The 72,089-nt window shown below is 30.0% G+C and overlaps 4 protein-coding genes across 14 annotated transcripts; 1 reads left to right on the forward strand and 3 right to left on the reverse strand.

Annotated features, from left to right (window-relative positions):
- Positions 1-1,554: 1,554 nt before the first annotated feature.
- On the reverse strand, positions 1,555-12,205 carry LOC113865550 (pentatricopeptide repeat-containing protein MRL1, chloroplastic). Of its 3 annotated transcripts, none has more exons than XM_027500191.1 (19): positions 11,700-12,205; positions 10,486-11,224; positions 10,083-10,353; positions 9,781-9,844; positions 9,553-9,697; positions 9,360-9,475; positions 9,125-9,253; positions 8,855-9,028; positions 8,605-8,769; positions 8,297-8,437; positions 7,486-7,585; positions 6,426-6,534; positions 6,244-6,335; positions 4,972-5,062; positions 4,415-4,646; positions 4,227-4,319; positions 3,494-3,542; positions 2,319-2,415; positions 1,555-2,004 (listed from the first exon to the last, which is right to left on the reverse strand). In XM_027500191.1, the coding sequence occupies exons 1-19, from the start codon at positions 12,021-12,023 to the stop codon at positions 1,770-1,772; spliced, it is 3,366 nt and encodes a 1,121-aa protein (XP_027355992.1). In that variant the 5' UTR covers positions 12,024-12,205; the 3' UTR covers positions 1,555-1,769. The 3 variants fall into 3 exon arrangements, with proteins under 3 accessions (XP_027355992.1, XP_027355994.1, XP_027355995.1); XM_027500193.1 differs by having other exon boundaries at positions 10,083-10,335; positions 11,700-12,095; XM_027500194.1 differs by having other exon boundaries at positions 1,555-3,239; positions 11,700-12,095.
- A 23,909-nt stretch (positions 12,206-36,114) lies between these two features.
- LOC113865324 lies at positions 36,115-38,451 on the forward strand. The gene is made up of 2 exons (XM_027499789.1): positions 36,115-36,546; positions 37,282-38,451. Exons 1-2 carry the CDS (start codon positions 36,226-36,228, stop codon positions 38,119-38,121), a joined length of 1,161 nt encoding a protein of 386 aa, XP_027355590.1. The 5' UTR covers positions 36,115-36,225; the 3' UTR covers positions 38,122-38,451.
- Positions 38,452-39,918: 1,467 nt separating this feature from the next.
- On the reverse strand, positions 39,919-44,292 carry LOC113865406 (probable CDP-diacylglycerol--inositol 3-phosphatidyltransferase 2). Of its 9 annotated transcripts, none has more exons than XM_027499922.1 (11): positions 44,171-44,259; positions 43,479-43,705; positions 42,866-42,950; positions 42,722-42,771; positions 41,780-41,819; positions 41,616-41,660; positions 41,464-41,529; positions 41,240-41,354; positions 41,089-41,145; positions 40,890-40,988; positions 39,919-40,116 (listed from the first exon to the last, which is right to left on the reverse strand). In XM_027499922.1, the coding sequence occupies exons 3-11, from the start codon at positions 42,943-42,945 to the stop codon at positions 40,057-40,059; spliced, it is 612 nt and encodes a 203-aa protein (XP_027355723.1). In that variant the 5' UTR covers positions 42,946-42,950; positions 43,479-43,705; positions 44,171-44,259; the 3' UTR covers positions 39,919-40,056. The 9 variants fall into 9 exon arrangements, with proteins under 9 accessions (XP_027355723.1, XP_027355724.1, XP_027355721.1 ...); XM_027499923.1 differs by lacking the exon at positions 44,171-44,259 and adding an exon at positions 43,783-44,021 and having other exon boundaries at positions 43,479-43,686; XM_027499919.1 differs by lacking the exon at positions 43,479-43,705 and adding an exon at positions 43,349-43,439 and having other exon boundaries at positions 40,057-40,116; positions 44,171-44,292.
- A 19,741-nt stretch (positions 44,293-64,033) lies between these two features.
- LOC113865843 (probable BOI-related E3 ubiquitin-protein ligase 3) lies at positions 64,034-65,191 on the reverse strand. The gene is made up of 2 exons (XM_027500616.1): positions 64,798-65,191; positions 64,034-64,697 (listed from the first exon to the last, which is right to left on the reverse strand). The coding sequence occupies exons 1-2, from the start codon at positions 65,047-65,049 to the stop codon at positions 64,155-64,157; spliced, it is 795 nt and encodes a 264-aa protein (XP_027356417.1). The 5' UTR covers positions 65,050-65,191; the 3' UTR covers positions 64,034-64,154.
- Between the last annotated feature and the right edge of the window lie 6,898 nt (positions 65,192-72,089).

Consider the following 72,089-nt stretch of genomic DNA (forward strand, 5'->3'; position numbering starts at 1 on the left):
GAAGAGTTTGGCTTCAATCATCCCATGGGTGGTCTCACAATTCCTTGCAAAGAAGATGCCTTCATCAATCTTACCACTCAACTACGTGCCTTGTGAAAGATATATTTGACTACTAGAAGCATTGACTGCATTTTTACCCTCCTACCTATTTGGGTTGTTCCTTCTAACTCTCAAGTCTTTTTGACAAATACAAAATGTTGTATTATTTCGTTGTATAATATTTTCTTCAAATTTATTTACTGTTTGCAGATGCCAAATCGCCATGGCAATTGTAACTTCTTCTCTCCTGTCCCTCTGTAAACCTTAGTACCATACAATTTATTTATGTTTGAAAAATTTGTTATTGATAAGTTCCACGCTTCCACCTCGATAGTTCAATTGCTGGCAGCATCCTGTAGTTAGTTTCGAGTACAAATACATCAAACTATTTATCAATTATTTGAATCAACTTTTTAAATATTTGATTAAGCTTATTTATTTTAATAAATAAGAACTCCATTATATAACTATATGAGCTAAACTTAAATATGCGTCTCTATATAATAACAATAATATTAAAATGTTAATTTATTAAAAATAATTATACTGAATAAATTATCATCATTATATATCTTCATGTTTAAATATTTAGTTGTTTTTCTCCTTAATTATTTTTATTTCATTCTCTGATATGAAAATATTAAATACTTAATTAGTAAAGGAATTTTGCGTTCATGAACACAAAAAATTCGTTAATAAACTTAAAAATACAGTTTAAGAATTTATGAAAGAAATAAAACTTAATTGTTAATATAAATGAACTAAACTAAATCAAACTTAAAACTTTATAGTTTTTTTATACCAAAAGCATTAGTAATATACTTTTTTAAATACACTTTTCAGCACATTTGTTGTAATTAATTCTTTTATAAAGAATAATATTTTAAAATTGATCATTTAACAAGATAAGTCCTATCGGGTGTTAAAAACTGTAACAAAAAAAGTGTATTTCTTACAATTTTTTAAATTTAGTTTGAACGCAAAAGAAAATTTCAAGAACTTCATTTATTCAACTCAGCTCAACTTTTTTATAATTGGCTCTTTTTAACTCCTCCGCACAAAATACTCTTCTCCTAACGGCCAGGTTCGTCTCTAACTGTTCCGTGTGCAGCAGGTAAAAGGCTTTCATTGTTTGCTTTTTTATTTTTTTTCTTCGTTTTCTCTACTGTTGAAAAGACTGGAATATGTGATATTTATAAACCAGTAACAATAGTTCAAACATCTGAGGGACCAAATCATTCTCAATATGTGATAGAACATAATGGAAGAAGTTTATAAATATCAAAATCATCTGATTTTTTTTCAGTTTGTCTATTTTTTAGTTTACACCTGGAGAGTTCTGACCAAAAAAATACATGTAGCAGTAACACATACATGAAATATCTGCATCTCTATCATCATACGTCTACATAATCCGCGTTGCAAAGGCCACGACACAGCTGCAGGTAAGGACGAGATCTGTGCGATTTATATTCTCTCACGGGTATGACCTAGTTCATCAAAACGAACGAGCTGAAATGTCCGAAACTTTTCCTGCTCTTAGCATTCCATGGCCTCAGCACTCAAGAACGCATTGTCTGCTTTCTTGGCTCTAAATCACTCTTCTATTATATCAATAGGATGAGGAAGCTTTCAACTTCTATTGAAAAAACATTAAGATGGTTATTGAAGAGGGGGCAGGAAAGTTTGTATTGAGCAAAAAGCAGATGCTTGTCTTCCGCTGGTACACTTTAGTCCAAAGAGAGATTGCCAGTTCGAATGTTTCGTTGCTGATGACTAATACTTTTGCCCAGCCGTGATAGGGATGAGCTCCAGTCACCTGGTTTTCCGCTGAATGGAGATGCAAGTTTTGGCCGAAACCATTTTTTCAGAGCTAGACCATTAATTCTAAGCTTCCCATTTGATTCATTACCCTGGTAAGGAATCTGAAGCCTCCTCAATAACGCTGCAATTGCTTGGCCAACTCTGAAGGAAAAATATTGCGTATTTGTCATACAATTCTTGAACAATATTATCAAGAAATTTTATACAAATTTTCTACTAAAATATGAACAAGTTCACACAATAACACCTTCCAATTTTTCAGTCACATGCACCTCCTTAAAATATAATGCAAACTGCAGAAATAATATACAAGAACTACACCTTAACAGAGGACTCAACCACCTGCTTAAAACTAAAGAAAAAATTTTAGAACAAACTTGAAAGTTGACTTGCAGAAATGTAAGGCAACAATATGGTTGAAAAAATGTTGACAATGGATGCATAACTAATCTCACCTTCCTGCAAAGTTAATAACAATCTTTTTCCCCTTAGGAGACATAATTTCTGTTTTCTCCACGGGAAATAAAACGATTATATTGGGTAACCTTGCACCTGCAAAGAAGATTTTCATGGGGATTCACAACCAAAGTCAGCTGTATAATTGTTGGAAATCGTATTAGCATTTACGAAATACTACTACATTCATGTATCACTTGATAAAACGCATTTAGTTTTTTTAGGGTCAAAGATAAAATGCATTTAGTAATCACGGGTATTGTTTGCCTAGGAAGATTTTGGTCAAAGATTTATTAGTAATCATGTGTCTAGAAGTTGCACTCAATTTTAGCCCAGGAAATAGTCTTGCATAGGATGATATGAAGAACTTATGTACGACATTTCTCTTGAATAAAAAAACTTTCATTCTCTCTCTCTCAAAAAGATTCTATTCTCTCTAAATCTCTCCCCCCGCCCCCCCTAAATTCAACAATATTTCCCACTGCATTCCTCCTGTGGATCAGTAAACTTGTAAACACACATTTGGCAACTATAAATTATTGTTATTTAAATAAAGATTGTTAAAAATGGAAAAAGAAAATCTAATAATAGTAAGTTAAAAGAAAAAGTGCAGGTTGAAAACTGAATCATCAGCAATTGAAAAATGCAAACCGTATCATCAAGTGAGTGATCATGCAAATGTCTAAAAAAGGCTTTGTTCACAATATTTGTTGCAGAGTAGCAGAAAACAAGTAGTTATATTGTTTGCAAAATCATTAAATAGGAGGAAAGAAAAAACAGTTCTGAGAAAAGGAGGGGGAGGGGGTGGTGAAACTACCAATCTCGTGTGATAAATAATCATGTTGTGCTAAAGCGGATAATGATACTCAAGTAAATAAAATAAAGCATATTTCTTAATCATCTGTTGTCACTGTTCCTTTCCGTACAACCATTGGAAAGGATTCAGAAAAAGACAATACCAACCTACTCTTTAAATTAATTCATTTCCTTATCCAAATATCAGAACCAATAGTTGAAAGAGAGGAAAATGTTTCATATAAATAAACTGAATTTAAAGTTAAAATAGATCTCACGCAAGTATTATAAATTAAGATAGGAGGAGAAGATCTTTCTATGAAGAAAAACTTCAAGAAGTAAATTGCGGCACTGATATTAATATAGAAGATGATATTACCTGCTGCTAGTCGATGCTTGAGACCTTTTAAAACAGTTAAGAGGTATGCCTGTTAAAATTTGCATGGATTAAGGGAAATGAATTTAACAATTACAATAAGGAATGACTATCTTCTGTATGTGTTTGCATGTCAAATTTGCAAATGCTCAGCAGTATACAAAGTATGAAAGAGACCTAAAAAGTGGAAAATCAAGAAAACAAGAGGATATTGGATCCATTACTCAAGCATTGCAGCAAATTTGCACATTAGTGGCATAGTAAATAACACGTATGCACCAAAATATCAAATGCAGTTATACAATAAAAAAGTTAAGAACAAAGAGCACTGCACAAAGAGAAAGAAAAGATAAGGTAGAAAATCTCTCAAAAAATGAGTAAAAAAAAAATACTTTTGATGTAGGTAAAACTATTTCCATTTATTTATCTTCTATGCTAATTATATGTACAATGACTCTAGAGCCCATTTATTTATCTTGATGTGAGTAAAAATGTTTGTATAAGTAGAATATAGTACGCATATGCAGGTTACATGACTATGGACTCCTAGGGTATATTACTTGTACCTGACCTGATTACTATAAGTAGAGAATCAACGATTCTAATTCCCAAATCCAATTTGAGTTAATGAATCCCACAAATACAGTTCCCTCTTTCTCCAGCCTCTCATAGCTAAATTGCAGACCTTTTATGCAACATAAATTGTAGGAGTGTTTAAAGACTTAGACAAGCTCACCTCAGCAGTAGAAGCATGCAATTCTTTAGAATCAATAACAATAGGACAAACTTTAAATGATACGGATGGAACAACTCCATGTGAAGCAGCTTCCTACATAATTATTGCAGCATTATATGATGATCCAGGTTCCCTCAGAAACACAGACGCAAGACATTGAATAGAATTAGTTTCAGCTACATACTGACCTCAAGTATTGAAAAAGCACGAGGATCATATTCACCAAATCCATCCACTAATGAACAGAGGTTTGAACTTCTTGAAGTTTCTGCACATACCCCTAGATTCTCAACAAGACTATTTTTCACAGATGTATCATACGGGAGTTTCAGACATCCCAGAATTTGAGACAATATTTCACTTGTAGGCTTTTCACCAGCTTCAATTGTTTCACGGTACACCATTAAGGCCAGTGATGTCCTAAGAGTAAAAGCAGCATTAAAAACTTCAACTAAGAAAATAATCTAAACACACAAGGAAAGGAGTCATTTACAGACTTTCCTCATGTTGTTAATGTTTTTCTTCTTCAGATAGAATCAATTGAGTATAAATGAAAAAATAAAATAAAATGCATCTTTTCAAACAAAGAAATAAAAACAGCATTCTGACATGCATAAATTGAAAAATAAAAAAGTAAAAGAATATCTATATATATAAATAAGTAGTTAGTATTGACCTTTCTTTTATCAGTGATAATAAAGAATCATGTCTTAAAAAAAAGTTGCAAAAATTAAAAAGCAAATACCATTTGTTATTCACTTGCGGTCGTCCTGGGTCAAAAGATAAAACAGGCTCACCAACAAAGAAAGCCCTCTCAAATCTCCGGAGGCACAATCCTTTCAAAGAAATCAAAGTACTGTTAGGATTTACAAATGGAACTCTCAATGAAAAATATATAGATTTGGTCCATGAGATAGCAAAATCCATGTTCTTTTGCTTAAAGTTTCCAGCAAGTGAAATAGTCCCATAAATAAAACTCAATTCATATCATATGAGAGTAATGCATTTTTTGGGTAATTAAGGGAGAGGAATCAGATTTCTGAAAATTTGGTTTTTAATTAACCAAGTTCAGTAACACGTGTGGTCCATGTAGCCAACCTAACTTAGTGGGATAAGGCTTAGTTGTTATTGTTGTAAGGGAGAGGAATAGGAGTTCATTGTGATTTCTACATTTTTTTATAAGAAATGGTGTTTTAGGAAAATTTCCTATGCCATTACCACCCAATCAAAATATGAGAAAAACACAAAATGGAGAAAGAATATGTAAGAACCAATTAAGTCCATATACTCCAACAATAAAAAAGTATCATTATTGTAACTATATCCAACACTGATACAAGTACAATCTCCAAGGAGTATCTTCCTTTTCTTTTTTTAATTTTTTTTATTTCATTAACTAATACATTTAGGTACAGTTCCAGTACTTTGAATAGGATTTTATTAACTGATGCCTGTATCTGACTGTACAATCTTCCTTTATATCCTTTATCTCCGAACAATTATATAGAGTCACAACTACTTTTCAACAAGACTAACGATGATTGCTATGACATTCCAATATAGTTTAGGAGAAAATATGTAATTTTGTGACACGTTCAACGGGGAAGAAGGTAACTATGGTTTAGGGTTTTTGTAAAATATGCTTTTGCTTTTAATTCATGTGTTAACATATCTAAGCTAATATCATATCTTTGATTTTTAAGAATTTTGCATATCCCTGAATCCATATCATATTGTAGCCAAGTTTTCCGAAGTATTTGGGCTTCATAGGTAAGAACATGAAAGACAAATGCAAAAGTGAAAAATATAACATCAATTTTTTATATATTTGCAAACATCACTTAACGAGACAATAGGTTTTTAATAATAAAGCTCCTAATGAGGGGAGGCAAAAGTATAAATAGAAGCAATGCTAGGAACCAGGTGTTTTTCAAAGCAGTATCTAAGAAAAGACTTGATTAAACTGAAGCAATATAGGACCAGAATTGAAGCTAACAAAAAACCCAATTAGACTCACCAATTATACATCGACACATGATGAGATTTGTGGCTACACCATCTTTTTTGGCTTGAGAAAGGAGCATTTGAGCCGCCTCCATATCATCCTTCCTATAAAGGCAAGCAAAATAGGAAATTGATCAAAAAAAGAACCTAAACTAAACAATTAATTTGACAGCAAAATCCTCTTACACCACTTACTTCTCACTTGCCACTATTAGTATTGAGAATGTGATACTGTTTGGGCACAATCCTAATCCTTTCATTTCAAATAAAATCTCCAAAGCCTTATGAAATTGATCTCCATCACCTGTACATAACTCTTACAATATTTTACACTCTACCTTTCCCCATTAATCAGCAAAACTTAAACAATGAAACTGGATCAAGGGGGGGAGTGGACAATTGCAACAGCTATAAAATTGAAACAAAGTTGAAAGTAGCTATATTCCAAGCAAAACTTAAAGTAGAGGTTTGTCACCCAATTCTTTAACAAGAAATGCTTTAGGAAAACAAGCATTAACTGATTTCAAATCATTTTGGCTTTAATCTTAATTTATGCTTGTCCTAATTCAGTTACAAGTTTGTCAAGAGTTGGTTTCTGTAGTTAGAAGTTTAGTTACCAGTATAAAAAAGTGCTCGGTAACTGTAAAACGGGTTGAGGCAAATTAGTAATTTCACAATTAAATTCTTTCTGTTTCTCTCACACACCTGTTTTTACACCTCTCCATATGCCTTGGTTAAGATAACATTCCTAGGGGTATTTTAGTTTGCAATCAGTTTTAAATTTGGATATTTATTTGTGTATGTGTGCAAGCTTTAATTTTACTGGTTTTATTAACACTTGGCTGTGGGCTATTCCACTGTGTAATTTGTGGCTCGTTTCCTTGCCTTCTTTTCTCAACTCTTGGTCCCCTCAATTTGACTAGCCCTAAGTTCAGCAATAACTAACCAGCTATTGTGCAATAATAAATGAAGAGTAGATTTTCAAAGCAACGTTGGCTTTAGCAGCATAATCATGTGATGTGTCTATCTTTGGTTTCGCTCATCTCTCTATCTTCAGATATGCTTACTAATCCTATTACTCAAAGTACCCCACTTTCACAAACCCTTCCATCTTCCTTCAAATTTGCAGTTATTTTTCATTGGAACTACTTTTCCAAGCTGTTGAATAGCTTCCTAATCAACCAATTTAGTGCTGATGCATAAAGAACCAGGATAAATGTAATAATAAACAAAAGAAAGAGAAAGTCATACTTACAAAGTGCAGTGAGCAAAGCATTAATTGTTGAAACAGTTATCGTCAATTTAAGAGATTTCAGATATTCATATAGCTCCAGTGCTTTCGGCCAATTTCTTGCCTGGAAGAAGAATTTGCCACTAGTTAGTACTAGTAGCACATTTTTCTGCATGGCGAATTCAATGCAGGCAGCAAAAGATTGGAATAAACATATCTAACATGGAAAGATAAGAGTTTAGGCAGTTGTCTTAGGTCATACTTGTGCTTCTTATGCTATATTAATTTATGTAAGTATTTATCTTAGGGTTCTCAGATTTAAGAAAAATAGATTCACTATTTTTAGCTTCTAGATTCAGGGTCATCAACTAGAGCAACAAAACCCTTATATACTACACTGAAAACATAACATCCTATATCCTTACATATTTCTTGTTTAAAATTGACAGCTAGAATACCAGAAAAACCTGATAGTTATTAGTGAAACCAATGCCTAGAACACATCCCCATTCCCCAAGTGGAAGCCCAATAACAGTAATTAACTGAAAGAAATTCTCCTAAATTAATACTTTACTTACAACATAAAGTATCTTTTTTATCATCCATTTTTAAATACATTATTAAAATCCACTCTATCATTCCATAAGTAGACCTTCAATCCATTTCAGTTCCTTTACCTTTTATGCATCCCCAGATTTAACTATAAAAAAATACATGACTGGAAAATTGCTATGGGTAAGAACAGACACATTAATGATGTTTTCCTTTTTCAACGATGCCCAATTTGTTTTCCTTTTTTTCTTCCCTTTAAACCATATTACTTAATCAGACATACATTGCTACAGGCACCCATCAATGAGCTATATGACATTATTCCAATACACATTCCTCCTTCACGGGCTTCTTGTAGGACATCAAAGGCAGCATCCAGCTTTTTAGCATGTCCAGCAACATCTATTAGTGCACTCAGAAATATCTGCATTATAAGTCAATAACTTTTGTAAGCAAATAATGGTAGTGGTACTATCATTTTTTAAAATAAAAGAAACCACCATACAAATAAAAGTGGTACTATCATGTTTTCAAATCCACTAAAACCACAGATTTTAACAATCTATATCATCAAGAAAATTCTATAAAAACCTCATCCGGGAGAATCCCTTTCTGGGTCATGTCATTGTATACACTGCAAGCAAATTCCCAATCTCCAGTTTGACTGCAAGAATTAATGGCAATAGTGTAAACTTCTGGAGACCCCTTTATGCTATATTTTTGTATCATCTTGTACACTTCTCGTGCTCGTTCAACCTGCAAAAAACATAACATTGTTTAACATTAAATAGATTTCTAGTAAAGTACAATATAAAGAGTGAAATCAGGGAAGAAACCACACCTGGCCAGCATTTGCACATGCCTTTAACAATGCACCAATAGTCACATGATCTGGGTTGATGGGATGTGTTTCAGCAGCCATTTCTGCTAACACATCAAAAGCACGATCCACTGCTCCTGATTGAGCACATGCAGCTATAAGTGCATTGAATACAACACGATCTGGCTTCACATTCTACTGCATACAAACATCCCATCAGCGCGCACAATTAAAAATCATGAGAGGAATTCAACTCATATCACTACCAATATAATTCATTAACAATTGTACCTTTGACCTCATTATCCCATAAGCACCAAATGCTTTAGCTACTTGCCCGGCTCTAGCACAACCATCTATAAGTGCCCCATAGGTATGAACGTTAGGCTCCACTCCAGAATTTACCATTGTGTGAAACACCTAGGTGCATAGATTAACAGTTTAAATGGATACAGAATTTACAGAAAAATATATTACACATAAAAATGTCATGCTATGGTGAATCAATTGAAGATAGATACTGTACTTCAAACATTAGGTCAACTTTCCCACTCTTTGCACAAGTTGATATCAGAGTGGTATAAAGTTTGCAATCAGGTTCTAGTCGAGCATCCTTAAGAAGCTGCAAAACTTGGAAAGCTCCTGAATACACAAGACAAATGTCATGAACTGAAAAGATGAAAAGAAAGAACATTTTAGTGGGTAATCAGGATATTTACTTTCTGAATCTTGGGATCTTGCACAAACCGACATAAGCATATTAAATGTACTCAGCGTTGGATTTGAAATAAGCCTAATGTAATCAAAAGCTTCTTTGACAGCCTTTCGTTTCTTGCAGATGTTAAAAAACTTGACATGATAAACCTATAAGCAGTAAATATGGCATGTAAGAGAAACACATAATTGAAGAACTGAATATAAAGTAACAGCCAAAAAGATGCACGTACCTTATTCATATCTAATAAACCCTTCATTTCCATATCTTTAAGCAATTCCACACATTCATGTAACCTAACAAAATCAATGTACTGCATGATAAGCTCTTCAAGCTTGAAGTAATAGTAAAAGTAGGTCAGATGCACATCATGATCATGATATAGTTTACAAATGAGAAAGAGAGGAAAGGAGGAATTTGATCAGATTGTTTCATTCAAAGCAAATTTATGACAAGTTTAAAACTCTAACATGTCTCATAAACAATCTTATGTTCTATAGTGTCCTTTGGAGGTGGATGAGGAGAGCATATTACCTCCCAGCTTTTAGCAGATTATTATATTTGCTTAGATGCTCTGAAGGATCAATATTCTGACCATCATGCACCCTGATTTGATCATTTTTCTGATCAAAATGCACCTTGATTGAGTGGGCATTCTGAGAGAAAACTTTGTTAATATTATGATCCATATAGTTCCCTTCCCTGTCTCTAGAAGAGCTGCTGCCTTTCCTCAAGTGTTTATTCACATGTTGTGGGGGGTAGCCTTCTTTATGACTGGAGATTTTAACTGCTCCTTCAACATGTTCTGAATCAATATACATGGTTTACATAAATGTTTTCTTTAAATTTGGATTGCTCAACATGCTAGTATGTAAAAATTTGACCAACTATATCATCAATGAAATGATATGATTACCATTTTCTTTCATGTAATTACCTGTACTTTTAAGAGAAACATCTGTAGATAATCCTGATCCTTTTAGTGTAGCATTTCCTATTGCTGAGGGCAATCCTTTTTTATTCACAAAAGAAGCACGAGGAGATAAAGAATTTAAACTACTCAGTGGTGTCATGGATTTGGTTGCAGACTTGTTATCCTCATAAAACATGTACAGCGATTCCCTAACTGATTCACTGACAAAGACATTGCTGTTGATGGCACCAAGTTTAATGTTTTCTTCAGTATGCTCATCAATTGTTGCTAGGGCATTGTTTACACAAACAGAAGAAGCAGTATACTGAGGTTTGACCATATTCAAAGGCAACTCAGGATCAGAGCCAAGGTTATGTTGATTTTCTTCCACTTGTTTAACCATTTCCTCAGCAAAATCTAGTGGTTGTAATGTACTTGATGGTAAAGCCACAGATAAATGGGGGTCGCCCAATACCTTGGAACTGTTATTATTGACACTAGACTCAAGAACAGAAGAAGTTGATTCTGCTGTCTCAGTTGTGAGGGAAACTTCTTGTATCATTGAGGATTTCAAAAATGGAAGGTGCATCTCTTTGTCCTCAAAGGCGTGGTTATCTTCTCCATTGTGATCCTTTAACTTCCCAATTTCATTTATTGGGTTTTCCCTTTGAAATTCTGGAAAACCAAGAATCTGGCTGTCAATGACCTGGTTTCCAACATTACTTCCTTGCGGCGATAATGCAAATTTTGCATGTCCCTGTGTCTGCAGTAGTGAAAATGTAAGAAAGGTACTAATTATAGAAATAGAATAGATGCAATCAATTTACAAAACTAGGCCACTGAAGGAACAGTAGAGACGATAGGCAGCGAAGATTCCGCAGCAATCCCTACCTGTCTATAACATTAAATGCATCTAACCAGAAAAAGTCCATCATCAGAATCTGACAATGAAAATTTGACAATACTATTTCATAAAATTCAACTCAAAACAGCTAATTATTCGCCAAATCCAATTATTCAACGATATTATCTAAAGTTTGCAACTAATATCCAAACGTATATAGCAAGTCCATGGGAGAGTCTAAAAATGAACTAAAAAAAGTTCACCGCGAGGTACAATTTTCAGATTTGATTTCCGCATAGTGCAAAACTAAATTCGAACAATAGAACAGGCACGAAATCAGCGGCAATAAACAGAGAAAGAGAATATGAAAAGTTAAGTTAAGCAGCTGAAAGACCTGGTTAAGAGCCTTCTTTCTCCTGTTGAGAGTGAAGTGGAGCAAAGAAACAGCAGATAAAGTAACGACGATGACGACGACGATGACGGAGGGAGAATGGAGAGAGGCCTTGAAGACGAAGCGCGGAGAGTGGAAGCGAAGAAAGCCTAACTTGTTGCATTTGTTTCGAGTACGAAGGGATGGTGCAGATGCAGAGGGTGGTGGTGGAGGCCTGAGAGTGTGGACGGAACCGAGAAAGTGTGTGCGGAGAGTGAAGAAGGAAGTGGGAGAGCGTGAGGTTAGAGTGAGGGAGCGATGGTGGTTGAAAGAGAGGTTAACTTCCATTGATGAAGAGAGAGAGAAGAGAGAGAGAAGAAGGAGTGGATTAGCATTTAGTTTGCATTAGCAGGAAGGAGAGGAGGTAGTAGCTTGTTTTCGAGAACCAGAGATACGACTTCTTGCTCATCCGAATTCTTGCTGACGTGGCGCATTTTTGTTTTTCCGTTAGGACACAGTTCACCCTCTCTCATTCTGCCCCCTCCGTTAGTTAATTAAATATATTATTTTTCCTATTTATTTCCCATTTCATAAAGAGATAAATATTGGTTAAATATCAACAACTAAAAGTAGCCATTGATTAAACGGTAAAAAATTTTATTCATTTTTTTATAGTATGCGTTATGTATATAAGTTGAGAGAAAAATATAAAGAAATATTTTATTGTAATTTTTTTCTTCTTAACCCTTATATTTAATATATATAATAGAAAAATTCAATTATTTATTCATATTTTAAAAAAATTACAAGGAACGTCTATTATCATTCTCATATAGTTATTGTCATTCTAGTTTTTTAAAATTATGTAAAATACTTTTAAATAATATTTTAAATTAAAAAATTCTTAAAAAATAATAATAAATAGTAACTAAACTCATTTTTTAGTTTATAAAATAATAAGAGTTAAGTATTATAATTTTCAAATTTAAAAAATATTAATTTAGTCTTTAATTTTTATCTCTACTATTTAATGTGGTATATATTTTTATTTTATTTTAATCTTTTAAATTGTCACATTTTTTATATATTTTAGTCTTTAATTTTTAAAATTTATCTTCTATTTATCATTTTTTTATTATTTCTTAACATTACTATCACTTATTAATATTTGTATATTTTATTGGTAACTTTGCCACTATCATCTAATGTAACGTCCTTATTTTAAATTTAGTATATATAAATAATTTTTTCTTTTCAATTCAATTTCAATATGAAATTTGGATATCATAAAATTTTCTTGGAAGTAATTATTACAATTTAATCAAATATTTCCATTTAAATCAATAGAATAGTGTAATAGCATAAAACTTCTAAAATTACCATAATCAAAAGTAAAAAAAAAAAGCTATACATAAACTTCACAGTACAGTATATTAATTTACAAACTGTATGTTTGAGTATTTAAAGATCAAAATAATAATTACAACATCGAACACTACAAAAAGGATCCTAGAGCAGCCTCAGTTATACTCATCTCCAGCATTTCAACTTTCTATCTCGGCTAGGTCCTCAGAATCTAAGTCGTCATCAGATCCCAGATATTCATCGCAAGAGTCAGCTCTGACCTCTGTCCCCATGACGTACTCAAAGGTCCAACGGGTAGGTCTTCTTAGAGAGCTGTGGTCATGGTAGGTGTATAAGTAAGTAAGTGTTGCTAGGGTTCTAACTGTACCCCTATACATATATACACATAAGGTTTGGTGTATCCTACTCCTAGGAACATCGAATGGAACACTACAAGCAAAATCCATCTCTATCATGACATAAACCCTAGGATCATTCTCCACCAATACAAGAAATTTAAAATGATTTACACGCTGGTATTCATTAAATACATAATTTAATCTAAAGTCTACAAAACTATCTACCAGCCTAACTCTTCCCTGCGGATTCGTCAACCTGGTTCCCTGAAATTATCAGTAAGGATGAGCACATATCTTATCATTTAAAACATAATATTACTTTAAAGACTAACATAATAGCACAATCATGGTCATGGAATACAAGGAATCATAATAACATAAATCTTAAAGCAATATATTAGACATACACATATTCATAATTATTATGTTGCTCTCTTTCGGATAAGCACATTCAGTGTACTGTGATCATAATTATACGATGACTCCAGCAGTTCTTAAGGTCTTAGGTAAATGGTCGCAGGTTAGCCCATGTATACGGATACAATGTATACAATAACGGGCTTCTTAGCAAAGGTATAGTCAGGAGTCTAGTCAAGAAACAAGTGTGAGGCCATGTGGCGCATTTGCTCTCAGAAAGAATGTGTACACATGCGCGAATGTCGCTCACCACCCTACATTTCTACCACATTTCCTATCATCTCTGGACTCTATACCCCCAGTGTATCTCTGTAACTATTCACACTAGAACCATTCAGCTTCTTACACTTATCTCATACTCCCTTTCGTACTAAACTCATTATTTAGTAAGAGATCTTGCTTAGTAAAGCACTTCCGAACTAAATTCCAAACAAACAGACTACTCAAACATATCATTAACACCCAAAATCAGCCAACCAAATTTTTCATAATAATTCAATGTCAATCAATCATAAGAATCATACTAAAACACATACATAAAGTACTCTCATGGTTACAAAATAATTATTATGCTTAAAATAACAAAATAGAGCCCTCCTTACCTTGAGACAAAGTTTTGAAAGAGATTTTGTGAAGGGTTTTAGGTGAAAGGACCAAAATCTTCCTATATATCATAAAAGAGAACATTTTGAGAAAGGAGAAACTTAGAAAACACTCAAAAAAAGAAAACAAAGCTCCAAGAACTTACTTGGAGTTGATTGATGAAGTTTCCAAGCTTGGATTTGAAAGAAAGTTGAGGTTTTAGAGAGATTTTCTGATAAGAGAGGGTTAGGCGTCAAGGGAGAGCTCAAAACTTAGATTGTAATCCAAGTTTTCTAACTGGGAAACCCTTAAATACCCCTAGACTTGCGACATTCTCGCTACAGCGAGCCATTTCTCGCTACAACGATAAATTCTCGCTACAGCAAGCCCTTCTCTCGCTGCAGCGAAAAAACCAGACAAAATTGCACTTTGATGGCTGTCATTCTAGCTACAGCGAGAGCTCCTCGCTACAACGAGAAAATTCTAGCTACAGCGAGAGAGCATTAGAATGCCTGATTTCTAGACGCTCTTCTCGCCATAACGAGAGATATCTCGCTACAATGAGAGATATCTCACTACAGCGAGATATCCTACAACCTACATCATTTAAACTCTCTAAAATTCAAATAACTTCACAAATATAACCAACATTCAATGCTATAATAATAAATATAAAAACGAGGACGTTACATTAGACATAATATTTTTAAAATTTTAAGAATTAAAATATTTTATGCTTATTATATCATGAACCAAACTAAAAATTTATTCAATAAATATTTAAAAATAATAATATACATGCCCATAATAATACTATAAAAAAAGCTTCATCAATTTTTAAAAAAAAAAACTTTATCGTAACAAAGAAATTAACAAAATAAATTTTTATTTTTATCACAACGTATTTTCATACATGATTATAATTGTTTGCGGTTAATTTTAAGTTTAAATGAGAAACCTTAGTTAATTAACTAAATTAAATTATCACATTCACAAAAAAAATATATTAATCATATACTAGATGTATTACACCTATCAGATTGGTATTTTCAACTGCTTTCATATTCACTAAAATAATATTCTAGTACCTAACTTTGCCTTTTCATCTCCACAGTTATTGGCATTGGGAAGAGCATGACCAAAGAAAGCAATCCATGGTGCACCCTTGTTTGCGGAACGGAAATGGAAAAAACATCAGACAAGCCAACAGCATCTAGCTCTTGAAATTATTATTTAGAGAACACTTAGAGGTTGATAATAATCTCCACAGGTTTTGTTTCTTTGGTCTAAAGGAAAAATAAACCACTTGAAGATTATTATTCACAAAACTCTTAAGACCTCCTCCTTAACTCACCATATTCCATCCTTACTTAAGACCTAATTACTATGACAGAAAAAATTTATAATTTTTGTGCCAAACAATTCTATCACTGTAAAAATAATTTTTTCTAAATTATATAAGTGATGCTTTCTTATTTAGCATGTCAATTCAAGTGTGCATTGAAGAGGTAAAAATATGCTTAGATATAAGTTCTAAGTTCTCGTGCTAGTATACAAGTATCTTTGATATGCCAATAACCTTAACATTAAAAAGTTGTTATAATATTCATATTATCCATAAATTGTTTTAAAAAGAATAATTAACTATAACTTTTATCATAAAGTGATTATTTGCTATATATATTTTACTATCAAATAATGTAAAATTATAAAGAGCAAGTGAGAAAATAGAGAGAATAATACAGAAAGGAAGAGAAAATTTCATTTCATTTCATATACTCTTAATAGAAATGAGATACTTATTTATAAGCCTAAATCTATAACTGAAAATCTCATTTATTTAAATGAGAATTAAACAAAACGGTTACAAAATCGTAAGTTACAAAGAATATGAGAAGTTATGAATATAGACATTCACTCATATAATAATTCATAACATTTCCCCTTGAATGTCTATTATTTGAGAATATGTTTTATAACATCTAACTAGGAAAAACACAATGGAATAAAAACTTAGTGAAAAGAAAAATATATTATTATTTAATATGCTATTACATACTACCTCATTAAAAATCTTGTCAGAAAAACTCAATGGAAAAAACTATAGCTAAGGAAAAAATAGTGTAGAACGTATTTAATTCTTTCCCTCATGTGGACAATTATTTCTAAGACAACGAAGTTCAATCTTGTAAACTAGTTGTTCAAAAGTTTTACTTAGAAGTGATTTTGTGAAAATATCTATCAGATTCTCACATGAACGAACTTGTTGAATATTTATATCATCATTCTTTTGAAGATCATGGGTAAAAAAGAATTTTGGAGAAATATGTTTTGTTCTATCTCCTTTAATATACCATTCTTTCAATTGAGTAATACACGCAACATTATCTTTACATATAACTATTGGAGTTATTTTTTCCAAAAATAAACCACAAGTTTCTTGCACATGTTAAATCATAGATCTCAATCAGACACATTTTTGACTTGTCTCATGTAATACTAAAATTTCTACATGATTAGATGATGTAGTCATTATAGTTTGTTTCGTATTTTGCCATGAAATAGCTGTACCACCACATGTAAACAAATAACCTATATATGATCTACCATTATGTGGGTCAGACAAAAAACTCGCATCTGCATAACCAATCAACTTAGATTTAGATTTATTCGAGTAAAATAAACTTATATCCATTGTACCTTTAAGGTAATGAAATATATGTTTAACTCTATTTCAATGTCTTCTTATAAGTGAAGAACTATACCTTACTAGTAAATTAACAGCAAATGATATATCAAGTTATGTATAACAAGCAAGATACACTAGTGCCTCAATTCCACTAAGATAAGGTATTTCATGATATAGTAGTTCTTCATCCTTGTCCCGAAGTTTGAAAGGATCTTTGTTTACATCTAGTGACCTTACAACCATTGGAATATACAATAGACGTGATTTATCCATATAAAATCATTTTAACAACTTTTTAGTATAAGTTTCTTGATGCATAAATATTTCATTCTTTACATATTCAAGTTGTAATCCAAAACAAAACATTGTCCTTCTAAGGTCTTTCATTTCAAATTCTTTCTTTAAACAATTTACTATTTTTGAAATCTCTTCAAGAGTTCTAATGATATTTAAATAATCAACATAAACAGTAATTATTACAAATTCATTATAAGACCTTTTTATAAAAATGCATGGACAAATAAGGTCATTTTTGTATCCTTTCTTTAACAAATATTCGTTAAGGCGATTATACCATATGCGTTCAGATTGTTTTAACCCATAAAGTGATTTATTCAACTTGATTAAATAACCTTATCTAGAATTTGAATTGTATGCATCTAACAAATTTAAACCTTCATAGAGTTTCATATAAATGTCATTATCAAGTGAGCCATACAAATAAGCTATAATAACATCCATTAATCGCAAATAAGTCCTTCATTTACTACTAAACTGACTAAGTATCAAAAAGAATTTGCATCCACTATAGGTGAATATGTTTCTTCATAATCAATAGCAAGTCTTTGCGAAAAACCTTGGACAAAAAGTCATGCTTTATATCTCACAATTTCACCTTTTTCATTTTCTTTTCACACAAAAATCCATTTATATCCAATTGACTTTACATCTTAAGGTGTACAAACAATAGGTTCAAAAACTTGACGTTTTGTAAGTGACTTTCATTATGCCTTAATTGCATCTTTCCATTTTTTTTCAGTCATTTTTTTGTCTACACTTGTTGACTAATTTTGGTTAATGATCATCTATATCAATTATCACATTCCATACTACGTTAAATGAAAAAATATCATCAATGTTGACTTCATTTCGGTTCCATTGTATTCTATTCATGACATAATTTATTGAAATCTTTTTATTTTTATCATTTTTAGATACTTGTGTTTCTTCAAGAATTAAAATATTGATTATGTATAATGACTCTTTTGGCGTCTTTACATCCTCATTTTGGTTGCCTTGATTCTTAGTTTCTTTTATTTTTCGAGGATTTTTATCTTTGGAACCAAAAGGTCTATTATGCTTCATATGTGATTCATATTGATTTGCAACATTAAATTGTCCAATTGGAACATTGATTTTGATTGGAGCATTAGCAACTGGCACATATGATTTAGTCAATATTTTTGGATTCTTAAACACGTTTGGTAGTTGATTGGCTAAACCTTGCAAATAAATTATCTTTTGAACTTTTAATTCACACTGTTTTTTTCGAGGATCAAGATAAGATAAAGATAATTCATTCCAACTTATCTCTTTTTTCAAATGCTTATTTTCTCTCCCCTAAAGTAGGGAAAATTGATTCATCAAAATGATAATAAGCAAATCAAGCAATGAATAAATCCCTTATCATTGGCTCAAGGTATTTTATTAAAGATAAAGAAGATTTATAGCCAACATAAATTCCCAACCTTCTTTGAGGATCCATCTTAGTGCGTTATGATGGAGTAATAGCAACATACATTGCATATCTATAAATTCTAAGATGAAAAATATTTGGTTGTTGATTAGAAACTAATTGCAAAGGGAGAACATATGATAGCATGTTGGCCTAATGCAAATAAGTGTTGCATCATGCAAGATTGCATGTCCCCAAGCAGAAATTAGAAGTTTTGATCTCATTAGTAATGGTCTTGCAATTAATTTAGATGCTTGATTAATGATTCAATAAGTTCATTTTGAGTATGTACATGTGCTACAAGATGCTCAACATCAATTTCAATAACCATACAATAATTGTTAAAAGCTTAAGATGTAAATTCACCAGCATTATCAAGGCATATTTTTTAAATTGGATAATCAGGAAAATATGCTCTTAAACGAATTATTTGTACAAGTAATTTCGCAAACATCTGATTGCAAGTTGACAACAAACAAACATATGACCATCTAGTTAATGTATCAATTAAAATCATAAAATATCTAAATGGTCCACATGATGGGTGTATTGGTTCATAAATATCACCTTGTATAAGTTCTAAAAATATGATAGATTCATTTCCAATTTTACCTAATAATGGTCAACTAATCAATTTTCCTTGGTGTGAACACTAAAATTTTGATTTAAAAATTTTTTTTTGAATAAAAATGAAAAAATAAAAAAATAAAAAATCTGAATTTTAATATTACAAAAGAAGAATGGAATCAAAAGGTTTAAAAAAAAAGAACAACAAAAAAAAAACAAAAATTTGTCTTAATAAAATAGGAAAATTTCAGAATTAATTTTTAAAAAGGAAAATAGAATATGACAAATAATTAAATTCTTGAACCAATGTTACTTTATACATAAAAAAGGAAAAATTCAGAATTTTGAGCCTTTTGGTGAGAACCCTAACAATAAAAGGAAAAAAGGACCATGGAGCAGGGGAAGACGTCAGAGGAGGCTAAAAAAATTTTGAGAGAAGGCATTCTAAAACAGGGAGAGAAAAAGAGAAAATAGAGAGAAAGAAAGGTTAGTGGAAAGGAGGAAGAACAAGAGGCAAGCAAAAATTTTCAAGAACATCAAGTAAGCTTCATCATACATTTTACACATTTTTCTTCTTCATACATATTTATATTTTGAATAAACATTTCCTATATCAAATCAATCTCAAATGAAAAAAAATATTTTAAACCACCATTTCAAATATCCATGTCTCACCACCTCTCCACCCATTCCTCCATCTATCATCATCCACAAACACAAAACTCACCATAAAAAAACTCTTTCCCTACCTTGTCTCATTCCTCTTCCTTTTGCTCTCAATAACCTTCACCACTCAAAACCATGGCCTCCATTAACCTCCCCTCCACCCTTTCATAACCTTTTTTTGTTTTTCTTGGAGAAAAGCACACCCCTAACCCTAAAGTCCTTCCCTCTCAAATCTGAAAATTTAAAATTTGAGACCATTTTATCCTTTTTTTATTTTTTTATTATTTTTTTGTCCGAATTTTTTTTATTTATTTTATTTTTATCATTATTTAGTTCAACATATAATTTATTGTTTTAGTTTTATTTATTTATTCATCATCATTATTATTTGTTATTATGATAATTATTAATTTATTTAATGAAAGAGTTTTTATTTTATTTTTTATTTTTTTTATGTTAACTTTGTTTAAATTATTTTATTTTATTTTATTTATTTAAAATCTCTTGATACCGTTTACTTTACAATATCATATCTGAGTTAATTTTTTTAAATTATTTCCCTTTTTATATTTCATTATTTATATCTTCTTTTTTAGGATTGTTATCTTTTATTTTATTTATTGTATATTTGTATCATATTAAGGCGATTTAATTTTATATTTATGATTATTTTATTTTATATTGTGAATACTAAATTACTTATTTTTTTTATAATTAATTAATAAATAATAATATAATTGTATCAATTTATAATACTAACGTATAGCTTCTCTATCGTCATGTATTATAAATTGATAAAGTCTATGTGTACCTACGTTACCAAGACTTTATGCAATATTAACTTATCACATATTGTCATTAATTAATTAGTTAATCACTTTAATAATAATGCAAGATGTATTTCTCTTCTAAATACTAATTTACAAATCAATCAACTAATTTAAATCTAAATTATTTTATTAAGAAATAATTTATAATGCTAATGTGTAGCGACTCTACCTTTATGCGTTATAAATTGTCAAAATCTATGTGTACCAACGTTACCTTAGGTTTTATATAATATAAATCTATCAAATAAAATTTTTAATGTTTTTTTATTAAATGAGTATCTTCTTTAATCAATTCAAATAAAATTATTTTTTTTTATTTTCTTAAGTCATGTTTCAAATTTTGATAAATTAAATTACTATAATTTATTCATTTTATAAATTTTTATAATATCGATGTGTAATTTACATTACCTTCGATAGTCTAATAAATTATAAGAAGTTTATGTATAGCTTACGCTATCTTAAATTTCTTTCAATATTAATCATAATCAAAATTAAAATTCAAATACTCCATTTACAAATAAAATATTTCTTAATGATTTGCAGTATAGTTGTGTGATCTTCCTTCATTTTCTGTATTATTTTCTCGTAGGGTACATGTATAACTGCATTATCTTGTATCCTAAACATTATAATTTTTACGAAAAATGATTTTAATTCTAAAATAAATTTTTCTTTTACTAAACTTAATTATAATCAACTAATTTCATAATTTTTAGATAGAACTACGTGGCTTTGAGTTCCCCATTGCATCCGGGGATACATAGGAGCGGGAACCGTACCCGTCAAGTCAAAATATTTTTTAAAATAACCTGAATAATATTTCAATAAATAATATTTCTTCTTCTAAAATAAAATAATTAATGTTTAGGGGTTAAATAAATATTTTTCAAAATTAGAATAATTTTGTACAATTAATTTTAGGTAACCATTTTTTAAACGGACGTTATAGGGTGCTAATACCTTCCCTACACGTAAATGACTCCCGAACTCATTTTTTGGTTTCAAAGATCGTATTATATTTAAGTTTTTCCAAGGTTTTTCTTAAAAATAAACTTTGGTAGCGACTCCTCTGATATTTTGGAACAAGTTTGTCATCCGTCGTACCGTTGCGATCGCCCGGTTGCGACACTTGGGAACAAACAACACATACAAAATTATAAGATTAAACAATCTGTTGTCTCTTCAATGAATGTCCACGTGAATTTTTAATTATTTTGTGCATCATGATTGATCTAGGATGGCCTAATCGTTTATGCCAAATAGAAAAAATTATCATGATTTGTAAACTTTTGATTTACAATAATGTGTTGTTTTAATTATATTTATATGTGTGTAATATAAACCAGAAAAAAAAAAGTAATTTTTCTAACACACATTTTTTATTAGAGATAATTCTGTAATATACATTTATTTTTCTTTTCTTTCATTTGTTGTTTCAATATGGTATCCATTTTTACATATATCTTTGAAACTTAAAAAGTTTCTATAAGACTTTGCAGAGTACAATGCATTAACAATATTTAATTTTGTTCCACTAGACAACAATATATTAGCTCTACCGGAGCTTTCAACAATCTGTGCTATCAGATATAATATTCACATTAGCTTGTTGCATCACTACATGAGAAAAATATTTTTTATTTTGAGAATTGTGTCAGTTGTTGCACTATCAACAAGTGATATGTCTTCATTGTTGGTGTCGTCCATAAGATCATTCATTCATCATTACAAAAATTTAAAAAAAATTAGATACTTATAAAATGGTAAAAATTTTATTATTATTATTATTTACACCGACTAAATTAAAATTTAATTTAAATAATAACTATATTACTAGAACACATGACAATTTATTTTAACCTTTATTTTTTTAAAGAGAAAAAAATACATTAAACATAAATTAACATATAAAGAAAAAAAAAACATAATAACTCAATAAAATTTGTCTCTATCTTTTTCTTTTCTTATTTTTAAGTGATTATTGAAAAAGATCAATAAGATGTTTTGGTGTACGATAAATACGTGACTAATGACCTTTCCTTCCACAACGATACATATGTGTTTCATATTTTTGCTACTTTGAGTACCTTTACCCTTTTCAATTTTTTCACCATTTTTCCACTTCTGGTGTGAAATGTATATTTCTTATTATCACTGTCATATCGGTGTATTTATCATTCCATTTGAATTGTGTTGTGTATGTTTAAAGTGTATGAATTATCCATATATTTTGGAATATGAATGTGAAAGTTGTATAATTGTTGTGTGATGAGCGATATATATTTTTAAATGCTGAGTTTTGCTATGAAAATGTTTATATGACTGAATTGTTGAAGCTGGGTGAAATAATATGTCTAGTTGAAATTGCTCAAATTGAAAATATAAGAATTTGTTGTGTTGTCAACACTGGATAAAAATATATTTATTGATGTATTGCTGAGGCTGAAAACGAATATTTTGCTGTGTTGTAACATGCTGATTTAGCTGTGTTGCATCCTATTCATTAACATCATTTTAGAGCTGATTAGGATACTGAGTTGTACTGTGTCTGGATCTAGATACTAGGATGGGTCGGTCCGAGACCGAAAAATAGTTCCTCTTGATTATTTAGGCTATGAAACCAAATGGAACTAATTCGCTGCATTTGCATTAGTTGGCCTGAGAATAGGCTTAACATGTTGTGTCAATTGATTGAAGCTGTTTTGCTAAATGTTGTGAAATATACTAGTTGTTTAAATCATTTTACATATTTATATTCTATAGTTATGATGGTTAATTATATAAGCCCACCCTTGCATTTTCGTTGTGTTGTTATGTATGCTACGTGTTAGAATTTTCTTTAATCTATTATGTAATTTCTATTATGTAATGACTATTATGAAATTACTTTTTCCTTTTGAGATCTTGAATTACGTTGCTCTCACAACACAATATATGGTTCTCATACAATTAAGGGTTTAGAGAGCACTAACCTAAATCCATTGTTCCTGATGTTACCTCTCTCTTTGATGTTGTTGATTCCTTAGTATTTTTCTCAACTCTTTCTTCCTCTTTCAGCTCCTCTCGGATAGTTGAGAGAAAGTTCCTTTATGCGTTTACCGTGAGCTCACTCAGAAACCGTGAAAGTGAAAAATAGGGAATGTCGTAACCCTCATTTAGTAACCGCTCTTTAATTTATATGAAGGGAGAGGGGAGGGTTTCCTTATAATTGAATTTACAATTATACCCCCCCAATGACTCTATATTTTATATTTAACCACCATCACATTAAATCATTAATTAGAGTCATGTTATAAGTTACATAAGCCACTATAATAAGATTATTAAAATAATCTAACAATCTCCCACTTGGCCTATGTGACGACTTGAAGATTCAATAAACTGTAAGTGCGCATATCATTGATAATATCAAGTCATCATCTTTTAATTATTTAAGTTAATCGGATCATGGTAGTCACAAGTCATTTGACGACATGATTCCTTCCAAGTATCATAGAACCAACTCAAATCAAAACAGTTTTAATCAGTCATACTACAGACTGTAACTCTGATGTGTTTTTAACACTCAACCTATTATCAAACTCAAACCACACATGTACATTAACACAATTCAGATAACAAGTAAACAAGCAGAAACAATACTTTTATTGAATTCCCAAAATGTCTACAATAATATGAGCAAAACAATCTATACACATATATATGAATTATACAATCATGCTAACAAGGACTTGTCTATAATGCCCATTCTACCAACATGGCCAGAAAATGTTTTAGGGGATAATCCCTTAGTTAGCAGATCCGTTATCATTAAATCAGTACCAATATGCTCAATAGACACTTTCTGTTGCCGCACTTCTTCTTTCACTGATAAGTATTTTAAGTCCATATGCTTTGCTCCCTTTGAATACTTATCATTCTTAGAGAAAAAGACGGCTGCGAAATTATCACGGAACATTCTCAGCGGCTTTTCTATATTATCAACAATACCAAGTCCTAAGACAAAGTTTCGCAGCCACAAAGCATGAATAGTGGCCTCAAAGCATGCCATAAATTCAGCTCCTCCATGAAATCACACCTCTAGCTAACAAGAAGATATAGCCAAAGGTCAATTTCCTTGAGTCTACACATCCAGCATAGTCTGAATCCGAGTAGCCAACCACTTCCAGTTGACTAGATCTCCTATAAGTAAGCATGTAGTCCTTGGTGCCTTGTAAATACCTAAGGACTTTCTTTGCAGCCTTCCAGTGGTCCATTCTGGGATTACTTTGATATTGGCCTAACATTCCAACAACAAAACTGATATCAGGCCAAGTGCATGTATGAGCATATATTAAACTCCCGACCACTGATGCATAGGGAATAAATTTCATTGCTTTCTGCTCCAACTCATTCTTGGGACATTGCATTTCACTAAACTTGCCTCCCTTTTGAATTGGAACTACCCCTGATGAGCACTTTTCTATTTTGAATCTCTCTAATACTTTGTTGATGTAGCCTTTTTGAGACAATCTCAGTAATCCTTGTGATCTATTACGCAATATTTCTATTCCAATCACATAGGAAACCTCACTCATATCTTTCATCTCAAAGTTCTTAGAGAGAAATTCTTTTACATCATGCAACAGCTCAACATCATTAGTAGCAAGAAGAATGTCATCAACATACAGGACTAAAATGATGAACTTACTCCCACTGACCTTCATATAGATACATTGGTCAACAGTGTTCTCTACAAAACCATATGACGTGATGGTATCATTGAACTTAAGATACCATTGTCTGAAAGCCTGTTTCAACCCATATATTGATTTCTTTAACTTACACACCATACTTTCTTTACTTGCGGTCAAGAAGCCATCTGGCTGATCCATATAAACTTTCTCTTCCAAGTCACCATTCACAAAGGCGGTCTTTACATCCATTTGGTGAAGCTCTAAGTCATAATGAGCCACCAAAGCCATAACAATTCTTAAAGAGTCATTCTTTGAAACTGGAAAAAAGGCCTCTTTATAGTCTATGTCATCATTTTGAGTGTATCCTTTAGCAACAAGTCTAGCCTTTTATCTCTCAACGTTGCCATTTGAGTCACGTTTGGTCTTAAAGACCCACTTGCAACCGACTCATTTTGAACCTTCAAGCAACTCGACTAGATCCCATACTTTGTTGTCACTCATTGATTTTAACTCTTCTTTCATGGCATTCAACTACTTTTCAGAATTGTAACATTCCATGGCTTGCTTAAATGAGACTCGATCCTCATCAATACTCAAGTCACATTCATGCTCAAGTGAGTAAACCACATAGTCATTTGAAATAGCCAGTCTTTTCTGCCTTACAGACCTCCTTAATGCTATCTCTTATGGTTCACCTTCCTCTTGCTCACTTGTAACTTGCGCATTTTCAGCTGGTTCATCCTCTATATGTTGTTCTTGTGGGTTTCGAACATTAACTTGTTGTCTTCTTATGTTGTGTGACCGTAATACAACAAGAGGAACAACAACTGGATAAGAGACACCAACTACAAGAGTTTCCGTACGTGTCTCTTTAATTTTCACCTTTCGTGTTTCACCACTCCCACTAAACTAACCATTTTCAATGAACCTTGCATTTCCAGACTCAACTATTCTCATACTATGGTTAGGACAATAGAATCTGTACCCCTTTGATTTTTCAGGATAGCCGATGAAATAACCACTTATGGTTCTAGCATCAAGCTTTTTTTCATGTGGATTATACACTCTTACTTCTGCTAGACAACCCCAAACATGAAGATGTCTTAAACTAGGTTTCTTTCTTGTCCACAGTTCATAAGGAGTCTTTGGAACTGCCTTACTAGGAACTCTATTAAGCATATATGCAGCGGTCTTTAATGCGTACATTCACAAAGACATAGGTACAGGACTGTAACTCAACATACTCCTAACCATTTTTATGATAGTACGATTCTGCCTTTCAGCCACACCATTTTGTTGTGGCGTACCAGGCATAGTGTACTGTGCACATATGCCTCAACTTTCCAGAAGTTTTGCAAATGGACCTGGACATTGTTCACTTTCATCAGATTTTTCATAATATTCACCACCTCTATCTGACCTCACAACCTTTACCTTTCTATCTAGTTGCGTTTCCACCTCATCAATGAACACCTGTAAGACATCCACTGATTGAGATTTTTCATGCAACACATACAGATAACAATAACGTGAGTAGTCATCAATGAAGGTAATGAAATATCTTTCACCATCCCAAGATAGGATGTCAAACGGACCACAAATATCAGTGTGTATCAACTCTAAGAGTTGACTGCTTCTTGTGCCTGGATTCTTTGATGCGTGTTTAGTTTATTTTCCTTTAATACAATCCACACATATATCCCAGTCAACAAAATCCAATTGAGGTAAAATTTCACTTTTCATTAACCTCATTATCCTTTCTTTGGATATGTGACCTAACATTTGATGCCACAAGAAGGCAGAGCATTCATTACGCACATTCAAATTACTACTAATAGCACTCTCAGTATGAAACAGAGATTCACCACCAGGTATTTTTAGGTACCTCAATAAGATTTGATTCAAAGCATACTGAAACATAATATATACCTTTCCTTTCAAACCAAACCTTTCTCTTCAGACAATCTTTCTTGAAGTGACCAGTCTTCTTGCAGAAGAAGCACTTCTGGCCCTTTTGGATTCGGCCTTCAAGAACCTTTAATAAGGCCTTATCCTTTTTGTCCTTGTTGTCCTTCTTACCTGGCTTAGCCTTGCTACTACTACCCCCTTCATGAAATGTGAGATGGACGAAGTGTTCTTTCACCTTCTTCAGCCTCCCTTCCTCCTGAACTAGCATGGCCTTAATTTCCTATATGTTCCATTTATCCTTAATGGTGTTGTAATTCACCTGGAACTAACCAAACTCAGGAGAGAGTGAGTTCAAAATGAACTGTACTACAAAGAATTCCTTTACCTCCATGCCCATTGATTTCAACTTTTCCGCATGATTGATCATGTCAGTCACATGGTCATGAATGGGCCGTGACCAATCAAACTTCTTAGTAGTTAGCTCGGTCAACAAGGTGCCTATAATGGACTTGTCAATAATGTTCGATTGTGCATACTCTTTTACCTTCGCCATAAATTCCCTAGCATTTTCAGTCTTTGGCATTAATAGTTTCACATTTTCAGCCATAGTCATCTTCAGCAAGCTCAAGCTCAGCCTATTCGACCTTTCTCAAGCCTCACGAAGAGTTCTTTCCTCTTCAGTACTGGTCTCTGTGATGGCTGCAGGCTCTTGTTCCATAATGTTGCTAGGTCTAAGTCCATAACACCTAGCTGGAATCGAACTTGTTCAGCCTAATCATCATAATTAAGCCCATTGAACTTGACTATGCCATTGCTCATGCCATACGCATTCATAGAGACTGAATCCATTTAACACATACTTAAACATTTATGCTTTGAATAAACTTAATGGATTTGGACAATCAACTGTCATCAATTATGCATCTAAGTTTACCTTTGGGTAACGCCTAAATACACAATTTATCTATAATGATGCTAATAAACAACTTTAATTGACAACCAATCACTCAAACCAATATGCAAGTCATCTTTGGATATACAAACATATTATGAAGTGCTTACATGTCTCCTTAATGTCATTAATCATATGCAATTATTTACCTTTAGGCGATCTCCTAGCATTATAAGTAATGAGCTAAATTGTTCACTCTTTGTTTCCATATAGCATCAAACAATTTTGAACAATTTATAACACACAATTAAATGCTTAAACAACTTTTAAAGCTAGGCACTTTGGTGACTAACAAGCTACCCTTAAAATTAAGCACTAAATTGTGAAGTTCTCATTATGATAATGTAATTTAGAATTAATTAACTTGAGAATTTAATCACTTTGGTAAGTAAAATTCACTTTGATGTAATTTTAAAACTATCTATATATTTTATGAATTATATTCCTTATTCTACCGTAAAATTTCTATGCACAGCTATGCTCGTGCTTCGATGAAGCAAGGTAATGCTCATTTCTGATGCATGCCCCTGCTTCCTGAAGCATGGTTGTGCTTATAATTGATGCATGGTCGTGCTTACAATATGTAAGGTCGTGCTTCCATTATGCAAGGCCATGCTTCACTGAAGCATGGTCGTGCTTGTTCCTGATGTGTGGCCCTGCTCCGTGATGTATGGCCTTGGTCACTGATATATGGCCCTGCTCATATTAAGATTCAAAATCCAATGTTTCTAGCTTCTGAAACCTTAGGGTTTTCAATTATTGAATCCAAAGCAATTATTCAACATCAAAATAATGTCAATCCATCATATAAAATACCTAGGGTTCATGTAATTTGGGAAAAACTTTAATGGAGAACTAATCTCTTATGGAGAATCAACGAAATTCACAACCTTGCTCTGATACCAACTGTTAGAATTTTCTTTAATCTATTATGTAATTTCTATTATGCAATGACTGTTATGAAATTATCTTTTCCCTTTGAAATCTTGAATTACTTTGCTCTCACAACACAATATATGGTTCTCATACAATTAAGGGTTTAGAGAGCACTAACCTAAATCTATTGTTCCTTAATGTTACCTCTCTCTTTGATGTCATTGATTCCTTGGTATTTTTTCCAGCTTTTTCTTCCTCTTTTAGCTCTTCGGATGGTTGAGAGAAAGTTCCTTTATGCGTTTACCGTGAGCTCACTCAGAAACCATGAAAATGAAAAATAGGGAATGTCATGACCCTCATTTAGTAACGGCTCTTTAATTTATATGAAGGGAGAGGGGAGGGTTTTCTTATAATTGTATTTACAATTATACCCTCAATGACACTATATTTTATATTTAACCACCATCACATTAAATCATTAATTAGAGTCATACTATAAGTTACATAGGCCATTATAATAAAATTATTAAAATAATCTAACACTACGATGATCGTACGGTGGTATGTGAGCAGAGGGTATAGGTAATGTGTCTACTTCTCAAGTTAGAAGGTTTGGCTGAGGGTTGATGAAGTGGATATTTTAAAAAATAGTAGCATCAGTTTCTTTTACCAGTCTAGGATATAGAAATAGATCTAGACTATTTTGCTATATTTCACGAGGAATGTAATTATTATTCGAATAGCTTGTATTTTGAACTCCTTGCTAAATAGCGTTGTAAATATATAAATTTATGTAAGTTTTAGGTATTATACGAAAACATTTATGGAGTTCTATCATTTTATTAATGTGAATGTCAAAATATAATTTGCAATACATTTATACTCTTGAAATTCGTACATACAATATCTAATGAATAAATAAGTGAATTAAGAAGAGTAATGCAGTATGTCATTGATTATTTATAAAAAAAAAGGTCATAACAATCACCACAACTATGTTCATAAACATTACCATAACCACGATTATTGTTACATCCAAGACCACGAATATGACCACGACCACAACTATAAGTTTATGCATAATTATAATAGTCACGAGTTGTTACATTTAATTCTAGGAATGGAGCAATGCCAGTTGGATGAGATTCATGATTTTTCATTAAAAGCTCATTATTTTGTTTAGCCACAAGGATATAAGAAATTAATTTAAAATATTTTTTCAATCCTTTTTCACGATATTGATGCTGTAAAAGCACATTAGATGCGTGAAAAATGGAGAATGTTTTTTTTCTAACATATCCTCATAAGTGACCTTACTTTACACAATTTTAATTAGCATGTAATTCTAAATAATGTTGAATTATACTCATTAACAGTTTTAAAATCTTGCAAGCATAAATGCATCTAACTGTAACAACCTTTTGGTAAAATTACTATTTTTTTGTGGTCATATTTGTTCTTTAAACTATTTCAAAGCACAAGTGTGTCTTTTATCGTGAGATATTCATTTTTCAAACTTTCATGAAGGTGGTAATGAAGCAAGATCATAGCTTTAGTCTTATCTTGATTAGATGCTTTATTTCCTTCTTTGATAATATCTCCAAGATCTTTTGCATCTAAATGAATTTTAGCATCTAATATCCATGATAACCCATGATAAGTAATTTTTTCCCGTAATATCAAGTGCGACAAATTCAAAGTTCATAAGAATTGACATATTTAGTACTATCATAAAAATAAAAAAAAGTTAGATATCATCTAAATATTGTAACGGTCAAAAGTAAAAAAAATAAAATAAAATTATATATATAGTAAGTTACTACTAAATTTTCTTATAGACACAAATTTATAAATACAATAATTAAAATAAATAAATAATGATATATTTCTATAAAAATAAATAAAAATGAAAGAATACAGTACATTTGTTCAAGAATGTTCCTTTCTCGCAAAAGTGTGTAGTAGAGTCTCGTGCTGATAACGTGTTATAAAATGAACATAAAATTATAAAGAGTACGTGAGAAAATAGAGAGAACATTATATATAGAGGAATGATCATTTCACCCTAGATGTAAGATAAATGAAATACTCAAATCGAGTGTAAGAATTCTTATGCTTACACTAGTGTGAGAAGATCCTACCACACACACACACAGATATATATATATATATATATATATATATATATAGTTAGATTTATTCTATTACGTACTTTCTATCTTTGATTTTATTATTATGAAATTACTTTTTTTATTAACCTTGAATTTCATGGTTCTCACACAACATATAAGTTCTCCCACAATCAAGAGTTTAGAGAACATTAAATTAAATCTATCATAATTTGATGTGATCCCTTTTATATTCTTGAACTCTTGGTATTTTTTTCAACTTTTCCTCCTTTAGCTTCTATGATAGTAGAGAGAAAGTGTTATTTTTTTTATTACTGTAAGACCATGAAAAAGACAGAGATTGTCACCTTTATGAGCATGCTTGGTAAAGCTTTTCAATAGTTTTTTGAGATTAAAAAAAAGTTGTTGGTGCTGATTAAAATCATATTTCGGTGAAAAAATTAAAAGCTGCGAATTGTTATTTTCTAAAGAGAAAAGTTGTTGGATTAAAAGCTGAAAATTGGGCATTCTCTTTGGAAAGCTTTTGGGACAAAATAAAATTTTTCAATATTCACTTTTCAGCAAACATATCCAAACAAAAATCGATTCTATACATAATCGATTCTACAAATAATTTAATTTTTACAACTATTCCAAACACGCTCTATTTTTTGTAACTGCTCCTTTATTTATCTTGAAAGAGAGAGAAGAGTTTTCTTATAATTGTGTTTACAATTATACCTCCAATAGCTCTGTATTTTATATTTAACAATTATCATGTTAAATCTATAATTAGAGTCATGCTATGATATAAGTTACATAAGAAATTATATAGATTATTAAAATAATTTAACAATTTCAAACTTGACCAACAACTCAAAGGTTCAACGAATTGTAAGTACATATGTCATTAAAAATCTCAAGTTATCATCTATCATTGATCTGAATTGATGAGATCATGGCAGTCACCAATTATTCAACAATATGATTCTATCCAAGTATCACAGAACCAACCCAAATAAAAAAAAACTTAATTCAGTTATACTACAAAGTGTGACTTTGCTGTGTTTTCAATAACATGTTATCAAACTTAAATCATACATGTACATAACACAATTCAAATAACAAGTAAGCAAATAGAAAAAAACACTTATATTAAATTCTTAAAATGTCTATAATAATATAAGCAAAATAATACGTATACATATATATGGATCACACAATCATGCTAATAAGAACTTATTTATAATGCTAATTCTTTTAACATGGCCAGAAAACGTTCTAAGGGGAATCCCTTAGTTAACAGATCCCCTATCATCCTATTAGTACCAATATGCTTAATAAACACTCATTGTTTTCACACTTCTTCCTTCACTAATAAGTATTTTAAATCTGTGTACTTTGCCCTCTTTGAGTGTTTACTATTCTTAGAGAAGAAGACAGAATTATCACAGTACATATTTGCGGCTTTTCTACACTATCAATAATACCAAACCCTTAGACAAAATTTTGTAACCACAGAGCATGAACAACGACCTCCAAGCATGCCACAAATTTTGCCTCCATGGTAAATGTAGCAATAATTGACTCCTTTGTGCTCTTCCATAAAATTGCATCTCCAGCTAACAAGAAAATGTATAACAAAAAAATACTAAAGAAGAATTTAAAAGAAATAAATTTATAACCAAAAAAAAAGAAGAATTTTATTCTATTTTATAAATTTAAGGATTGAATAAAAACAAAACTCACATTCCTTTTATAAAAATTTTATAAGATACTAAAGTATTTAAAACATCAAACGAATAAATTCAAGAGTTTAAAGTCATAAATAAAACTTAAATTTACATCTAATACATTATTTGGATCACGTGGTATACATATAAGTTTAGAATATCATTAAGAACATCTCCAAAAGTATTTATTACAACAAAATTCACCGAAACATTATAAATTCTAAAATTTGACATTAAAGAAATATTTACAAAACTTAGTCAACATGAAATATAATTAGGATAAAATATTATAATGTCTTAAAAACTGTTCTAGTCTTTACAGAGTAGTCTTTCTTCCAATATCACTGGATTATGACCCTAGAACGGACCAATCATCTTTATCTCGTCACTTTCATTACATGAAAATATTAGTAAGGAAGAGTATCTCTCACCTTACTAAATCTCTTTGCTCAACATAAAATTTATATATTATAGAAAGTATTGGTTAATACATTTCTAACACCCACAATAACACTCAAAACACATAAATCATCATCAGAGGAGAGCACATGTTCAACATATCAATCATCTTTGTAATTATTTATGACATATATTTTCTACACTAATTTATATGTCATAATACTTGTATTCTATCACATCCATCAATATGTCACAATACGTGTATCCTAATCGCACACATCGATGTATTACAACACATATATCGTAACAATATTAATAAATATGTTACAATGCATATATTATAATCATACAATCTCTAAACTACTTCATGTTCATCACAATTTCATATTCATTACACTTATATTCACTGCCCCTGAGATCTCTTGAGGACTTCATAGTATAGATAGCTACTGGTTAACCGCAACAACACGGATACACGTGTGTCGACCCAGCCCCTTTTAGTAAAGGTATAGTAAGGAGTCTCGTCAGAAAATGAGTGTGTGACCTATGAATGCTTTCACTTTCAGCAAATCATTGTGCACCCATTTATACTTAGCATTCACCACCCTCATTTCCCTAAGATTTCCTAAATCTTCTCTAGACTCTATACCCCTAGTATATCTCTGTAGCTATCTATACTTATTATCAGCATTTCTCAACTATTCTTATCCTTTTTCATATCTTTCTCATAGATCAATGTGTCATAATACGTGAGTCTTAATCATATAACTTAATGTATTGCAATACATATATTATGAGTACACCTTTTGATGCACCACAATACCTGTATCATAATCACATCCAACAATCTATTCTATGTCACATATTACAATCACATTTCTCACAATTCCATCATCATGTCATCAACAAGCATTCATATTTATAGTATCATATTCATCTAACACAAAAGATCTTCACACTACATAGATCAATACAATGTGTCGGAGATCGAACACCTCCGGACTCAGCCAATCGTACAATTCAACATACACATTTTCTTAACATTAATAAGATCATCTATCTTAAAGTTCAATATTACTTATTCATACATAAATAATAGTAAAATCTAAAAAAATTCCTCAAAAGTTTAGTTACTAATCTTTTCACTATAAAATTTTATCTAATGATCTTTGGATTAAATTATTGGTTTCTCATATCCAAAATTTCATTTCTAGTTATACAATTTAGAGAATCGTTGGGATTCTATTACTCAAAACAAAATACCGAGGTTAGGGTTAAAAAGAGGGTTGTTGTGTCAAACTCTACCCTACACATTAGACTTTTAAGAAAACCTTAGAATTTTAAGGTCCCAATAGAAACTTAGCATTTTTGAACTAAAATACCAAGAAGGAATTAGGGTTTGGGATCAACTCCCCTTACCTAAAAATGAGTCTCTTAGATCAAGTTTTTCTAGAGATCCAAGGAAGAGGCATAATGTCCTGGTAGAGAATATCGGCTTGAGGGTGAAAGTTCCCTTGAGTATTGCAAAACATACACTTTAGACCAAATAGAATTAAAATAAGAATGAAGTTGGAGAACAAAGCTCCAAGAAACTTACTTGGATTTGAATGGTTGAGCTCCCAAGTCCGGATTTGAGGGAATATTGAAGTTTAGAAGATAATTTCTGAGAAGAGAGAGTGAGAGGTCAGAAAGAATAAGAGAGATCGGGATTTTGGATTGTAATCCAAGTTCCTTAGGTTGAATGTCCTAAAATACCCCTTAACTCGCGATATTCTCACTGCAGCAAGCTCTCCTCTCGCTGCAGCAAAAAAATTAGACAAAATTAGACAGAATTTCTTTCTCATTTACCTCCATTTTGATGATTGAGAGAAAATGCCCTTTGCTGATTACTGTGAAAAAAAGGGAGAGACCGTCACTTTTATTTTGGTAAGACTCTTTTATTTATTTAAAGAAAAAGTGAAAAAATAGTTTATATTTAACAACTATCATATTAATATTTAATTAGAGTCATGATATAAATTAGATAGATCACATTATAGATTATTAAAATAATTTAACTTATATATGTATGTATCATTAATTAATGAGATATTCTTTGTTATTATACAATGATCTTATGATATAATTCAATAATAAACACTAAAAAATGTATAAATAGAAATAGTAATAATTAAAAAAATTAAATAATAAAATAATATGATAAATTTATTATTCAAAAAAGTAATATATGTTTAAATTAATTGAAAATAAAAAAAATATGACAAAACATTTTTTTATGTTTTATTTTTTTTATTTTTTCAATTTAAGGTATTAATGAAAATATTTTTTTCAGGTAAAAAGAGGTGTTTCTAAATTTAAATAATCTAAGAATAAATTTAATATAATTTTTTTATTAAATAGATGAAATTTGTTCATATAAATACAATAAAATTTTAGTTATGACAATTCTTCGAATTTTTTAAAACGTTTTATTTAATAACATTAAAAATCTATAATTTTTATTTTTTAATAATGAAAGAAATTTTTATATAGAATATGCAAATAACGATGTGATGATGTTATTAATTATTCGATTTGATTTCATTTCACCAAGTTAATCCGTATGTTCTTCTTGTTTATCTCTCTTTCTCTCTCTGCACAGACTTTATCCAATCTAACTCTTTCTTCTCCTCGGCTTCATTTCTTCCCCTCTTGCGGATAGAAGCCATGGATAGGCTTCTATCTTCGTCTCCTCTTAACACCAATCTCAAGCCCTTTACTGTTTTTCTTCCAACCACTCGATTTGATTCTGCAAGATTGAATTTTTTCGCCTCAACGCGTTGTTCATTCAGGTGGGTCACCTCAATATCTTCCAAATATGAAAACCCATCTCCATTACCCTCTTCTGCTCCCCTTTTCGCCACATCTACACCAACCAGTAATAACTTGCCATCCCTTTACTCTTCTCATCTCATCCATTCCGATGGCTCCGTATCTCAATCCCAACCTCTCAATCAGATCACTTCTGGGGATTTCAAAAAACCAAAGGTATGTGCTTTCTGTTATCAAATATCATGGTCGCTTTGATGTCAATGATGTTCTATATCACCAACAGTATCTTCAAGAATATCCCTGTGGTGATTTGAATCAAAAGCATATATAACCTTGTCATTGGTCTATAGGGAATCCTTATTAGCATTATCCTGAGTATCAAATCCTTAGAAAATGGTTCATTCTATTACTCTCTTGTTTTCTACAATGCTTGGACGTTGGGATCTTATATGACAAGTCCTTATCTTATGTATGCATAATTCTGTTTATTATCTGAACGGAATTTTTCTGCAAATTCATACTGAAGAGTGAAGAATCTTCTTTTGAAACGTAAGGTGTCATGTTTCTTTTGTACTACATATATAGCAGTTGTGTTACTGATACTGTTTTGGCAATATGGTTTGTTGTTGGCTTGTTGCCGATATTGAATCATAACCAAACTGAGCTTTTTAATCACGTGATTTTGCCTGTAATTCACGATCATTAACATACTTGTTGAATCATGTATAAGAATTGAAACTCGGATATATATAGAAAGTTTCCCTAAAAGGTTATACTGTTGAAATAGGCGACACAGTGGTTTGTTACTATTAATATTCATGATAATTTTTTGTAACAAGTTTATTTTTTGGCTGAAACTTACTAGGGATTATATTATATGAACTCAATGCACGCAATAATTGCCTCATAGATGTTATAAAAGAATCATCCTTTAGTATGTTTTTTTCTCAGGCAATAACAGCTAGGACATTTGCAATTCTTTCCGCTCTTGTTTTGCTCTTAATTCAACCAGCTTTTGCACCAGCAGCTTTTGCAACCTTTCAAAACGCTGCCAAGAGTGGTGGCCCTGCAGCTGCTGCGGTTGGTGGAAAACTAATCCGCACCGAGCTACTAAATAGTGCTTGGACTGGTTTCTTTGCCGGTTGCTTGCACACACTATCAGGGCCTGACCATCTTGCTGCTTTGGCACCATTGTCAATTGGCCGAACCCGAATGGAGAGTGCTGCTGTGGGAGCCCTTTGGGGTTGTGGTCATGATGCTGGTCAAGTTATCTTTGGCTTACTATTTTTGCTCCTCAAAGATCGACTTCACATTGAAGTTATCCGGACTTGGGGTACCAGAGTGGTTGGCCTTACCCTCCTAGTAATTGGTGCTATGGGAATTAAAGAAGCTTCAGAAGTTCCAACCCCATGTGTTGCCTTAGAAAATGGTGAGTGTGATGTCAGTGTCTATGAATCACATGATAATCCTATAGTAGGAAAGAAGAAGATTGGTTTTGCTACTTTTGCCACTGGAATAGTTCATGGACTGCAACCGGATGCATTGATGATGGTGTTGCCTGCCCTTGCTTTACCTTCTCGCATAGCCGGTGCTGCATTTCTCATCATGTTCTTACTTGGAACTGTTGTTGCAATGGGATGCTATACGGTATTTATAGGTTCATGTAGCCAGGCACTAAAAGATAGAGTACCAAGAATAACTGAGAAACTCACTTGGGCATCTTCTCTTGTCGCAATAGCCCTCGGATTTGCCATCCTCATTAGCCAGTTTTTTGGGTTTAGCCTGTATTAGTTCACGTTAATCAGCCAGGAAGCTTTTTGGTGAACATCGTTTCCGTGTCAAGGAAAAGTAGGGACGTTATTTAGAGAGAAATTTAATTGTTTGAAACAAGGTCACTATTCATGCAATGTGGATTGTCTATCATTTCACTACGCTTCTGAGTGTATATAACTCTGCTAGGTTCAAATATTATGCAGCCCAGAACTACGTAGCTATTTAATTTGAAGATTTCGATTGATTTTACCTAAATTCTGTTCATGCATATGTAGTATGCCTTGGAATTCTCAGAGAGTTTTACTAATGTACCATGGTACTGAATCAATAATATATGGGAGTGCTTGGTAAAGAGTGTTATATAAACAGGATAAAAAACTACTCATTACTTTTCAAAAGGAGTAACATAATTGCACCATATCACCCTTCGAGGAATTATCCTGTAAAGCTCGAGCTGGAAGCCCGAATACATTTATAGTAGGTGTACCTGATGAAACAGTATGTTGCTACAACACAAGAAAATTTGTCCTATCAATCATATACATGGTTAATTTTTTTTGTTTTTATTATTTTCCTTAGGTAATATCCAAAATAGCTTTTGCACAACCAACTAACCTATCATTCCATTGATTCTGCGAAAAAGATTCTCAAAGACATTAATGGCAGATTATACGAAACTAGCAGAAGTGATATTAGAACTTACGACAATGTTTCTATTCATACAGCCAATGCATGCGCAAAATAGTAGAACAATCTTGTAGAATTATAAATAAAACAAGAGTAGTAAGCCCTGTGCTCAGCACGAGAAAGATTCCCAATATTAATAAACCAAACTAAAATGAGATTAATAATGGCAGGAAAAAAATTAAAGGAGACATCAACACGAATTAATTCTGAAAAGGTTCAATATATTATAGATTATAAGTCAGGCACGGTAATCAGTGCTTTGCAGGACCAGATACAAGAAGCCATCGCTTAGTAAAATAATAACTACAGTGCACTAGCAGAAAGAAAAATCACGAGAAAATGATACGTAGTAGAGGGTTTGGATAGTTTTAACTTTTAATATAATTATCGTTGAAATTGATGAATCATAGTGTCAATGTTTCGATATTGCAATCTGCGTCACACGGTAGTAGAAGTTGCAATAACATTCAGTGTGTGTGATAAAGGCGTTTATTCAGGTTATATTCCCTGCTGCAAGAGGGAGAAAGACAACTTCAAAACCAGTGCAATCCTAGCAAAAATTATAGACTTTAAAAGATTCGGAGTTATGAATGTACTGAATAAGACACCATTCGATCTCAATGATAAAAGAAAGAATCTCAATACCCCTTCGGCATCAATAGGACGAGTATCCTCTCCGTCAGATTAAGAATGAATTAAAAGATAATTAAACTAATTAAGATAAATAATCAAATCATTATTTACTTAATTAAAAGGCCACAATTAAGGCTGGTTCACAAAATTCATTAGCTCATAACATTGCTTATAAAAGAAAAGTAAGAGATATAGATAAAATGTTAACTTTCAAATATTTAATAGCATTTATTGTCTAAACCGACATTTGACTTTATTATCAGAGTACCTTTTGCAGGTATACTCCTCCTACATCATATAGAGAAAAATCAACAGTACTTACAAAGACGTCACCTTATCCCACAGCAGAGAAGTAACAAAAAAATCAGTATATTCATAACAGGAATAAGGAACAAAAGAATTTTTTAGCCTGATTAACAGTGGGTAAACAAAAGAATACTGAAACTCGTGAACAAAATTTTTTTGCTACATGGAAATCTATATTCTTTCATTCGGTGTCGTTCTATTTCTTTCATTACAAATAATAGAAAACTGAACAATTCAAGATCAATTGCCATCAATACTAATATTAATCTAAGTGCAAAATATGTTACTAGGAGACAAAGGCAAGGGATTCCGGTCGTGCAAAAAACATCACTGCTTATGTTTTCGGTCGATGTCATAAAGCACACACACATCTGCCGCTGTCTTCATCTGAAATCACAAAGGTTAAGGGATTCAAATCAATGAACTAAATAATAATCAAAAGCAACAGATAAACACATACTAGTCGAAGCAAAGTAAATAATAATGATAAGTCAATCAATTCTTATTACAAGACGCTCTTTATATAACTAGAATGTAAAGAAAACTCTTTTTAATTATCAAGTCATAATATGAATTTAACGAGCCATGATAAAGAGTTAATACAACATTCAAATTTTTAAACTCAAGCAACGGTGCACTGACACTGAGGCACCACATAAACTGATAGTTACTCAATGTGCTGAACTTAATTCACATTTGAACTGTCTAATCAATAATCCTAGACGTAACTTTGAACGTTTCTGCAAATTGAATTAATGTCACCATCTGCAGTAGAATACATTTTAGTACTGTACTCAATAAAGTGTATGAAGTTTTGTGCTGACCTACAGATATCAAAACTAGTTTGCATGAGCTTTTTTATTTTGAAAAAAATGTTTACACATGATAATTAAACCAGAAAGAAACTTAGAATGCACAGGATTTGAAGATTCTAAATTTTCTATTATTGTGATACTTACAGGAAGAATATTCCAAAATAAAAAATATGAACAATTCGTGCCTCCCTATTTTCTATGGATTTTCTTTTCTTCTCTGATGTGTTGCTTTTCTTTTTTTTTCCCCTTCTTTTCATTATGGAGTGGGAGTAAGAGTGGTCAAAGACTAAATATATATATCACCTGATCTCAAAATTATCCAGCATAAATATATTATGAACGAACCTGAATAATATTTACAACCTGCTTGACTGCCCATCCAAACAAACTAGTACCGATCAGGAAAGAAAGCAATGATATCTTTTGCAAATTAATCGATAAAACCTGAAAATAGAAAAAATTGAGAAACTAGGATGATTTCAGGAAACACTCCAAACATCTTAGATAATCTAACAGCAGTAGAAACATTGCGGAGAGAACTTACATCCACCAATTTCTCTGTTTCTTTCTCCGAAAGATAAAACAGGATTAAGTAAAGAACCTATAGAATATAAAGGATAAGAATCCAAAATTAGAAAAAAAAATACTTATTAAAATGTTTTCACAAAAGATTGAGAATAAGGTATTGCAATTACCTCACATGAGACACAACAATATGCCATAAACATCCTATTTCCATAGTATAACCTGAAAAGCCAACTGCTGCTGTCTTTAACATCTTTATGACTAGCCTTGCCCAGCAGGAAAGTGCTGCATTTAATGCAAAAAATGCAAGAATTCTCCATCAAGACCAAACCCAGTAACTGCAGAATCATACAATTAGAGTTAGGGGAAAAAACACAAAGTTGACATGCATTACCTGTACATTTGCAGCCAGTGGCTGGCAATATCTAAGGCGAGCAATGACAAGAAGATCAGGCCAGGCCTTTACACGAATTCAACCCAAAAGTCAGGTGTACATGCTTAAAATTACATAGACTTACAAACAGCTTGAAAGGAGAAATATCTTACTTGTACACTTGGGAAAGAACTACAAGTAGGCAAGCAGTGCTAATTCTGGTATTAAGGAAGCCACATGAATTCAAAGCACACAAGAATCAACCAATATAAATAAGTAATAGAAGCATCAAGTATCACTTGGCTAACTTGCACAAAGAGAGAGAACAGACAATAACCTGTCTGTTACCATGTCCAGCACAGCTCCAAAGGTTGACACTGAATCAAGAAAACAACAATACAAAAAAAATATTTTCTAGATTAATTATTTGTTAATAATATGTAATAATTATTTTTCAAAATAAAAATAAAAAGTTTAGGGAGAAGAGGAGTTTTCCCAATTCGACATTTAGGGCAAGCTACAAGCCTGACTTATAGTGGTACTTCCACACGTCATACCAATGAAAGACCACCAGCAGGATTTGAACCCAAAACCATTTTGTAGATGGTGTTGAATGTTGATCATACCAGTTAATCAAACCCTCATTAACCATCAGTATATGAGCCATATTACCCCTCTTTTTCTCATTTAATGTTTGTTTACAGCCTACCCAGTGTTTTATTGAAAAATCTAAAAGTCAAAGAGTCAACAGAATGCAATAAATGGAGCAAAAACAAATTATCCTTAACCTTGACAATTGGCACAAGAAAAGAGTATTTATGGCCAAAATCAAGCTGTAAATGAGTTTCACAGAAATATCTAAGCAAATTATACTTCTGACATACTGATTTTCCCTTAGTTTCAAACAGATTTTTGAGAGTTAAAGCTCCAGAAGGTTTTGCAGCACTCCATAATCAGTAAAAGAGATAGCAAAAACAAAGTTTTACCTGTTGTTGCAAAACAGAAGGCAGCTTAGGGTAAAAATTAACTATTCAGAATGCTCTAAACCACTAGGAGACAACATGTAGTTATCCATTAATTAATTGATAAACTTGTACCCAAGAATGTTATTGTGATGCATGTGAATGCAATGGCGTCCACTGTTGACATAGATAAAATAAATTTTGTGAAAATAGAAGGATTTAATTATTTGAGCATCATCAACATTATTTATGTATTCAATAGGAAAACCTTGACAAATAAACGGATATTGATTAGACATCTATAAGAAAGTTGATACCTTGATTGAATTTGCGAGCACACCAGCCATCCACAGCATCACAAACAAAGCTGGCAACATAAATTCCCCCAAATTATGCTCCCATCCCACAAATAATGAGAAAAAAGGTCAATACCAAGAGAAATCCATAAAATTGTATCCCACCTTAAAAAATAGAGAATAGGGAAAATCATTTTGTTTGTTAAACATTGGGAGAAGGCAACACAGTTCAAAAGAACCCGCATGTAGCCTGCATCACCATGGACACAGTCAGGAGTCATGACAGTGTTTTCATGGAGAACTATCAGAACTTGCATAAAATCTCTTGAACAATCCAATAATAAACAGTTTACACTAGTTAGTCGTTACAACAATAAAATCGTTTTGTTTGGAACAATAGTTGCAAACACATGGTGTATTCAAATAAACAATACCAGAGCCTCGCATTTTCCAAAAAACAAATGTGCCAATAAGAAAGATGAACACATTAAATTTTCTGTATCACTCTGCTCATCTGTCCTATAACGGGGTTGTAACCCATTATTCTTATCAACACAAAAAGTATTAGAACACCATTGTTTTCTAGAACATGTAAGTATACATCAGAGAATAAAATGAAAATATCCACTGGTATAACTAAATACCCACCAATTATATTAGGAATGTAAAGGTACACAGATAATTTACTGGGTCTTGGTCCAGGTTTCTTGGCCATGGAAGTTTCTTCGTATTCCTAAACCTGACTAATATGTATACGATTGCCAAATCAAATATTCACCTGCATAAGTAGTTTCCTCCTGTAAGAAATCCAAGTCTATAATAAACACACATGCTCACATAGGTGCTCCCATCTCATGCACATAGAATCATAACAGAACATGCATTAAGTTGGCAAACATCTACCCAACTATTCATCCAAATACACAAATATCAAAAAAGGAACATCAATCATCTAAGCCAAGGCATTTCACCATCTGATAATGAACCTCCTTAGTATATTATTTCCTATAGAAACAAGCAAAAATATCAAAAAAGGAACATCAATCATCTAAGCAAAGGCATTTCACCATCTGATAATGAACCTCCTTAGTATATTATTTCCTATAGAAACAAGCAAAAAGGAACTATGCCATTCAAATTTCAACTGTATCAGAAATTATCCTCTCCACAATGTTTCATCCGCAATAAATTAACATAACAAATAGCGGAGTCTGGAAACCTAACTATTAGCCCAATCTTTTACATTGAAAATTTTATTTTGCAAAAGTCAAATCACGAATGGGTGCCAAATCAGAACTGTCCTAATTCCAATCTAGAAGTCACGAAATGGAAAAATCATTGCACAAGTGTGTTGACATCGTCCACTTCTAAAATGCTTGAAATCCAAGAGAACTATTATTCTCCAACGCTAAAAGCAAAATACAAAACAAATTGAACCAAATGAAGAGGGAGAGGAGAATTATACGATACCGTTGAGGGGAAGAGGTGCGGTTTCAACCACTGTGCTGGACAACTTGAGGTGGCACTGCTTTAGTTTATTTCGGATCCTGCTTTTCCTTTTTTTTCTTTTTTCCTTTTTCTTTTCGCTTTTTAATAGTTTATAATTACTTCACTAATTACTATGCACCACATTAATCAGCAATTTTAGTTTGAGAAGTACAATCATTGTTGTAAATATTCAGAAGAAGAGATTCGTCGTTCATAAATAATTTCATCCGATTGGAACCATATTCTTCCGATATTCGTTTAATACTTCGTGTAATCTTTAGATATCAATATTCTAAAAAAAGATAAAAATTCATCATTACTGCCATTGTTTTGTTGTACTATATTTTATTTTTAAAAATAAAAAATTAATTTTAGAAAGAAAATCATTAAATATAAGTTTTTTAATCTGCATGAGCTGTGCCATTATTTATACTTGGTTTAGAATGATTAAATTAGAGTGAAACTTTGTTAGAAGAGTGAATTAGGACAAAATTTAGGATCAGGAAAAAAAATTAAGTACTTTCACCGTTTGAATTAATTAGAATTATAAGAGGGACAGAATTTTATTGTCACGGGATTCATAAAAAAATTATTCTTACGTTGTTGAGAAATTGTACTGGTTTGATGAATAAAATTTAACATATTTAGTAAATAATTTTTTTTAAAAATATATTAACTATGTTTTTAAGAAACATTTTGTTAGGAAAATTTATATTCACTTTAGAGATCTATTTGAATTCATAAAACTGGTTCAAAAAATTTATTTGAATTATAAAATAAAATTTGTGCAATATGCTACTGGTCCATTTCGGATCACTTGCAATGTTCACAGAAATAGTCCCTTAAGCCCCAATATATCTATACCTTTTTGCGACCCATTTTCTCTTTGCGAAAGTAGAATTACTACTTGCAAGCCCAAACAACTAGTTTAGGCGTTTTTTTTTTTTTCAAAAATGTCAAACTATTATTATTTTTTACTATTTAACTAAATTAAATAAGTGAAAATTCTCTCTCTATTTCATTTTTTATTTCTTTGTATCCCAACATTAGTATTTCTTTCCTATTTCTATCTATTTTATTTCTTTTTTCCCTATTTTTCTCCCGTATAATCAAAGTGTTTGCAAAACTTAGATTAATTAAATGTCAAAAAGTAGAATATTCATTTATTTGACCCAATTTTAATAACTCTTGTGAAGTCATGTGAACTTCTGTTAAGCCATTTGTTTGTGACAATACTACTAACTGACCCAAGACCTGTATTAAAGCACTTAAGCCATTTGTTGTGTGATAATACTACTAACTGGCCAAAGGCTTATATTAAATTTGTATTTTAATCACATGACTCGTCAAAATTAGTTGAATCTTTTAATATTCAAGTAAGTGAAATATTCAAATAATATAGTCTATTTACTATAATGATATAATGCAATAGTGAAATATTAAAATAATACTCTACTTACTGTTATGAGATAATGCTACTTTTATTATTATATCTCTTATGCCATGTTTGAATTTTTTTTAAATTACATATTTGTATTATCTAAATATATATTTCTTTCAAGACACGTGAAGCCATTAGCATATTTTTTATCCCTATCAGATACCATTTTTACAATGTGAAAGCATTTAAATTCTTAGACTATTAGTGCTTTAGCCGCAATTGATATTTACTCATAATAATTTTCATAATGGACTTCAAGTGAAAGAATATTGAATCATTTATTTTTAATATTAATTATTCAATTAGGAAATTATTGAATATATTAATTATAAAGATTATTAGTTAACTATCACTTTACTAATACATTAATAAATATGTTTGTGCGCTGCACAAGTTTGTTTTATTTGTATAAAATAAAATTATTTTAAAATATATATATATAATTTAAATATAATATATAGTAAAAAAATATATTATATTAAATATAATTATACTAAAGAAGATTATAAAATATTTTTTTATACACAATATTTTTTGTATATTTTATATATTTGTCATTATCTTTAATAATAAGAATTTTTATTTCTTTTATTAATATCACTCTAGATAATACAACATATAAGTGACTATTACTAACTACAGGTTTTGATAAATATAATTTAACATATTTTAATGATTGTCCTTGACTCTTGATTTTTGTTAAGAAGCATTGGAACTTCTTTTTCAATTTAAAAATTTTGAATAATCATATAATTAGAATATGAAATGCTAATAAATAAATATAATTTGATAATTAATATAGTGAATATTTTTATAACATTTTAAACACTAACCTTTGTATTTTTATAATTGTAAGTCCTTTGCAGTTGTAAAAATTTAAACTTGATATTCATAAATTTTAAAAAATATAAAAAGATATATTTAAATGTGAAGAAAAGATTAAAAAGATAAAAAAACTTTAAATAACTTTTCAAACAAATAATATAATATATAAATTAAATATAATAGTCAAATTTAATTCATAGTTAAAACATTATATTTTTTGTACTTATTTATTTATTATGATATAAAATTATTAAATATGCAAATCAATAGCAACGTAAAGATTTAAATTTCAAATCATATTCATCTTATGATGGATAACTATTTTAATTGTTATGATATTTAATAATATTTAACTTATTTTAATTATTATAATTATTTAATTTTAATTTGAGAATTTTAAATTTATCATCATCATTATAACATTTTATAACAAAAAAAAATATTGTAACAAAATTATTAAATATAAATACTATAAATTTTTTAATTTTAAATTTGTCATGATAATTATAACATAAATATAAATAAAACATTGTCTATTTTACTAAGTTATACATAATTATTATATCTTAATTCTTATTAAATTATTTTTAAAAAAATTAAAATGTGAGAAGAAGAAGAAAAAAGAGTATTTAAAAATTTTAATTAAGATTTGAATAGAAACTAAAAGAGAAGAATAATTTTATTGAATACAAAAATTAATCTTTGTATAATTTAAAATTACACATATTGATATAATTTAAAATATAGACAAATGTTATAATAAAAACAAAGTCAATACATAATCAATATAATAATAAAGTAAGAGGATATATATAATAAGATAACAAAATTATTTTATAAAAGATAGAAATGTCTGTTTAGTGACATTCTACTTTTCAAATTTTACAAAATTTTAAAAGTATTTATACAATAATGCAATAAAATTGTTCAATCATCTAAATCTTTCATTGTTGCCTTTTGTTCAGCATTGTTTGTTTCATCTTTATCGAGTTGCAACCTAAAATAAAATATCAAATATAAATTATTGTATGATCTAAAAAATCTCAACAATACATTATAAATTTATAAATTATACATCAATTTTCTCTTTCTTTTTGGTAAATTTGGTGTTCTTATAGTTGAAGATATAGATGAAGAACTTATTGTTAAGTCATCTTCTTTTATTTTCATATACATATTGTTTAAACTTTCTTTCTTCTCAATTTGTAAATATTAAATAATAAAAATAAATTTATTCATCATCCTATTATTGTAAACATTATAAATGAAAACAATAAAACTCTAATTTAATCTTTTATATTATCTTTACTGTCTGTTTCAAAATTTATTTACTGTAAAACTTTGTTTTGCACGACTTTCAAAATAAATACTTATTTTTATTTAAAAAATATGTAGAACGTTTATAATATATAAAAGTTGTGGAGGCAACTTCAATCCTTCACCATCATCTAAAGAAAATTATCATACAAAAATAGTTATTTATTTTAATATATTTTATTTATATAATCAATCAATTGATTAAATTTTCTAGTAAGTCAGATCTTAAAACATTTACTTATAATTTCAAATATTGCAATGAGATCTTTTAACTTTACTTGTGCTAATTGTTCAACAACTTTATCTAATAAGAGAAATATAATTGAATCAGTAGAATATTTAACATCAAGCTCAAAACATAATATGTATATAAATTAAGTTAATAATATATAATTTAATTTATTTTAATACTAAATTAAAAAATTATAATCCATAGCGTTATAACTATATCGATAAATTAATTACCTTGTCAATAGGTATTCAACATTTTTATAACATGATTCACATTTAAAATTTTTAGCTGCAAAAGAAACTTTTTACTTGCAATAGGGGCAAGAAATATACCAACCATTTTTAAGTAATCTATTGTTCACATTTGAAATACAATAAATTACGTCATTCTAAAAATTAATTAAGAATTAATTTAAAATAAAATAAAAAGAACAAAGTATAAGAGATATAATATTTACTATATCACTGCTTGATTTTGCCATAGACAAAATTTCATATATGTTTTTAAATTTTTCTAACTTAAGAAGAACCACAGATCTTGTATTATCAACATTGTCAGGAATATGTACATAATTAAAATCCCTACAATAAAATGATAATGAATAATTGAAAATTTGGTTAAGAGAAAAAGTAAAGAATTATGAATAGTTACTGTAATAGAAAATTTTTAAATTATTTCATTAGGTGAATGAATCTATAAAATGAGTAACCTCTGATTTATCAATATTGACATAATTTTTTATTAATTTTAATCTGAAAATAGAAATATTATCTATAATACATACATTCATATTTTTATAATTAAATATAAATCATATATATAATTTATTTAAATAAAATAATTTAAATATATGGTAATACAATTATCTTGAAATTCTTTCACAATAGTAGATTTAAATATTACAACTTTGATTTTTGAATCCTTTGACACCTTATCTTTTATTATTTCTTCAAATAGTGCAATATAAGCATCTCATATTATCGCTTTCACTTTATTTCTCTTACAAATGATTTAACTAAAATTAAAATATTTTTTAATCAATAATAACTTTAAAATAGTTGCTTATACTTGATGTCTTGTAATTGAAGTGTCACAGCATTAACCTTGTCTTGAACAATTGTTTCTTCTTTAATAGAACTTATATGCATAATCACTCTAATTATATATATTCATAAAATAAATAAAAATTAGGAAAATAATTGATAAATTAAATACAAATTATATAACAAATTTTAGTAAAGTTTTACAACAAAATATCTCTTAAGATGTTATTTCCACAACAACTTTTCAAATTTTCAAATTATACAAACTCAAAGATATGGCAAGGAATCATGTTATCATCACAGTTTAATTTCTTAATAATAGTTGTGGCATAGAATTGTAACATAGAAGGATTATTTTCAACTACAACAAATCTATCTTTGTTACTAAAAATATTTTTATGGAATATATTTTTTCTTCCTTTAATATACTCTTGAACATGTAAGCAATACTCCATCCTATTGAAGCATATATGTAATTGTTCTATAAAAAAAATTTAATCAATTAAAAAATTTAAAAATAAATCAAGTTAGTTATAATAGAACTACATATAAAAGATAACATAATTATAATTTATTGTAAATAATAAATTTTTGGTAAAAAAATATATAAATATAATACCTTTTATAATATTAGTACTAATTAACTTTTTTTTTATACATGTTTAGAATATTCTACAATCGTGATATTCACACTTTTGTTTTTCAATAATTTGTGGTTGTTGATTCCAAAGTATCCAAGAAAGTCATTCAAAGTTATTATTCTCCTACAAAAGTATAGAAAAGATATAAGCAAATAGTTATTTGCAATTAATATAAATTGAATCTACATATAAATATATCAATTTGCATTGGTAAAAAAAAATAGATTGGTTTAGATGTTTTGATTAAAATATATTATGAATGGTATAAAAATAATTAAATATTTATAAATTTTTTATTTACAAACTTTAAAATGGAAACATATTACATATGCTCACGTACCACCGTACAATCATCGCAGTACACATGTACACGATAGCATAGACAAAAATGCAAGGGTGAGCTTACAAAAATAAAATAAAATCATATATATAATGATAAGTCTGTAATTAGGCCCTTTTTTACAGCCTATATATTCATATTTGACCTTTATTTTATTTGAGTTTTACACTAATTTATATATTAATTGTGCAGTTTGGTATAACGGCCGCAAGTGAATTTTGGGTGCATTTTGGGCCCAAATTGATCGAAGATTAGAGCTTCACAGCAGTCAGCATGCCCAGACTCATTCAATAAGCACAAGGTGCTTCGAGCCCATGCACGGTCATGCTTAAGACCTTGCATGGCCGTGCTCATCTGCGAGAAGCCCAAATTATGAAGAGTTTTTTGGGTTTTCAAATTCTATAAAAGGGAAGATCTCAGGCATCGTAAAGAAACGTTTGTTTTTACATCTTGGCTTTGGCTCTAGAATACATCTGATCTCGTCTCTCATGCACGAGATCCTTAGCACATGCTTGGCGAGACTTAGAGCTTCAAGCGATCATACTTGAAGTCCGGGAACATATCTCATACTCTAGTTTACTATTTCTTTTGATTATGGCTTTGTTTATCATTGTTTTAGTTCTTTTATTTAGCATGAGTAACTAAGTTCATAGTTAGGGCTATAGGAACTATTGTTCATGAATTTATGATATTTTGATGTTTGAATCTAAATTTGAATTCTTTTATGTGATTAGATTTTATCCTATTATACTTTTCTCTTAATCCTAATTAATTATACTGTCAGGCGACTGTACCTCGGTTAGTTAATAGATCTATAGGGTAAAACGAGACAAAAGATTAGGTGGATCAAACTAATCTTTCTCTTCTAATTGTTATTAAATTAATAAGTTCATAAGTTCCTTAAGCTTTCTTAAATTGATGTCTTGCATGACCATTGGGGATGTTAATTTAGAGAAAAGAATATTAATATTGCATGACCATTGGGTATTAATAGTATTCGTAAGAATGATTGGTAATCACAAGGAAATTGGATTTAGAGTTAAATAGAAAAATAACATAAAGGATTGAATGAGAAAACTCATATGCCCTAAGTTTCTCTCCGATAAGTTTAACCAAGACGTACATTGTATTCCTTGCTCTTAGTTTTATAATTGATTTTATAAATTCTTATTTTTAATTAATCTCGTATCTTTGAAGAATAAACAATTGAATTAAGAAATTCTTAGTGTTGGAAAATAATCCTTGTGGGACGATATTTCGTGAACTTAATTTAAAAACCCTTTATTACTTCTCGATGGGTACACTTGCCCTCTGAACATATAAATATAGAGAGAGCGCAAAATAATACTCACAATAGCTTCATGCATTCTCAGCCCATCTAATGCACAACATGAAAATGGTATCCAATTGTTTTCACAGTCTAAGTAATCTAGAACGAACCATACCTGTCCGAGAGCGACCCATTCCGGTATCTGGATCTAGACAGCACAACACAGCTCAACATGATTTATCAATACACGTCTACCCACTTAAACGTGTAACTCGGCTCTATAATGATACAAGACATATATCTCAGCATGATGCAACACAGCTAAAATCATTTCAACAGCTCAGCTAAGATAAGTTTATAATAAATCAGTCAAATCTCAGTGTTATTAAATCAGTTATCAGTAGTTACAACATAGAAAAACAACTTTCAAGTATTAAACATTTATATTTCAGCTTTTATCAAAGAGATCTAACAAAACTAATTCAAACGTTTCTTTAATAGCATATCAAGTCGTTCAAAATATAGTTCATAGGCTAAAGGAAGCTCCTCTTACCTTAGAATGATGATTCATACCAGATCTATCGAATATTACTTGTTTTAACGTAAGATTTGGCTTTAAAACAGAGTTTCTCATAGTAACACCATGAACTTCTATGAGAAAGAGAAAAAGAAGAGAAACGAACGGTGACTCTAACTTCAAATCCTTAGAACGGACGTAGAATCACAGAACTAGAGAGAAATCTAAGTTTAGAAAGGCTTAATATGAGAGAAAATGGCGATTTAAGGCCTTAGAACCTTTGAAAAGTGTGAAGAAGTGAAAATTTCGTGCAAAGACCCCTATTTATAGAAAAAAAAATTTATATTGTTCACACCACTTTACTGTTCATGCCAAAGTTACTGTTCACGCTGCCACTTTTCATGCATTTTGCACTATTCAACGACATTGTTCACGCGTCTTACACTATTCATCAACACTGTTCACATGCACTATTTATTTTTATTTTTTTTATAAATATTTTAAACTCCATCTAAATCTATTTCAATACAAAATAATCTTTCAATTAACATTTAACAAGTTCAAAATATTATAGATTACTCAATAATGACAATTTTCCCCTTAAAAATAAATTTTTGTCCTTGAAAATTTCATCCCTCAAAGAAAAGATAAGAGTACAACTCTCTTATTCTTTCCTATAACTCCCATGTGGCATCACCAATGACTAGATCCCAAAAAACCTTTACTAATCGAATAGACTTGCTTCTAAGCTCTTTAACTCTAATGTCCTCGATACGAGCAGCTGGGACCTCCACAAATAAATCATCTCGTATCTACACAACATCAAGCTCGATTACATGAGACGGATCAGGAACATACTTCCTCAGCTGCGACACATGGAAAACATTATGCAGTCTTGACAACTGAGGTGGTAACGTTAATTCATAGGCTACTGGTTCTCTGCGATGTAATATTTGATACGGTCCAATGAACTTAAGCGTTAACCTCTTGGCCCTTAAGGCTCGTCCCACACCTGTAATGCGTGACACTCTCAAAAATACATGATCACCAACCTGAAATTCTAAGGGTCTTCTGCGTCGGTCAGCATAAAACTTCTGTTGACTCTAAGTAGTTCTCAACTTTTCTTTGATAATTTCAACTTTTTCCTTAGTTTCCTGCAACATTTCAGGCCCAACCATCAAATGTACTCCATCTTGGAACCAACAGATAGGAGTTCTACACCTTCTACCATATAAAGCCTCAAATGATGTCATGTCTATACTTGAATGGTAGCTATTATTATAAGTAAATTTTACCAAAGGAAGCATATCCTCCCAATTACCCCTCTGCTCCAAAATACAAGTCCGCAACAAGTCTTCTACGATCTGAATGGTACGCTCAGATTGACCATCTGTCTGCGGATGATATACAAAACTCAACCTCAACTTCGTGCTTATAGCTACCAAAACTGAGAAGTGAACCGAAGATCCCTATCAGAGATAATACTAGAAGGTATTCCATGCAACCTAACAATCTCTCTAATGTACAATTCCTCTAATTTTTCTAAGCTATAGGTCATGTTGATTAGCAAGAAATGCGCACTCTTAGTCAACCTGTCAACTATTATCCACACAACATCATGATTTTTAACTGTTTTGGGCAGAAAGGATATAAAATCCATAGCCACATGGTCCCACTTCCATTCTGGAAATTCCATCATTTGCAACTCTCTTGGAGGACTCCGGGGCTCTGCCTTTACCTTTTAGCAAGTCAAACAAGCTCAACTATCTCTTGCTTCATGCCTGGCCACCAAAACATCTGCTTCAAATCTTGATGCATCTTGGTAACACCAGGATGAATGTTGAGACTACCCTTATGTTCTTCTTCTAGAATTGCTCTCTTTAATTCAGCATCTCCTGGGACACAAACTCGACCTTGGCATCTAAGAATACCATTAGCACCTCTACTAAAACCCTCTGTCTTGTCTATCCCCAAGAGAAATACAATCCGACATAAAATAGGATTCTACAGTTGTTTGTCTTTAATTTTCTACAAGAATTTGTTAGTTACTACAATTTTGTCACAACTAATCTTTCCAGCTGATAAGTCAACACGTAAGTTTAGGTCTCAGAATTGCTCTACCAAAAGTGTTTCACTAACTCTTAAGGAGAATGCCTGAACCAAATTCATGCTTAATGCATCAGCCACAACGTTAGCTTTTCCTGGATGGTATTGGAGTTGAAAATCATAATCCTTAAGGAATTACATACAACGTCTCTGCCTCATATTTAACTCTCGCTGATCAAACAAATAATTCAAACTCTTGTGATCACTATACACATCGAACCGAGCTCCATAAAGATAGTGTTGTCATACCTTCAAAGCAAAAACCACGACAGCTAGCTCATGGTCATGGTTTGGGTAATTTCGCTCATGAGTTCACAATTGGAGAGATGCATAAGCTACCACTCTCTTATCTTGCATCAACACACATCAATCCCTGATGGAAAGCATCACAGTACACATCAAACGGCCGACTAGTATCAAGGAGAATTAACACTATCGAGGAAGTTAGTCGCTGCTTCAATTCATTAAAACTTTGCTCACATTTTTTTAGTCCATACAAAGGGTTGATCACGGCGAGTTAACCGTGTCAATGGTGCAACTATCTTCACAAATCCCTCTATAAATTTTTTATAGTAACCTGCTAGGCCCACAAAATTACGAATCTTTGTGGTTGTCTTCGGCCTTTCCTACTGCAACACTGCTTCAACTTTAGAAGGATCAGCTGCAATTCCCTTAGCTGAAACAACATGGCCAAGAATATCACTTCTTCTAGCCAAAACTCACACTTAGACAATTTAGCATACAACTGTTTCTCCTTCAAAACACTAAGTACAATCCTCAAATGCTCTGAATGTTCCTCTGATAAACTAGAATAAATAAAAATATCATCAATAAAAACTACCATAAACTGATCCAGGAAAGGTCTAAAGATCCAATTCATGTAGTCCATAAACATTGTCGGAGCATTAGTTACTTCAAAAGGCATCACTATATACTTGTAACGACCATATCTAGTGCGGAATGTTGTCTTTGAAATATCCTTATCCTTTACTCAAATCTGATGGTACTCATACTTCAAATCAATCTTAGAGAATACTTTAGCGCCCCATAACTGGTCTATCAAATCATCAATACGTGGCAACGTGTACTTATTCTTGATTTTTAACTTATTCAGCTTACAATAATCAACACATAATCTAGAACTTCCATCTTTTTTTTTCATCAAGAGAATTGGTGCTCCCAAGCCGATACACTTGACCTAATCCATTGTTCCTGCATTAGATCCTTAATCTGCTCCTTAAGCTCCATTAACTCTTTCAATGTCATTCTGTAAGATGCTACAAACACTGACTTAGCTCTAAGAATCAAATATATAGCAAACTCCACCTCTCTACGTGGAGGTATTCTAAGAATATCTTCTAAAAAGGTCTCAGGAAATCTCTGTACTATTGGTATTGACTACAAACTCTACTCATTCTTTGCATTCCTAATGGCCAAAAGAACATAACACGAGACTCATTCACTTAAGGATGCTTCTACTTGACGAGTAGAAGTCAGCTCAACATAGTCCTACTGCTCAGGAAAAATTAGACACATCTACCCACAATCAATCAGTACACGATTGACAGTTAGCTAATCCATCCCTAGGGTTATATCCAGTCCTGACATCAGAATACAAATAAAATTTACCTTATACCTTCGTCACTCAACTACTATGGGACACCTAACACAAACTGTCAAAGTCTTGATCGAACTCAGAGTAGGTGTCGATACTACCAATTAACATCCTAGATTGCTCACCGGCAATCCTAAGTTTCTCACACATTCCATTGTGAGAAAGATTTTCTTAATATTTCTAATCCAATGCTCGACTGCATCTGATCCATCAACTCCAGTAAACTAAGGAGGATCGTTCTTTTTGAACTCAGACAATCCTTGATATTCAGGATAAGGTACAGTTGAGGCAGTGGCTGCTGCTGTCTATGTTGCAGCAGCAGCTTGATTTGTAGCCTGTTATTGCTATACGTTTCTAGACTTTGCCTCATTGTATCTACATAGCCTCCATGGCGTAAGCCAGTTGGTTCACGTCAGCAAGAGGAGGAGGGTTTGCAACAGACCTTCTCGGTCTAGCCATCTTAATATACAGAATAAAACTAGTTTAGATTACTAACATGCAACACATTCAGCAATACCACAACATAGTTATTCATAGTTTCAGCTTACAGTAATATATTTATATTAAGTATTTCATAGTAATTTAATCAATTTAACGTTTAACATAACATCATATTAGCATTCTCAGCATTCACACAGCAAAGCAAATATACTTATTTTAACAATCATTTACAGATTAGCTTAACAGCCTATTATCCATGTAGTATGACTCACCTATAGCTCACCTAAAATCATATACCCAAAACATCTTACACAAGTTGTGCCAGAAATCGAGGTGATCAAGCTCGTTCCCTCACAACTTGGTGCTTAGAAATTTTGTTATATGATTCACAACTAGAACCCACTAAATGTAATGCACAGTTAAAGCCTAATAACCTAACCCTATAGGTTTACCTAGACCATGCTCTAATACCACTAAAATGTCATGACCTTTCTTTGTAAGGAACCGAGAATATTATCTCTACACCACTTACTTATTTGAGATAAATAAATAACGAAGAATACAAGTATAAAATTCACTTTTCAATTCAAAATAAACAGAATTTCTTATGACAAATATCCAACAAAACAACATAATATTATATTTAGTTCATAATACTAAAAAATACACAAAGTTTTTACTACATCACTCTCTCTATACGAGGTCTCAAAATATAAGAAAAAGGAACTTTAATACAAAATTACTCGACCCCAGCTTCTAACATTTCTCCACTGGCCCCTCAGCCTGTGAAGTAGATGCAACACCTACTACATCTGCTCACGTACTACCGTACGATCATCGCAATACACATGCACACAACAACATAAACAGAAATGCAATGGTGAGCTTACAAAAATAAAATAAAATCACATATATATATATATATATATATATATATATAAAGCAAAATATTACTCACAGTAACAGCTCCATGCATTCCTAGCCCATTTAATGCACAACATGAAAATAGTATCCAACTGGTTTCACAGTATATGTAATCCAGAAGGAACTGTGCCGGTCTAGGAGCGACTCATTCTAGTATCTGGATCCAAACAGTACAGCATAACACAACTTAGCATGCTCTATTGTTACATGTCTACCTACCTAAACGTGTCACTCGGCTCTATAATGATGCAAGACATATATCTCAATATGATGCAGCATGGCTAAAATCATTTCAACAGCTCAGCTAAGACAATTTTATAATAAATTAGCCAAATCTCAGTATTATTAAATCAATTATCAGCAATTACAACATAGAAAAATAACTTTTAATTATTAAGTCCTTTATATTTCAGCTTTTATCAAAGAGATCTAACAAAATCAACTCAAACCTTTCTTTAATAGCATATCAAACAATTCAAAACATAGTTCATAAGCTAAAGCAAGCTCCCTTTACCTTAGAACGGTGATTCACACCAAATTTACCGAATATTACTTGTTTTAACGCAAGATTCACCGAAGATTTGGCTTTAGAACGAAGTCTCTCCTAAGAACACCATAAACTTCTATGAGAAAGAGAAGAAGAAGATAAACGAACAGTGAATCTAACTTCAAACTTAGAGAAACTTACTTCAAATCCTTAGAACGAACGCAAAATCACAGATATAGAGAGAAATCTAAGTTTAGAAAGGTTTAATATGAGAGAAAATAGTGATATATTGCCTTAGAACCTTTGAGAAGTGTGAAGAAATGAAAATTTTGTGCAAGGACCCCTATTTATAGAAAAAAAAATTAATATTGTTCACGCTAAAGTTATTGTTCACGCTGTCACTTTTCACGTGTTTTGCATTGTTCAACAACATTGTTCACGCGTCTTGCACTATTCATCGACACTGTTCACATGTACTGTTCACTTTATATATATATATATATATATATATATATATATATATATATATATATATATATATATATAAACTCCATCTAAATTTATTTCAATACAAAATAATCCTACAATCAACATTTAACAAGTACAAAATATTATAGATTGTTGAATAATAAATTACAGGCATGACACTCGATGATGGGTGATATGTGAGAAGTCAAAAAATAAAAGTAAAAATCAATATAATAAAATGTGTCTTTTTACCTGTATTATAATTCACTTGTCTTTCTATTAAAAATTTAATTTAATAATATATAATATAAAATAATAATTTTATAAATGTAGTTTTCATTAGATACAATTTTATTTGACAAATACAATTTAATTTTCAATTAGAAGGTAACTTGAAAATTTTATTAAATTTTTGCAAAGATATCTTCATTCATTAGATACAGTTTTATTTGATAATAAATTTTCAAATTTTTTATATAAATTTTTTTGATAATTTTGTATGGAAACAACAGTTTTGTTATTGCCATTTTTAATATGATATAATTATCAATTTTAATAAAATTTTCTTAAATACAATTCAAAATAATAAGTATGAATTAAACATAATTTCAATTCATAAGTTATAGAAAATATTGTAATTAATTCCAATAAACTTTAATTTTAGGCAATTTATAGTGAATTTGTTAACATAAAATATATAAAACTAATAAATAAAAAATTTAAATCAATACCACTCAAATTTTAATATAATTTAAAATAAAATATAACTTTTTCATAATTGAAAGGTAACTCAGAAACTTCATTAGATTTTTATAAAAATATTTTTGTTGTTTGATTGCAATAATTTTTTCATTCAATTGAATCAATATTTTTTTTTTATTTTTAAGAATTGAAAATAGTTTTTTTTAAAAATTTTAAATATTTTTTAAGGAGTTATCATTCGAAGCAACCATAAATCGTAATAAAATTTTCTTAAATACAATTCAAAGATATTAAGTATGAATCAATTATAATTTCAATTCATAACTTATAGTGAATTTGTTTATAAATTTTGTTATAAATATATAAAACAATATATAAATTTATTATTTATATATAAAATTGACTCTAAAAAATATATTTGTTCATTGGATATAATTTTATTTAACAAATACAATTTTATTTTCAACTAAAAGGTAACTTGAGAACTTTATTAAATTTTTTCAAAGATATCTTTATTCATTAGATACAATTTTATTTGACAATAAATTTTTAAATTTTTTTATAAAAAGGTTTAATAATTTTTTATTAAATATCATTTATAATAGTTTTATTATTACCATTTTTAACATAATATAATTATCAATTTTAATAAATTTTTTTAAATACAATTCAAAGATAATAAATATAAATTAAATATAATTTTAATTTGTAAGTTATGAAAAATATTATAATGAATTTCACTTAACTTCAATTTTAGACATTTTATAGTGAATTTGTTAATATAAAATATGTGAAACTAATTAATTTTTTTTGTTAATATAATCATCTATATATACAATTTTTTTACAGTTGAGAGGTAACTCAAAAACTTTATTAAATTCGTTTATAAATTTTATTATAAATATATAAAATAATATATAGATTGATTATCATTTTAAATTTTAATAATCATCTAGCTTTTTTGTTTTTTGGCGGTGGTAAGAAAAATAAAATGATTCATCAAAGTCTAAAAATTTGGATGGAGACGAGTATCGTAAGGCATTTTACGAAAGTGGTATTAATAATTTTAAAAAGATGACGTGTTATGTAATTAAGAGTGATGGACAATTAAGAAGGCAATGAATGCTGATATACAACACCGAGGACCAGCCAGTATAGTGACGAAGTTTAATAAAACGGTTTTTCAAAAGTAAGAAAATGAATTAAAAGATTAAATTTTAGTCAATTGCATCCAAAACTAAAAGCTAATATCATTGGAAGTACACACACAACAATAAAAAAAATGAGGGTACAAAGGCTAAAACAACTTTTATAAATTATTAACAACTTTTTATTCATTAATATTAATAGATGACGTGTTATGTAATTAAGACTAATGGATAATTAATAAGGTTATTTTTACTATTCATATTGTTTCATATTCTAGTCATTGAAAAAATGTATAAAAAATGATTAAGAAAATGGATGAATGTTGGGATCTAACATTACTCCTGATATATCTATTCTAGTTTAAGAAATAGTGTTTTTTCGTCAACTTTTGAGAATTCAATTGATATGGGTATATTTCATAAATTTAAATAAAATATATATTTATGAATTTTCACGAGATTACATAAACTCTTTTCTTAACTTTCTCATAGTAGATCTTGTTTATCATAATATAGTCATACATATATTAGTAAAATCATTAAATCTTCATAGTCTGTGGCTTATTATAATATCACTGTAAATCCATCCTTCATTGTACATATTCTGAAAAACAAATGATGGCATGTGAAACTCCTATGCTAATTTAAAGAACCATCTAATATTTTTTGAATTATTTCACAATGAACCTCTTCACCATAAAATAATTATAGATATTTATAAAATCATGTTTATTATTTTTCACAATATTATCGCAAATTAACCTTTCCTAATACATTTTACAAAATAAATGTTGACATGGAACGGTGCTTACAAGATATTGATATCAATTTTAAAAATATTTTTTATAAATTTTTTAGATCTAACTGTCACATGTGTATGTCTATTTTACACATCTGAATAAAAGACAACAAAACAACTATAAATTTGCACAAAATCACATTAACCCTTTTTTAACTCCTATTGGGATGTTTATAAAATCACATCCATTAAACCATCATAGTTTGTCACTTATTGCAATACCACTCCAAATCAATAATTTTTTACCCATTTGAGTTAACAAAAATGGGTAGACACATTTGGGATGACCCATCATGGACACCTCCAACAAGTTAGACTACAAAGATTTAGATTTAATTCAAACTCATATAAATGGTGACCAAAATAGATAAAAACAAATCTTTTGCAAGTTTTTGTGAGTTTAGTTCACATTGAGCTTTATCAAAATGGGCTAAAAAGTCACAAATTTATTTTGGGTTCAAAATTTAAAACTGAAGCGTCATGTGAGTTTGGGCAAGCCTATTTTGCCAGCTCTACTACCCATAAGATATTGATGTCAGTTGAAGAAATTGCTTCTTAGGAACTTTTGTGGATCCAATTACTATAAGTATATCTACGCATTGACTAAGAGAAAACGAAACAACTATGAATTTGTGTCGTGAAAACCCATGTCAACCTATTTTGAACCCCCTTGTTGTGGATCTTCTTCACTATAATATACTTGTAATTGTTTGAATAATCAACTTATCGTAATATCACTATAAATCAACTTCCCCAATACACACTCTACGAAATAAATAAATGTTGGCATTTAACATAACCCACAAGATATTGATGTCAATTTAAAGAATTGGTTCTTTATGGATACAATTGTTACATGTGTACTCCACTTATTTTAATAATAAAAAATAAAACAACTATAAATTTGTGCAAAACCACATCAACCCTTTTATGATGGATATTCTTCACTATTAGATGTTTATAAAACCACATCCACTAAACCATCATAGTTTATCATTTATTGCAATACCACTTTAAATCAAACCTCCACTCCTATTATACCCATTCTAAGAAAAAAAAATACTGGCATTTACCAAAAACAAAAAATATTAACGTCAATTTATGGAAACCCTTCTTACAAAATATCCCATTCATTTAATAAAGAGGTTAAAAAAAACCATGAATTTGTGCAAAATCACATTAACCCCTTTTGAACCCCCCTCATAATGTATCTTCTTCACTACAACATAGCTACCAATGTTTGCAAATTCACATCTATTAAACCATCATAATTTGTTACTTATCATACTCTAAATAAATGTTAACATTTAATTAGGGGTGAACATAGATTAAATTTATATAAATTCAATTCAAATCTATTTTAAATTTAATTATGTAGATTAGATTTTAAGCTAATTTATATTGTATTTTCAAAAATTAAATTAAAATTATTTTTTAAATATAGATATAGTTTAAAATTAGTTTTAATAATATACTTTCTTAGCACAACAAGATTTATATATATATATATATATATTTCTATGTTTTTATTTTATTTAATATAAATTAACATTATATAATATTATTGCAAATTAATATATTAAAATATTATTATAAGATATAAAATTTATCTTATCATAAAATAATTAAAAAAATAATTTTTAAAATATATTAATAAAAAATACATTATATATATATATATATATATATATATATATATATATATATATATATATAATACAAATAGAGAAAACGTAGATATCCCATGCAGCAAAACTTAACATAATGAATAGGGCTTATTACTTTTTTTGAGTGAACCGTTTAGCATAAATAATATAGGGGTGCTGGTCCTGGGACTTGGAGCAAACCATTCGGCATAAAAACTGGTTTTTTAGTATTAAAACTTATTTTATTAAATGAGATCTAAAATTTATCTCAAACAGAAAAAAATAAGTTTGACGTGTAATTTTTTAAAATAATATAAATTTTTAAATTTAATTTATTTTGATTATGAATTATATCATTAAATCTGAATTTTTTACACACCCTTACATTTAATACTATCCACAAGATATCAGTGTCAATTTAAGTAACCATTTATTTTGAACTTTTTATAAATTCAATTGACATGTGTATCCTATTCATTTAAACAAGATAGAACAAAACAACCACGGATTTGTGCAAAACCACATCAACCCTTTTTCAACCCTTCACAATGGAATGGATCTTCTTCACTGCACAATAGTCGCACATATTTGGAAAACCACATTCATTAAACTATTGTAGTTTGTTGCTTATTGCAACACCACTCTAAATCAACCCCCTTATTATACACTCTAATAAATGAACATTGGCATGCATAATTTAAGGAACCGTTTTTATGAACTTAAATGGATCCGATTGATATTAGTGTATTTCACAAACTTAAATAAATAAATAAAATTATAAATTTGTGCAAAAATGCATTGACTTTTTTTAATTGCTCTGTGAATTCTTCTTAGGCATGTAATAGTAATAAATATTTGCAAAACCGCATCCATTAAACCATCAGTTTTGCTTATTGCAATACCACTATAATTAATTTCCCATTAAACACTTTAATAAATGAACGCTAGCATATAATTCATGAATTTGAATAAGAGAAAAAAATAATCATGAAATTGAAATATAAATTAAAAAAATAAAAATGTAAATAAACATAATTTATTTGATATTTTAATAATTCATATTCAAAATGTTGTTGAGAGTTATGCAAAAAAACTATTTCTTCCTATCAAAACTTATCAAAGCATGTTCAATTAATAAATTTAAAGTATCCAAATATTTGCTTGAGAGTTCACCGGTTCACTTTAAACTTGTAAACTCTCCATAAAATCATATTTTAAAAATGATTCATACAATAAAAAAAAAATAGTATGTTTTACTCAATATGATAAGCGTTTGATTGGCTTCATTAATCACATTTACTTTACAAACCAACTAACTATTTTAGATAGCCACTGCCAAGTCTATGCGTGCAGACATCGTCGGTGTAAAACACATCAACCAATGGCATCCCCCTATATCTGGCAAGCGGTGATCGTCTCAAAGATCATGAATAGACACCTTTTTTAGTCCAACAAAGATGATTTGACCATCCAATCTCCTTCACCGGCACTGGTTACTCTTTAAGACAAGTGCTTCTATGGTAAACTGTAGTAATAACCATTTATAGAAATTAAATTAGAACTATAAACTTGTTTGGTTACAGGTTTTTTTGTAGAAACAACCGAGGTACACATGATCATGTATACATCTTGGAACTTAATTAGGGAATAAAACAAAATACTAATTGACCATATATAAAAACAAAATAATAAAAAAGCAAAAGCATGAAGTCTTAAAATAACAAAACACTTTGTGTTTGGTAAATTATCTTGTATTGGTCTTGATTATCTTTTAAGTACATATTAGATCTAAATACACAAAGGTCTGACAATATAATTAAGACAGAAAACTAAAGTAATAAGTCTAGAAAACAGAAACAGTGAACTAGTTGAGACGAGTAACGCTCATTCATCTGACTGCTATATCTTAGCAGATCCAAAAACACAGCTAAGCAACCTATTTATGCTATTTACTTTTGCGGGAATATCTCAGTCTAGAAAATCAAAGCCTATCCGCATATCTGTCTAGAAAATCAAAGTCTCTACGCTAGCTTTCTTTGGCGTTCTGCAAACTGGACAAGCCTCGAGGAAAGCATTGCAAACTTTGCACGAAGCAAGGTGCCTGCATGGGAGGAACAGATAACACGATTCTCGAGAATGACAGCTTTTACATAACATAACTCCCCTCGTAATCTGTTCAAACTTGTTAACCCCACCTTTGTTTTTTTCTTCAATCCCATGGCTTCCTCCTGTTTCATCACAGAAAGATTCCGCATCATTTGCCACCACCCCATTGTTAGAACAATACCCACCTTCTCTCATGTCTTCCAATGTTTTATACAGTGCTAATGCCATGGTTTCCTTCTCTTGAGCCACTCTTTGCCACTTTCTATTTTCAGCCTCAAGATTTCTTAAATACTCTTCTAACTCCAAACGTTTCCTTGCAGCTTTTGCAATTTCTTCATCTTTTTCTCTCAGGATGTGAAGTGAACGAGATTCTAATTTTTTAAGTAATGATGCCACATGTTGCTTTCCTTGCTCTTGTAACTCATATCTGAGTTTCTCATTCTGTCCCATCAAAAATTAATTCTCAGAATGGACTTATGAAAATCATAATCACAACCTTGGCACAAAAAATGAAACATCATATGTATGAATGAATCCTAACCTGAAATCTGATGTATTGATCAGTCTCCTCCCATTGTTTCTCTAGCTGAATAGCAATGATTGGAGAATTCAAGGCTTTTGAATCAGAAACATGAAGATTTGGATCAACAGGTCCATCTCTCCTATTATAAAACTCACTCAAATGATGTTTCTGTTGTGAATTGAATTGGGAATCAACAGGCCCAACATAATAACCATTGTTGCAAAATGAAGAGACAAGGTTATTTGGGTACAACTGTGCTTGAATAGCCATAATCTTAACACCAACCTTACAAAACGATCAAAGCCTGAACCTTGTCCTCAAATCTTCACATGCTCAGATGAAGGGGTCAGAACAATTTTTTGGCCATGTTCTCACGGCGGGATATTGGGTGTGATATGGAGACAGAAATACTTGTTTGTGGCCGTACTAGCTAATGGGTAGTGTGCAAACATATATATACATATAAAATTGCATGAATAAAAACAAATTGCTTGCGCAAAAAAAGTAGCAAAGAAACTTAATAAATCAGCAGTTTAATTTTATATTTGATTTTTTAACGTATTTAATGGCATAGGTTAAAAATTAATAAACAATAAATTTTTAAAAAAAATTATAATACTTAATATTATAAATACATTATTTATTGTATTTTTTATTAAAATAATATTATATATAAATAATTATTATGTATTATTGAAAATACATTAAAAAAATTATTTGATATTTTAGAGTGTTATTAATTATTGTCTGAAGAGCATTAGTTAAAAAATTAATAAACAAGTATTTTTTATTAAAAAATTATTTTTATTCTTTAATTAGAACATTTATTAACATTTGTAATACCAGTATTTTATTATGAAAATGTGTCAACATTAATTAGGCTCAATTAATGGATAGATTTGGATTGAGCAGAGAAAGTAACTGAAAAACTTGAAAAGAAAACAGGGGAGGAGCCTATAAATGGTAGGATGTGTTGTGGACTTTCCCTCTCTTTTGCTTTTTCTTTAACTCTGTCCTTCCTATTTCTATCTATCTTATTCTTACCTGTCCTGTAAGCATTAAAGAAATAGGTGCGATGTGGTAAGCCACAACGTAGCACATGCATATTTTGTGACTAAACTATCCGGTCAGAGATTTCAGAGGCTTTGAATAAATGGTGGAATTGAATTCGAATTTCAAGTAGGTGGCAAGCGAGAAACTCACAGGAACCTGTAAAAAGAGTCCGTTTTTATTGAAGATAAAAGAATATATATATATATATATATATATATATATTTATATTTAATGTACATAATAATAAATAATAAACTTTTATTAAAAATTATATATAATATTATTTATGAAATAAATTTAGTAATATTTAATATTTTAATAAAAGATTATATATATTCAAAGACAAGTTAAGAAAATAAAAGTAAACTACTCAGGTAGATTTGTCAGTTTGCTTATTTTAAAAGGAATAGATGCACCATTTATTGGCCAAAGAAAAACTCAGCGAAGACTTTTTTTTTTTTTTTGTCGTATTTATGCATTGCTAAACTCTGTTTGCCAATTCCTAGCTGTCTTTTCTTTCATTTGTTAGTAATTACAGCGCTGATAACCTTAGGAATTTTTTAGATGGGAAATGTCTCATAGATGCAAATAGATTTTACCTATCAGTAAATATATGATAATGATTTTGGCTGGAGGAAGAGAAGAAGTTTTTTTTTTTTTCTTACGAAAATAAAAAAATAAATTACAAAGTTATGGTGTTTTGAAAAAAATTATAGAAATTTTTTTTTAAAATATCAATAAAATTTTTTAATAAAAATTATTAGTAGCATTTTTTTGTACTTTTAATAAATTTTTTAAAATTGTCACTAATAATTATTTATTTTTAAAAAATTATTACTAATAAGTTTTGACTTTTATAATTTTTAATATTTTTTTAAAAATCATCTGTCACAATATTTAAAAACTTGATAAATTTTTATTGTTATATCAATATTTACATAAAAAATTTAAATTATATATTTCTATAAATTTTTCACAAATGTTATATTTTAGTATACATAATTTTTAAATTACATGTATATATAAATAATTCAGAAGAAGGAATAACAGTGAAAAAATTTATAATTTTACTCTTATAAGCTTGTGAGGGTATAAATTTAAAAAATTAGTAAAGACACTGATACAAAAGTTAAAAATATAAAAAATTATTAAATTTTAATAATTTTAGGACATTAAAAAGACTGTGCAACCAATAATTTATTTTAATCTTTTAAATATTGTCAATATAAGTTATTATCTTTTTGTAATAATTTTTATTATTTTTTATAAATTAATTTATAAAAAACTTTAATAACTTTTTATAAATTATTTAATATTTTTTGTAGAAACATTTATTATATTTTTTATTTACCTTTAAAAAATAAATTAGGTGAAATCTTAAATTAAATTTTATACAAATAAATACTAATTGTGAAATTAGTACAAAAATTTTGCCATACTATAATAAATTTTTAAAATTAATTAATTTTATCTACTTTTATTTACTGATCTGCTTAATTTAATTGAAGATGTCTAATAGAAAATATTAGAAGAATATTTGATACATTTAGAATTTTCAAATGCTTATCCATATAAAAATAATTTTCTACAATTTATTTTATTTTAAAATCAAGAACAAATAATTTTTAAAATCTTATCTCGTTTCTTTTTATAATTGAGAGAAATATAATTATATATTGTTAAAAAAACTTATCATGCGTATATTTTTATTTTTTTATTATCTTTTTATAAGTCTCTACTTGTTTAGTGTTTAGAGATAACAAATTATATATTTGAGCCATTAATTTTACCTTGAATTACGTATCATGCTGAAAAGACAATTGCGAAGGGAACACTTGAAATGAAATAATGAGTTATTATGCATAGTTGAGCATATTTTTTAAAAATATATAAAATACATTTTTAATAAAAAATAAATATTTTAATATAATTAAATGACATTAATACTACTAAATATTTTAATTTTTAATAAATAATTACTATATATATATATATATATATATATTTCTATGTATATCTTTTTACGTTATATAGGGTTGAACAAGTTAAAAATATATTTATAATATATATCTTATTAAACATATTTTTTGAAAAAAAAAACATTACGTAAAATTTAATACACAAAAAATATTTGGAGAATCCTAAACAAACACTCCAGCATTTGCAAAAGAACAAAAAAGGATGCTAAGTAAGCAAATTATATATAAAAATGTTTACATATTAAACATTTAAATTGAAATTTTATTAGAAACCATATTATCTTGGATTTAAATAGTAAGTGCTAAGGATCTGCATATATTGTTCAGTGTGATATCACCCAAAAAAAAAACTTTAATTGGGGTTCAGCTTTTTTGGTTAGTTGAGCTTGTACTAGATCCCTTTCCTTATTTTGAAAGCAAATTTCCACTTACTCTCCATGTAAGCTATAAGGATTTAACCATGATAACTTGCAGGATGAATTACATTATTGACATATTATTTACTAATTGTATGTTGAATTTTGATTATATAATACAAATGTGATTTTTTTAAGTCAAACATTACAAATTCAACCAAAAAAATTTATTTTTCATGATATTTTAAAATTATATATTGAATATTAATATACAAAATTGTTTTTAAAATTTAAAATTTAATATACTAAATTGGTTTGGATTCAATTCCCAGCTGTGTGTAGAAAAAACTTTGTTGACTTAATAGAGATAAAATTCACTTTATAACATATATTTAGAAAGGTATTAATCTTTAGCAGTTGAGGCTTTGTAGCACATCAAAATAATATAATTAAAAAAATAATTAAAATTAAAATTTCAAGAATTAAAATCACCTGAAATAAAATTTCAAAATATTTTATCCAAATAGATGTGTTTGAAAGCCTGCATCATGTATAAAAGAAGAAAGTAAGTTTTCATATACCTTACCGTCCATCCAAAGCAAAACTAAAAGGCCAAAAAGAACACGCAAGTCACTTGTGTTAAACAGTGTTATTTGAATACAGCCATCAAAGTTAAGCATTTAAGTAGCTCATCCAATTACGCTGCTCTTGACACGCATCTTTATTATTAAAAAGTGATAAAAAAAAGTATAAGATAAAATATTTTTAGTAATGGAAAGAAATACAAAATATAAAAATATATTATAAAGGTAAAATATATCTTTTTATCTTTTGATTTTATTTATAAGAAATAAATATTACTTTTTTGTCTTAATTATAAAAAATGTAAATACATTAATTATTAATTTGTTATATTATTATTTATCATAAAACAACTATTTATTATATAGGCAAATTATTTATCATAAAGTAAAATATAAATTTTTATATATAAATAGTTTTTATTCATATTAGCATTTATTTGTATAAAAAAAACAACTCATTTGTTTATTTAATAAACAAGGGACACATTGCTGAGGTATGAGGTTAGGCACAGTCAATATCCACATTGGATGATCACGATATTCTTTTGAGCCTTGGACGTTACATTGGACCTATCTTCTTGGAACCGCACATGTAAGAGCCTCCATGGAAGCCCTGACCATGACCCACAATGTTATTGACGTTTCTGGTGGAATCCCAAATCACGGAAAAATTTAAGTAGTTTATTATATGCCAAGCCAACACCATGAGTAGACACATGCACACGAAATCTCGGTGTTGGAGAAAAAGTCATTAACTAATGTATTTTATTAATTCTCTTCTGTTTCTTTTGTTTAACATTAATTAGATTTGGATGAAAAGCAAGACAGATGGAGAAAGCACAAATAATGAACTGATTGATCATAGATGAATAATTGAATGCTATGGTGTGGCAAAGACTGAGGTGAATTGGTGATGGACCCACATGCAGGCCACCCACATGAACTCTCTTCCATCTTGGGCGGTACTTTGTGCAACTGCAACCAAAGGTACAATCCACCCACATTGACTTCGTTTTACACTTTTATATTTGTTATCATGCCAATAATATTCTCAAGGAAGACCCATATCTTTCACTTGTGGGTAGTGGGGTTAGCTTTATTTAACTCGTTAAAGATGTGGACATATTCCAAGACCCTTAGCCCAATTTTCTCGTACATGATGCACAAAGTCTTTGCAGTAACTTCTTAACTACTTGTCATTTGTTTTGTTTTTGAACCTCGAAAGAAGCGATATATGATGGAGCTAGTGTAAAGGGCAGTTCCATTCCCCCAATGCTTGTGGCCGTTGTGATTTTAAATATTCAATAGAAACGGTCAAAAACCTTTATTTGTTCATAATTTTTAACTTTTAAGACATTTATTTGACATAATCATGATAACATGATAGTATTCTCGTGGATCAAGCAACCCTTAAGACTAGGGTAATTCTACCATGTAGTATTTGATCTACTGCTGATTATTAGTATCATGTTGCTGTGAAGGTAGATTTTATGTACATATTTTTAACCTATATAATATTAGGGTTTTTACACATATAAAACAAAAAATATAAAACTTGAGATGTGTGAGACTATAAGTTGCATTATTCTTGTGCAAAATTTAAATCAGCCTTATATAACTTAAATGTAAAAATATATATTTCAAAATTTCACCAAAACATGATATTTCTAAAATTTTATATTTCATTTTATTTTATATCTAAACAATATCATATAATATTACACATGAAAATAATTTATACAGTAAATTTTTATTAAAAATTAAAAAATTTAATGCAATTCAACACAGAAATATTATTAAATATTCTAATATTTAATTAAAAAATATAGTAAATAAATTACTATTATACACAATATATTATACATGTTAAAAAAAATGATTTATATTAAAGCGAGTTGCGATGAGAAGTCTAAGCACAACTCTTAGCTTGCAAGTCTCCATTTGTGCATATACCATAACGACTTAACGAGTTAACTAGTTGCACAAAATGCATAAACATGCAATTTCCATAGTTTTGTAATTAAAAAGCTTATATAACATTTAGCTAATTGTTCTGATTTAAACTATATGCAATTGACAGGAGTCTATGCTTATAGCTCAATTATTTAGAAGTTAAAACTATCCCCGCCTCTTTTCTTTGAAAGAACTTGGCCAGCACCTATCGAGCAACCTTTGCTAAACATGTAAAGGCTACATTGTTACGGGCATAATTGTAGGTTAGCATATGCTAATTTAGTCGCACACAATTATTGTTATCTTTTCAGAAACAGTGATGAAAATGTAATTGGAGTAATCTCCTCCATTATCACGCGGGCTTGGTGAGACACCACTAATTAAGCACCGAACCCACTCATCACCCCACAAAACTGTTCATATATCAAAGCTTTGTCCTACTCCATTACGTACCAATCTACATATGGAGAAAAGAAATTAAGATCCATTTACTTTTGTTAGGTCTTCGTTGGTATCAAAACTCTGACTTGGCTGGGTTAAAGTAGACGCTTTTGGTATTCTCAGGACCACGGACTATCTCCACAAGTCATAAAAGTTGCCATGGGATTGGCCAACAAATTGCATAGTCTTTTGTTCACAACAATAAGCTCTTTATTCTATTGGTGGAATTATTTTTTTGTTTTGATCACTTAAATCCTTTTAAAAAACCAACTTCTTGGATCAATGTGAGGTAGTTTTAATTTATTATACTGATCTCTTTCGGCAGTGTCAAATATAAATATTTTGTTTCATCATGAATTTTGTACTCCAATTAAAAAGCAAGCTGCAAACATATTATTTTTTATTGATATGCAACGTCAATATATAACATAACTAATTGATGATACGGTATACATATTTAAATACTAGCATAGCATGGCTAAGTTCGTTAGCTGGCAACTTAATCTACCACAGCAGAGGATTTAAAGAGACAGAGACATATTTTTTAGTCGGTTAACAAATCTGGTTCTTAATAATTGTCAGCACACCTAATCTGTCACATTATACAGATGCTAAATTGTGATGTCATTCGTATTTAGTATTTAATTGATAGCTAACTAATAATAACAACATCATATGTTCACAATATTATCAGACATTCTTTATTATTCGTAGTAGTAGTAGTATTTGGTTGCAAATTACAATCCAACTTAGTAACTTACAAGCAATAACAGCAATAACCACAATATTTTAACATGAAAAGTGAAAATTGAATCCCCAGGAATACACAAAGAGCGGCACCTATATTCCTGACTGATAAAAACAGAAGCGGTCAGTGTATATAAGATAATATGCGGGGTGAATTTTCATCTCATATATTCTTTCTACATTGGAGACCGACACAC

This window comes from Abrus precatorius, unplaced genomic scaffold, assembly GCF_003935025.1.
Source record: "Abrus precatorius isolate BTA unplaced genomic scaffold, Abrus_2018 Scaffold4, whole genome shotgun sequence".
NCBI lineage: Eukaryota > Viridiplantae > Streptophyta > Magnoliopsida > Fabales > Fabaceae > Abrus > Abrus precatorius.

What these genes read in the sequence shown, in the direction of transcription:
- LOC113865550 (XM_027500191.1), bottom strand. Translation starts at nt 12,023, where the DNA reads ATGGAAGTTAACCTCTCTTTCAACCACCATCGCTCCCTCACTCTAACC. An exon ending in GAAAGAAGGCTCTTAACCAG is followed by an intron (nt 11,225 to 11,699) that starts GTCTTTCAGCTG and finishes TCACTACTGCAG; the next exon opens with ACACAGGGACATGCAAAATT. An exon ending in GTTATTAACTTTGCAGGAAG is followed by an intron (nt 2,005 to 2,318) that starts GTGAGATTAGTT and finishes TTTTTCCTTCAG; the next exon opens with AGTTGGCCAAGCAATTGCAG.
- LOC113865843 (XM_027500616.1), bottom strand. Translation starts at nt 65,049, where the DNA reads ATGGCTATTCAAGCACAGTTGTACCCAAATAACCTTGTCTCTTCATTT. An exon ending in ATCAATACATCAGATTTCAG is followed by an intron (nt 64,698 to 64,797) that starts GTTAGGATTCAT and finishes TTGATGGGACAG; the next exon opens with AATGAGAAACTCAGATATGA.
- LOC113865406 (XM_027499916.1), bottom strand. Translation starts at nt 43,415, where the DNA reads ATGGCCAAGAAACCTGGACCAAGACCCAGTAAATTATCTGTGTACCTT. An exon ending in TGCTCGCAAATTCAATCAAG is followed by an intron (nt 41,820 to 42,721) that starts GTATCAACTTTC and finishes TTCTTGATTCAG; the next exon opens with TGTCAACCTTTGGAGCTGTG. An exon ending in CTGGACATGGTAACAGACAG is followed by an intron (nt 41,661 to 41,779) that starts GTTATTGTCTGT and finishes CCTTAATACCAG; the next exon opens with AATTAGCACTGCTTGCCTAC.
- LOC113865324 (XM_027499789.1), top strand. Translation starts at nt 36,226, where the DNA reads ATGGATAGGCTTCTATCTTCGTCTCCTCTTAACACCAATCTCAAGCCC. An exon ending in GGGATTTCAAAAAACCAAAG is followed by an intron (nt 36,547 to 37,281) that starts GTATGTGCTTTC and finishes TTTTTTTCTCAG; the next exon opens with GCAATAACAGCTAGGACATT.